The sequence below is a fragment of the Larimichthys crocea genome, unplaced genomic scaffold (assembly GCF_000972845.2).
Source record: "Larimichthys crocea isolate SSNF unplaced genomic scaffold, L_crocea_2.0 scaffold220, whole genome shotgun sequence".
Lineage (NCBI taxonomy): Eukaryota > Metazoa > Chordata > Actinopteri > Sciaenidae > Larimichthys > Larimichthys crocea.
The window spans coordinates 264,082-336,170 of record NW_020852928.1 but is presented as its reverse complement, the minus strand read 5'-3'; the positions used below and the strand labels follow the sequence as shown (position 1 = coordinate 336,170).

At 41.6% G+C, this 72,089-nt stretch overlaps 3 protein-coding genes across 4 annotated transcripts; 1 reads left to right on the top strand and 2 right to left on the bottom strand.

Moving 5' to 3' along the window:
• Positions 1-19,596: 19,596 nt before the first annotated feature.
• On the top strand, positions 19,597-26,116 carry ctu2 (cytosolic thiouridylase subunit 2 homolog (S. pombe)). Its single transcript, XM_010752432.3, has 16 exons — positions 19,597-19,899; positions 20,591-20,665; positions 20,771-20,849; positions 20,947-21,006; positions 21,758-21,818; positions 21,949-22,058; positions 22,178-22,419; positions 22,575-22,710; positions 22,842-22,973; positions 23,088-23,179; positions 23,296-23,393; positions 24,206-24,304; positions 24,492-24,609; positions 25,006-25,072; positions 25,277-25,335; positions 25,616-26,116. The coding sequence occupies exons 1-16, from the start codon at positions 19,844-19,846 to the stop codon at positions 25,674-25,676; spliced, it is 1,545 nt and encodes a 514-aa protein (XP_010750734.2). The 5' UTR covers positions 19,597-19,843; the 3' UTR covers positions 25,677-26,116.
• Positions 26,117-30,098: 3,982 nt separating this feature from the next.
• On the bottom strand, positions 30,099-35,059 carry cdk1 (cyclin dependent kinase 1). Of its 2 annotated transcripts, XM_010752427.3 has the most exons (8): positions 34,945-35,059; positions 34,323-34,365; positions 34,002-34,158; positions 33,536-33,659; positions 33,040-33,210; positions 32,757-32,920; positions 31,651-31,792; positions 30,099-30,376 (listed from the first exon to the last, which is right to left on the bottom strand). In XM_010752427.3, exons 2-8 carry the CDS (start codon positions 34,357-34,359, stop codon positions 30,260-30,262), a joined length of 912 nt encoding a protein of 303 aa, XP_010750729.1. In that variant the 5' UTR covers positions 34,360-34,365; positions 34,945-35,059; the 3' UTR covers positions 30,099-30,259.
• Positions 35,060-36,033: 974 nt separating this feature from the next.
• On the bottom strand, positions 36,034-69,689 carry LOC104936402 (heterogeneous nuclear ribonucleoprotein L-like). The gene is made up of 14 exons (XM_010752430.3): positions 69,456-69,689; positions 57,866-57,984; positions 55,962-56,071; positions 55,728-55,855; positions 54,188-54,273; positions 53,996-54,092; positions 51,108-51,180; positions 43,194-43,265; positions 41,510-41,727; positions 41,150-41,271; positions 40,545-40,746; positions 40,026-40,083; positions 39,740-39,838; positions 36,034-38,722 (listed from the first exon to the last, which is right to left on the bottom strand). The coding sequence occupies exons 1-14, from the start codon at positions 69,687-69,689 to the stop codon at positions 38,667-38,669; spliced, it is 1,674 nt and encodes a 557-aa protein (XP_010750732.1). The 3' UTR covers positions 36,034-38,666.
• Positions 69,690-72,089: the final 2,400 nt, after the last annotated feature.

The window sequence follows — 72,089 nt, the reverse complement described above, 5'->3', positions numbered from 1 at the left end:
TCTGACCATTTAACCTTTGAGTTCATACTACCGGACTATAAGCCTTTGTGTAGAAGCTTCTACAGCAGATGTTTATCTGATAGTGCTGTAGCCAAATTTAAGGAAGTGATTCCTTCAGCATTAAATCAAATGCCATGTCTAACTGTAACAGAGGACTTGTCTACTTCCTTTAGCCACCCACAAATAGACCATCTTGTTGATAGTATTACAGGCTCATTACGGACAACTCTAGACTCTATTGCACCTCTGAAAAAGAAGATAATTAAACAAAGAAGGCTAGCACCATGGTATAGCCAGCAGACTCGTAAATTAAAGCAAGAGGCACGTAAATCTGAACGCAAATGGCGTGCCACTAAACTGGAAGAATTTCATCTAGCCTGGCAAGATAATCTCAAAACATACAGGAAGGCTCTCCGTAATGCCAGAGCAGCCTATTACTCTTCTTTAATTGAGGAGAATAAGAACAACCACAGGTTTCTCTTCAGCACTGTAGCCAGGCTAACAGAGAATCACAGCTCTACTGAACCATCTATTCCTTTAGGTCTAAGTAGCAATGACTTCATGAGCTTCTTTAATGATAAGATTATAACTATTAGAGACAAAATCCATCACCTCTTGCCCTCAACAGGCATTGATCTGCATTCTGATACAGCAAGTTTTGAAACAGCTGTAAAACCTGATATGTATTTAGACTCTTTTTTCCCCCATCGACCTTCATCAAATAACTTTAATCATTTCTGCAGCTAAGCCGTCATCCTGTCTCTTAGACTCCATCCCAACCAGGTTGCTCAAGGATGTTTTACCTGTAGTTAGTAATTCGTTATTGGATATGATTAATCTGTCTTTATTATCAGGATATGTACCACAGTCCTTTAAGGTAGCTGTAATTAAACCTCTTCTTAAAAAGCCCACTCTAGACCCAGAGGTCTTAGCCAACTACAGACCGATATCAAACCTTCCCTTTCTGTCTAAGATACTTGAGAAAGCTGTAGCTAATCAGCTGTGTGACTTTCTCCATAACAATAGTCTATTTGAGGATTTCCAGTCAGGATTTAGAGTGCATCATAGCACAGAGACCGCATTAGTCAAAGTTACAAATGACCTCCTAATGGCATCAGACAAAGGACTCATCTCTGTACTTGTCCTGTTAGATCTTAGTGCTGCATTTGACACCATTGACCATCAAATTCTTGTACAGAGACTGGAACATCGAATTGGCATCAAAGGAACCGCCCTAAGCTGGTTTAAATCGTACTTTTTAGATCGATCTCAGTTTGTTCACGTCAATGATGAATCCTCCATGCAGACCAAAGTTTGTCATGGAGTCCCACAAGGTTCTGTACTTGGACCACTTCTATTCAGTTTATATATGCTTCCTTTAGGGAACATTATTAGGAATCACTCTATCAATTTTCATTGTTATGCTGACGACACCCAATTATATTTATCGATCAAGCCTGATGCAACCAATCAGTTAACTAAACTCCAAGCATGCCTTAAGGATATAAAAAGTTGGATGACCTACAATTTTTTGATGTTAAATTCAGACAAAACTGAAGTTCTTGTAATTGGACCCAAACACCTCAGAAACTCTCTTTCTAGAGACTTAGTTACTTTAGATGGGATCACCCTGGCCTCCAGCTCCACTGTAAAGAATCTTGGAGTTGTTTTTGATCAGGATTTGTCCTTTAACGTCCACATAAAACAAATTTCGAGGACTGCATATTCTTCCACTTACGTAACATCGCTAAAATCAGACGCATTGTCTCTCAGGCAGATGCAGAAAAACTAGTCCACGCATTTGTTACTTCAAGGCTGGACTATTGTAACTCTTTGTTATCAGGCTGCTCTAATAAGTCTCTTAGGACTTTGCAGTTAATTCAGAATGCTGCTGCACGTGTTCTGACAGGAACCAAGATCAGAGATCACATCTCTCCCATTTTGGCTTCCTTGCATTGGCTACCTATTAAATCTAGAATAGAATTTAAAATTCTTCTCCTTACTTACAAAGCTCTTCATGGTCAGGCACCATCTTATCTAAAAGAGCTCATAATACCATATTACCCCTCTAGAACACTGCGCTCTCAGGACGCTGGGTTCCTTGTGGTTCCTATAGTTTCCAAAAGTAGATTGGGAGCCAGAGCTTTCAGCTATCAGGCTCCTCTTCTGTGGAACAAACTACCTTTCTGGGTTCGGGAGGCAGACACGGTCAACACCTTTAAGAATAGACTTAAGACTTTCCTTTTTGATAATGCCTATAGTTAGGGCTGGCTCAGGTCATCCCTTAGTTATGCTGCCATAGGATTACACTGCCGGGGGACCCCACCGAGGGTTATGCCTAGCCAGGCACGGTATTGGTTGAAGATGCACACATCTCCCTTACCGAAAACTCTCTCTCTCTCTCTCTCTCTCTCTCTCTCTCTCTCTCTCTCTCTCTCACTCACTCTCACACTCGCTCTCTCACTCTCTCACACACACACACACACACACACACTCACACACACTCTCTCTCTCTCTCTCTCTCTCTCTCTCTCTCTCTCTCTCTCTCTAATATATATCTCATCGAATAGGTCTGCGATATCTCCTCTTCTCTAGATATTTAATATATCCCTCTATAATCTCGCCAGCGGTGGACATGGGTCCTATTAATGCATGTTACTAACCAAACTGTAACCAAACTTCCCCGGAAGTTGCTGTGCTCTGTCGTCCGCATGTTCCGTGATCGTGGCTGCTGCTTGTGATCCTGCAAATGACGCGCCCAATACATATATTATTTCCTGTCATTATTACTAATTACTATACTACCATAATCTAGTACTGTAAATCATTTTTATCATTCATTATAATTCATTGTACTTTTATCAGTCATTGTAAACAATATGTGTTGTGTTTGATTGTCCTGTACACGTGACATCCATTTGCAGCGTCTGTCCGTCCTGGGAGAGGGAGCCCTCTCTGTGGCTCTTCCTGAGGTTTCTTCCACATTTTTTTGTTTCCCTGTTAAAAAGGGTTTTTTGTGGGCAAGTTTTTTTCCTCACTCGAACCGAGGTCTAAGGACGAGGGATGTCACGACGCCCTGTAAACAGATTGTAAAGCCCTCTGAGCAAATGTACGTTGTGGACTTTGGGCGCTATACAAATAATTGATTTGATTTGATTTGATTTGATTGATTGTCAAGTGTCTTCACCCCGGAGGCAGGACCAGCTCAGCAGGTCCGGCCACAGGCAGGGTCCAGCGCCGCCAGGTCTCCAAGGGAGGGGTAGCGATGTGGAGCGGTCGGAAGGAGGCATCTTTCCCAAGTTACACCGGGTGTGGATTTCCAACTTCCTTCCAGTGGACCTTCTCCTCCTTCTCCCCTCCTTCTCTCCTTCTCCTCTTACTCCTTCTTCTCCTTCTTCTCCTTCTTCTCCTCTCGTTTGTCCGGTACTAGGTTTTTCAAGCGGTCAGTTTTTGCAGAGGTCGGACGAAGGTCAATGAGATACTGCGAAAGGTCAGCAGGGCCTTATATATGACCCTGTCTTGCGCGTCACCGTTCTATTTTTCCATGGCTACTGCTGACGACGCGCATATACGTACGTTGCGTGTGTGCGCGTAAAAAGATCGCTAGCTAAATGATGGACTTTTTCTGATTTTTAAATTGTTTCCACAACTGTGATGTGAATGAATCTGATAAATGTAATAGAGCCCAGAGGTCTGAAGGATGACTGTTACGACAGCGACAATATGTTACTGTTTCTTACAACTTGTATATGTTTCTATCACTGAATAATAAGATCATAGGCACAGGCAATAACTTCAGCACCTCAATATCTTGAAAATTAAAACATGTACAGTCAGTAAATCTTATTCTATTGATGTTTGTGCAGGCAGCTATTATTTCTGTTTCTGATGTTTTTGATTTGGCCTCATCATCTCTTTTATGAGGTGTTCATTTTTAAAGATGTAAGTGTGAAGAGTGACTTTTCTGATTTTACCTCAGTTATTAATTAGTGTTTAAAATAACATATCTGCACCACCTCTTTACTTTTTGTAAATGTGAAATTTTAACGAGTGTGGAAAAATGTTTGAGATACAGATGTGGGTCAGTACTCGGTGTTAAACCGGTTGTAGTTTGGTTTTAATTAAAGCGCTTGAAAAAAATTTCGGGACACATCTTAACATAGTGCAGGGATGTAACTGACGTTTTATTTTGATTGTTGTTTGTTATTAATTTTTTGTTTTGTCGATTTGAGTGAAAAATATTTTTAAAGAGTCAAGATAGCGACTGGGGACGCGTTTTTCAAAAAAACGCATCGAATGTTACATTTTTTTATATCACCATGGAGACGATGAACGTTTCAGCCAGGTAACGGCTGAACGCCATCGCGTAATCAGAGCTCACTGGTTTAAATGTACACAGAGCCTGTGATCGTTTTTAAAAGTTCCTCACGTAATGAATCATGTTTTAGGACAAAACTAAATATATTGTAAACAATAGTTGGAAATGAAGATTTATATTGTGAGAAAAAAAATTTTTTTAGATGATGATTGACTTTACTAGAGAACATTGTCTAAATAAATTTTGAGTGTGCCGACCTGGCCCCGTCGCTCCCCTACCATAAGTACTCAAATATAGTGTTACTCAATAAAATACCGTCAAATAGTCATTTTTTTTAAATGTTTTATTGTTAAAGAGGACCTATTTTTATAGTAACAACTGTAATTGAGTGATTGTTAGACCATGGTGTGTGTGATATGGAGTGAATGATGATGATTCATGGTTGGTCTGTGTTAAAGAAAAAAATCCCGTTTTTTTACATCAGTGTCAGAGGTTGGCCCTAGCTTTTGTTGTAAACCCTTTTATCATCCTGTTTCATACGGTTTTTAAACTTTCTTTCTGCAATGCCTCTGTTCGGTCACGTCTTGTTCAGGTTGTGATGTCTCTGGTTGTCCTGCTCGCCGTGTCTTGCGATTCAGGTCATCATGTTTGTGCTTGTAGGAAGACTGGGCAAGACAACTTGTTGCCGTTTGAAAACAAATTGATATTTTTGTAATACGGTTATTGCATGTTGGATGGTGGCACGGGCAATGTTTGGTTACCACTGTGGTGGTGGTGTGTGTGTGTGTGTGGTAATGTGTGTGTGTGTGGAGCTGTTTGATGTTGTTTTCATCATCACCTCGTACATAAATGATGTGTCTCTTGGCATGGACGCTTGTGGACCTGTGAACATATCTTACTCATGAGAAGATATGCATGTGTGTTTTGTTCATGTCCGCATTTTCACACCCACAACGTTTTCGACAGAATGCAATTTAAGGTTGTTTAATGTGGTAAATTGGGTGGATTAGTATTTTTACCTATTCACAACTTTATAAAACTGAAGTCTATACCAACTTTTCTTGAAATATTTCCCTGCAAGATGTCGACGCGTAACTGATACAGTATATCAGTTAAAATGAGGTTGCAGTTCTAAACCCCCCTACCATAGAGGGGCTGCAGATAATAATGTTAGCTTCCACCGATGTTAGTAGAAGGAATAAGAGTATTCACGGTGTTGCTGTTTATCCGCTGACGGCTGGTCGTCAGTATCCGGGGACGGAACCCAAGGTTTCTTTATTTAAACTAACGAAAATTACATGTACCGGAGTGGTTCCAGACTGAAGTGATGGAACGGTGTGAAAGCCGCCTGAACCTTCCTTTGAATTGGACGGGAAATGTGGACTGTGAGTGGCAAACGTTCAAGCAACGATTTAAGCTGTATCTGCAGGCACTGGGCTGGCCACACAAGCCAGACGCGCGGAAAAATAGCACTCTGCTCTCACCGTGTGGGGGACCTCAGGCTGTGAGAGGTATATAATGCGTTCGTATTTGCTAGAAAGGGATCACCAGGAACAGTTTGACAAGGTTGTGAAAAGTTGATGATGACACTGTTCACCAAAGAAGAACGAGACCTTCAGCGGTATGTGTTTCGATCCCGCATGCAAGTGCAAGGTGAAAGTTTTGATGCTTTTGTGACGGACTGAAATTGAAAGCAAGAAATGGAACTTCGGAGACTTGAAAGACTCAATGGATTCGTGACCAAAGAGTGTTCGGAGTGATCGACAAAAAAGTGAGAGAGAGGTTCTACGGGAGCCTGAACTAAAGTTGCTGATGCTATCAAAATTGGCAACGCCAGCGAACTGTGCAAGCAGCATGCAAAAAACATTCAGCGGTCAGAGGATCAGGAGAGTGCAACGGCGCACGTGGCTGCAGTGCATAAGCAAATGCAAAGACAGAGAAAAACAGAGTAAACCACAAAAAGACAACAGAGCATATTTCCTGCAAAAGACTTGTGGCAATCAGCATGCACCTAAACAAGGCCCTGCATTTGTCAAAAGTGTAGCAAATGTAAAGGAAAGAATCACTTTGCCAAGCAATGCTTTTCAAAAGGGAAACAGAGTGGCAGTGATCGAGTCCACACAGTGGAGGAAACGGAGCTTGCTGATTCGTTCTTTGTCGGCATGGTAGCGCAGGATGAGGATGGCATGGCAGCACAGCCAAAAGACATTGAACAGTGCACAAATGCAAACTGTGCTGGAAAGGACAAGTGGAGTGTGCCACTGGAGATAAATGGTGCAGTCATTCCGCTGAAGTTAGACACAGGGGCAAAGGCCAATTTGATCAGTGAATGCGACATCAGAGCAATGAAGGTGAGACCACGCATCCATCCCAGCCCAGTGAAGCTCAAAGCCTACAATGGACACAACATTGACACAAAAGGCACATGCAAACTAAAAGTGAAAATTAAAGAAAAAGAGCATCACCTTATGTTTGTAGTTGTTCCGGATGGACATGACTCATTATTAGGTGACACTGCATGTGAAAATTTAGGCTTAGTGAGGAGGGTGTACTGCCTTAACAATGTCAATAGCCAGACCAGTGTGGAGACAATAGTGAACCAATACCCAGACATCTTCAAGGGGTTTGGAGTCTTACCATTCACCTACAAGATACAACTGAAGGATGATGCACAGCCAGTCGTCCATGCTCCCAGGCGCATTCCAGCTCCCCTACGAGGAAAGCTGAAACAAGAACTGGATAGAATGCTGTCATTGGGTGTGATAAGGAAAGTAGAAGAGCCAACAGAATGGGTGAATTCGATGGTGTGTGTCAGAAAAACGAATGGAGAACTACGTGTGTGCATGGATCCAAAAGATCTGAATAACAACATAAAAAGAGAGCATTATCAAATACCTACCAGAGACGAGATAACAAGCGAGATGGCCGGTGCCAAATACTTCAGTAAATTGGACGCCTCTCAAGGCTTCTGGCAGTTAAAGCTGCATGAGGACAGTACAAAGTACTGCACTTTCAATACACCGTACGGGCGCTACTGCTTCCAGAGAATGCCTTTTGGCATATGCTCCGCTCCAGAAGTATTCCACCGAACAATGGAGCACATCATAGAGGGCATTGAAGGTGTACGTGTGTATGTTGATGATCTGATCTTATGGGGATCTACTCTTGAGCAACACAACGAAAGGCTCATCAAAGTGCTTCAGAGAGTCCAGAAGTACCAGCTGAAGCTGAACAGATCGAAGTGTCAGTTTGGTGTGAACGAAATCACCTTTCTTGGTGATAAGTTGTCAGCAGCCGGTGTTGAACCGGACAGAAGCAAGATCAAAGCAATACTGGACATGCCAAGACCTGAAGACAAAAAAGGTGTGCTGCGGGCACTAGGCATGATCAATTTCATTGGAAAATTCATACCAAACTTATCCTCCAAGACAGTGCACTTACGAGAGCTACTGCGTGACAGGTGTGAGTTTAAGTGGACATCTGAACATGAGGCAGAATGGTCCCGTCTGAAAACTACTCTCACCACAGAGCCAGTGTTGACGTTTTTCGATCCATCAGAAAGGATAAAGATATCCACCGACTCATCAAAGGATGGCATTGGAGCCGTTCTGCTGCAGACATCTGGAGAAGACTGGAAGCCCGTCGCCTATGCGTCGAGAACGATGACAAGTGCTGAGTGCCGCTACGCTCAAATTGAAAAAGAGTGTTTGGGACTGGTGTATGGTTTCCAGAAGTTTCATGGCTATGTGTATGGCCTACCAAAGTTTGTAGCAGAGACAGACCACAAGCCGTTAATAGCCATCATCAAGAAAAACCTCGGTGAAATGTCACCACGCATTCAAAGGCTCATGATGAAGCTACAACGCTATGATTTTGACCTGATTTACACACCTGGAAAACACATAGTGGTAGCTGATGCTCTGTCTAGGGCAGTCACACAGAGCGAGGAGCATGACGAGTGTTCCACTGAAAAGGAAGTGAATCTTCATGTGAACCTGATCACTGAGACACTGCCCATGTCTGACATGAAATCCAGGCTGATCGCAGATGAAACAAAGAAGGATGTCGGTCTGCAGAGAGTCATCCAGCTGATGAATGAGGACTGGCCACGGGGTGAGTGTCAACAATATTACAACATTAGAGGTGAGCTGAGTTTGGTTAATGGACTGCTGTTGCGGAAGAACAGAATAGTCATTCCTCAGTCTCTGAGACCAGACATGCTTAAAAGATTACATGAAGGGCATCTAGGAATGGAAAAGTGCAAGAGAAGGGCTAGAACCTCGATCTATTGGCCAAGCATAAATGCTGATATAGACAGGATGGTGTCAAGATGTGCCACATGTCTAAAACATCAAGCAAAGCAGGCAAAAGAGCCCATGGCAATCACAGAGATACCTGACGAGCCCTGGCAAAAAGTTGGGACGGATTTGTTCTACTTGGATGGAAAGAATTACCTGCTGGTAATCGACTACCTATCCAACTATCCAGAAATTGCACTGCTTCCCAACATGTCAGCGGCCTGTGTGATTAAGCACATGAAATCTATCTTTGCCAGACACGGGATTCCTCAAGTCGTGTACAGTGACAACGGTCCCTCATACAGCTGCAAAGAGTTTCAGGATTTTGCGCAAGAATATGACTTTTGTCATGTGACTTCTAGTCCCCTGTATGCCCAATCAAACGGAAAGGCAGAGAAAGGTGTGCACATAGTCAAACAGCTGCTCAAGAAAGCACAAGAAAGTCATTCAGATCCATACTTAGCTCTGCTGAGTTATCGAGCTTCGCCTCTTGAGCACGGCCTGTCCCCTGCAGAAATTCTTATGGGACGCAGATTACGCACCACACTTCCATACACCTCTGAACAGAAACAGAAGGAAGTGAAACAAAAACTAAAAGATCTTCAAAAGAGACAAAAAGCAAATTATGACAAGTCAACAAAAAGCTTAGTACCACTTGCTAGGCATGACACAGTGAGAATACATGATTCCAGCACCTGGAGCAAGAAAGCAACAGTTCTTGAGGAAGTGAGTCCAAGATCTTATAATGTCAAAACAGAAGATGGTCAAGTCCTCAGAAGAAATCGACGGAGTCTACTAAAAACACAAGACACCTGGCAGGAACAGACAGAGGAAGATTCTAAGGGAGATCCAGCCTCCACCACATCAGAGGATCCACTGCCAGATGATCACCAGAGGGCCGTAGAGACTGACTTGCCAGTGCTGAGAAGATCATCGCGCCCTGTCAAAGCACCTGACAGGCTGAATCTATAAGGACTATGAGCTGTATCCTTTTCAGTGAAGCTAGAGTTCATGTTTATGTTGGTTATTAAGTAATGTTAAGCTGAAAAGAAGAAGAAAAAAATCAGTGAGTTCATAGTCATATGTGAGTGTTAAAATAACATAAAATACTTGGTGTGTGATGTTTTCATCTCAAGAAAAAGGGGGATGTAATGATAAGTAATAAGTTAATGAGTTGCAGTTCTACCCCCTGCCACCAGAGGGCTGCAGATATAATGTATTCCACCGATGTTAGTAGAGGAATAAGAGTTATCACGGTGTTGCTGTATCCTGCTGACGAGCTTGGTTAATAAACATGTTCAGTGACGAACCCAAGTTTCTTTATTAAACTAAGAAACATTACAGACGCCTTCGTGGAAAGGGTAGTTGTTCGTATTTTCATTCGATTGGTTGATGACGAGGGCGTCGTTCATATTGACGGAGAGGATGGTGACCCCAACATCATCTATTCAGATGATGGCGAGGGCTCCTATTTTTCTGATGGAATGGGTGATGACCCCGACATCTTCTCTTCGGATGAAGATGAGAGCTCTGCCTTTTCTGAGGGAGAGGATGGTGTCCCCGACTTCATCCCTTCGGATGAAGACGAGCGATCCACCTCTTCTGACGAAGACGAAGACGTCCCTGTTTCAGGCTCTTCAGACGAAGGCGAAGACTCCCTCTCCAGTTCTTCAGATGAGGACGATGCCTTCTTAGTGTTCTGTTCTTCATCTGAAGGCGAAGGCTCCTCGGCCTTCAGCTCTTCAGATGATGACAGAGCCTTTTTTGGCATCAGTTCCTCAGATGAAGACGATGGCCACATCACTGTCTCTCTGGGTGCTGATGAGGTCGATGAAGGCGATGATGTTGGGAAATCATTGCCTGAGTCCTCAAGCAGCATCGAGGATCCCACCTCCTCCTCTTCTGGTACTAGCGTTTCCAGTAAGAGGAGCAGGGAGGACAGTGATGAGGACTGGACCCCCAGTCCAAAGCCAGGGAAACACTGGAAGGAGTAATCTTCTTCGTCTGACTGGATGGTGGAAGACATCCAGTCAGATGATGAGGAGTCTTCTGAAGAAGAGTCCTGAACAGAGGAGGACAGCTCAGTCGACATGGATGGCTACGAGACCGATGACAATCATGATGATGAGGAGTCGTCAGATGAAACTTCTGCTTCTTGTGACTGCACGTCACCTGAGGAAGAAGTTTAAGATGGCAACAACCTCATCATCATGGATTGTTTTGAGGCCGATGTAGACCATCCTGTCGATGAAGAAGACATCACTGTTATCACTGAGGACGAACGTGACGAACCTAACGAATAGGATGTCCTCAGTGATAACGAAGGTGCCGACATTCCTCCCCCTCCTCTGACATCGAGAAGATGGAGAACAAGATAAAGATGTAGTTGATTAATGTAATGTTATGTAGCAAAATGTAAAGTAATGTAATATTATGTAATGTAGGAAAATGTAATATGTAATGTAGTAGTAAAATGTAATGTAATATAATGTAATGTAATGTAGTAAAATGTAATATAATGTAATGTAGTGTAATGTAATATAATGTAATGTAATATAATATAGTAAAATGTAATATAATGTTATGTAATGTAGTAAAATGTAATATAATGTAATGTAATGTAATGTAGTTAAATATAATATAATGTAATGTAATGTAATGTAGTAAAATGTAATATAATGTAAGGTAATATAATCCAGTCCAAGGCCACGGAAGCACTGGAACTCTGTAATCTTCTTCATCTGACTGGATGGAGGAAGACATCCAGTCAGATGATGAGGAGTCTTCTGAAGAAGAGTCCTGAACAGAGGAGGACAGCTCAGTCGACATGGATGGCTATGAGACCGATGACAATCATGATGATGAGGAGTCGTCAGATGAAAACTTCTGCTTCTTGTGACTGCACGTCACCTGAGGAGGAAGTTTAAGATGGCAACAACCTCATCATCATGGATTGTTTTGAGGCCGATGTAGACCATCCTGTCGATGAAGAAGACATCAGTGTTATCACTGAGGACGAACGTGACGAACCTAACGAATAGGATGTCCTCAGTGATAACGAAGGTGCCGACATTCCTCCCCCTCCTCTGACATCGAGAAGATGGAGAACAAGATAAAGATGTAGTTATTGATTAATGTAATGTTATGTAGCATAATGTAAAGTAATGTAATATTATGCAATGTAGGAAAATGTAACAATGTAGTAGTGAAATGTAATGTAGTAAAATGTAATGTAATGTAATGTAGGAAAATGTAATGTAATGTAATGTAGGAAAATGTAATGTAATGTAATGTAGTAAATTGTAATGTAATGTAGTAAAATGTAATGTAATGTAATGTAGTAAAATGTAATGTAATGTAATGTAGTAAATTGTAATGTAATGTAACATTGAAAACAATAAACTTTCCTCTCCAAGAATCGCCACCTTATCGTGGTGGAGAGGTTTGCGTGTTCCTGTGACCCTGGGACCTGTGTTGTTGTTGGAGTCATCCTGGTCGGGTGACCCAAACTGGTCTTAGGAGAGGGGCCAGACTAAGAGCGATTCACACACAAAATTTAGATTTTTGCTTCATTCAGATTACAGGAACAAAACCAGAGCATCACCAACCAGAAGAAGATGACAGTCCAGAGGAACTCGGCTGTGCAGATGAAGCTGTCACTACGTTCTTCCTCTGTGGCAGCATGTTTGTGAAGCTCTCAGAAACTATAGACGCTCAAGAAAAGACACACTGACACTTCAGTGTGTGACACTGAGGGGACTCTATTTACAGTTTGCCTCGAAATCCTACACACTAGTCCCTACCATGCAGTATCTGTTGTTGTTTTACCAATAGGTTTGGAGTTAAATTCAATAAATGAACATTTTAATTTATGTAACATGGTCCACTGTTCTGTGAGATACTTTACCCTCAGTGATGTTGAGTTAACACAAAGCTTCTTAAATACTAAATCCGCTGGATGTGTCACAATAATTGTTTTGGATAAAATGCCTCCAAACAGATTTCCACTAAAGAGCTAAAATTGGATGGATAACTTTGTAAAACCCTGAACAAACTTTATGACATCAGTCCATATTCCAGAGTTGTATGTTTGGAGAATATACATGTACACAACTCACCTACAGTTTTAAAACACCTCGATGGTACAATGGTAAACAGAAAGCTGTTGGAAGTTTAAAAACTTGAACTGAATGAGGTCAAATAAGGTAAAATTAAGTAATAAAGGACAAATAATGGGTTAACAAACTGTAGTTCTGCAGCAGTGGAAGTAAATTAAACCTTGAAATGTGTTACAAACTATTCCTAAACAATGTTTGAGTACTGACAAACCCCGTCTGTATAAAAGCAGTGTTGTAACAAACAGTTCTGAAGCATTATTTGGACAATATCATACTGCAAGAAACAATATAGTGCTATACTAACGGCAAGAAAAGGGTTGTTGAAGTGAGGTTTGACAGCTCGACCAGCAGTAATAAAGTTGTTGCTAAAATAGGAAAAAAACTTGTCTTGGTTATGAATCACTGACGTGGACTACTTAAGGATTGTAAAAGTTTTTGTAAAAGTTAAACTACTTTTTTTAATGCAACCTCAAGGAATGTAGGAAATCGTAAAAAAATTTGAATATTATATATACACTCACCGGCCACTTTATTAGGCACACTTGTCCAACTGCTCGTTAACGCAAATTTCTAATCAGCCAATCACATGGCAGCAACTCAATGCTTTTGGGCATGTAGACATGGTCAAGACGATCTGCTGCAGTTCAAACCGAGCATCAGAATGGGGAAGAAAGGTGATTTAAGTGACTTTGAATGTGGCATGGTTGTTGGTGCCAGACGGGCTGGTCTGAGTATTTCAGAAACTGCTGATCTACTGGGATTTTCACGCACAACCATCTCTAGGGTTTACAGAGACTGGTCCGAAAAAGAGAAAATATCCAGTGAGCGGCAGTTCTGTGGCCAAAAATGCCTTGTTGATAACAGAGAAGAGAATGGCCAGACTGGTTCGAGCTGATAGAAAGGCAACAGTAACTCAAATAACCACTCATTACAACCAAGGTATGCAGAAGAGCATCTCTGAACGCACAACATGTCGAACCTTGAGGCAGATGGGCTACAGCAGCAGAAGACCACACCGGGTGCCACTCCTGTCAGCTAAGAACAGGAAACTGAGGCTACAATTCGCACAGGCTCACCAAAATTGGACAATAGAAGATTGGAAAAACGCTGCCTGGTCTGATGAGTCTCAATTTCTGCTGCGACATTCAGATGGTAGGGTCAGAATTTGGCGTCGACAACATGAAAGCATGGATCCATCCTACTAGTACAACATTTCAGGCTGGTGGTGGTGGTGTAATGATGTGGGGGATATTTTCTTGGCACACTTTGGGCCCCTTAGTACTAATTGAGCATCGTTGCAACGCCACAGCCTACCTGAGTATTGTTGCTGACCATGTCCATCCCTTTATGACCACAGTGTACCCATCTTCTGATGGCTACTTCCAGCAGGATAACGCGCCACATCATAAAGCTCGAATCATCTCAGACTGGTTTCTTGAACATGACAATGAGTTCACTGTACTCAAATGGCCTCCACAGTTACCAGATCTCAATCCAAAAGAGCACCTTTGGGATGTGGTCGAACGGGAGATTTGCATCATGGATGTGCAGCCGATAAATCTGCAGCAACTGCATGATGCTATCATGTCCACCAAACTCTCTGAGGAATGTTTTCAGTACCTTGTTGAATCTATGCCGCGAAGAATTAAGGCAGTTCTGAAGACAAAAGGGGGTCCAACCCGGTACTAGCAAGGTGTACCTAATAAAGTGGCCGGTGAGTGTATATTTGAAAAGTGTATCCATTTTAAATTCAGGCTACAGGGGAATATTTTCTGATATTTATTCTAATAACATTTCACACTTTTTTCATTTTGTCATGACCTTTTAACTCCTTCCTATAATACGATTTCTTCTTTCAGCTCAGGATCTTTTTATTTTTATTTTTCTATTTAGCATTCAGCCTGGACTGACCTCTCAGCCTGCATATCACAGCAATGTCAGCACACGTGTTTGACCCAGTCTTGATTCAAACGGCCTCCATAAATGAACGGAGACATATCACAGCCATTGTTTACAATTTTGCCTGAAAGAGCACACTCTTTATTATCTCTCGGGCTTCTTATTATTATTTTTATTGAGTGTGCCTGAAAGCGCACACTATATGTTATCCACCGCACTTATTATTGAGTGCGCCTGAAAGAGCACACTCTTTAAAACCTCTTGGGCTTATTCTTCCACTTATTCGTTTTCCGTTTCTTCTGTGTTTTTTTTCAGTTCACTTCTCCTCCCAGAGTTTTTGTCGCACATACACAAACAAGGTATCAAAACAACCGGCTCGGCCGGGAATGGTGTGCGGCAGAGTTTCGGCAAACGGTTTTGCCAAAAATCGCCAAAAACCACGCCAAAAAATGAATGGGTGTGTATTGCGAGAACTTTCGAGAGCTAGAGTGAGTGATGTCATCACTAGAGTGGAGGGGGAGAGAAAAAGTCATCGAAAAATTAATTTTTAAACTGCGATTGTGGCCTCAAATGCACAGCTACAGAAATCATTTATACCCTCAAACGTAGGAAAATTCGAGGCGGTCGCAGTGATAACACTGTTGAAACTGTCTCTGTTATAGTTTTGGCACACTACACGCTAATTGATCGACTACTCCCCCCCACAGCTTCATAGACTCCCATGTTATTTTGAGAAGAGATTTTTCCAGAAGGAGCAGGGAGCACCTGTGCTTTCTCTGACTCCCAAGGCCAAAGTTTATACAATTTTCGCCTGAAACTTGGCAAGGACATGGTCCACGAGACGAGGATTCTTGTCATTTCCATGAATGAATGTCATTTCAGAATTTGGTTGTGATGCATACCGTATAGGTTGTTTTTTGCCACCTTCGAGGGGGATCATTCAGACATATACTGTGCATCTCAGTGGGACAGACAGTGCATGCAGCACCTGTGTCTAATTAATCTAACCTGCAGCTCACCCTGGTTGCTTGGCAACCTCAAGCATGCCTTTGACTAACTTTATTGAAGTCTGTGTATGATATCAGACTATCAATACATTTTTAATGTCGGCCATTTTATCCTTGTCTCTCGCAGACACAAACACAGACACATAGATAGAGAGACAGACAGACACACCACACACAGACAGAACAAGCACACATGCACGCACACGCACACACACACACACACACACACACACACACACACACACACACACACACACAAGTTTTTCAAAATAAGAGTCCCTTTCAAAATTAGAGCCCATTAAAAAGGCAATGATGACACAGCTTGTTGTATTAATACTCAATTTGCTGAGCAGTAATTATGTATGGGGGCGACGGGGCCAGAGTCAGGCACACTCAAAATTTCTTTAGAAGTTTTCTAGTTTGTTTGTTTGTTTGTTTACGTTTATTAGGGACCATGTACAATTAAAACATAAATGTTGCCATTTCATGCATTGTACCAGAGTTAGCCTCAGGCTAATTTACATCCGCAGTCCCTGGCAGGACATAAAACATCAAAAAACATATGAACATATACATAAATGCAATAGACAAGTCACTCATGAGACACACAAACACACACAACATAAAAACATTCTGTCAGCACCATAAATCAGTGGTTACAGTTTTGACTGTTTTTTAGTGAACATTTCAGTTGTGACTTAAAGCTCCTGATGGAGAGACAGCTCTTTAAATTAACTGGTAGTGCATTCCACTGTGTTGCGGCCTTAAAAGAAAAAGAAGACTGCCCAAAAGTTGTGCGGTAAGGAGGTATACTACAGTCGTAAACAGATGCTATTCTTGAGGATCGAATGGAACTAGCAGGACGATGACCTACAAACTCCAAAAGACATGCTGGGGCCAGACCGTGTAAAATCCTATACACCAGACACAAGCTTGAAAACTCTCTGAAGTTTTCAAAGCTTAATAAATGGTGTTTCTCTAGAATATTACAGTGGTGGTAATGAAGTGGTTTTTTTATCAAGAATTTTTATAGCTTGTTTATATAGTGATTTTAGCGGTCTAATGGTAGATTCATTGGCCTGCCCCCAACAGGTGATGCAATATGAAATATGTGAGAAAATGAGACCGTGCATAAATGTTTTGGCTACATCCATAGGAAGCAACGATCTTATATGTCTAAAATTAGCCAGGTTATATTTAATTGTTTTTGTCATTTTTTTAATGTGCTTTTTGAAGTTGAGGTTAGAATCCAGTGTAACACCAAGATATTTTAATTCGGTAACTATATCTATGGATTCACGTCTAATTTTAATGCTTGCAGTTGGAGCCTGCTTCTTAGTTTTACAAAAGAACATGCCCTTTGTCTTACTTATGTTTAGAGTAAGATAGGACTGTTTAAGCCATTGAGCCACACCTTGCAAAGCATTTCTTAATTTCTCTGCTGCTATCGGAGCATTTTTGCCATGAACAAACAGGACAGTATCATCTGCATACAATTGTACATCAACTCCATTACAGTGTTGTGGCAGGTCATTGATATATAAACTAAAAAGAAGAGGACCCAACACAGATCTTTGAGGCACGCCCATTGTGTTTTTAACATAATTTGAGTATGCATCTTTGACTCTGACACATTGTACCCTATTTGAAAGATATGCGGAGAGCCATGTCAGTGTTTGTGTGGAAAAATTAAAATAAGAGACTTGAAAATGGCAGTTATAACGGCATGCTTCCAGTTATCAGGAAAACAGCTTTGTGTTATTGAGAGATTGATTAAGTGTGTGATTGGGAGTGTTTGTCAGGCTTTTAGTTTATGGGTAGACTTCCTGTTTTATTTTGGTTTCCCTCACTTCCTTTTTGTGTTCTTTCTTGGTGTCTTTACTCCCTGTGATTGCCTATTGTTTTCACCTGTGTCTCGTTTGCTCCTCCCCTCATGTGTATTTAAGCCTGTCTCTCCCTGTGTGTCCTTGTTAGATTGTCTTCATCCTTGTGAGTAGCTCTCTGGCGTTTTCTTCATAGATTCCTCGTGTACCAACCCTGTTTGTTTCTTCGACCCGTTTTGCCTAGCGTCCTGTACTTCTGCCTATCTGCTCCGTGTTCTGGATTCTTGACCCTTGCCTGTTCTTAGACTTTCCTCCTGCCTCGTGATTTTGTACTTCTGCCCCGCTGACTGCCTTTTGTGTACCGTATCCAGACTGTCAATAAACCGCCTCACTACACCTGTCAGTCTCTGATCTGCTCTGTGGGTCCAGTTGTCTGTCTGAACCTGACAGTGTTAGAGTGTTCAGATGTTGCTTTATGAGCATACTGTCCATCTGAAAAGCGTCTTTACTTTTAGAACTTTTTAAAGAACCAATAATCTTTTTAGTTTGTGTTTCATCAGTGATGTTCAAACTGAAGCCTGTGTCATTTTCAATACGTGGGCCAACTACCGGCGTAATGTCATCTTTCTTAAAAAGATTGCCTAACTCATAGACAGACTCAATAAAAAATGAGTTAAAGATGCTTGCAATGGAACCATTATCTTTGATTAACTTGCCCTGAGATTTTAGGTGTGTCTTCTGCATGACGTCCTTCTTGCCCTATGAGGTTATTGATATTTTTCCAAATTTCTTTACTATTTCCTTTAGCCTCATTTAGTACTTGAATATAAAAACGGGACTTTGCTAATCTCATTTCATTAACCACTTTATTCCTCAAACCTTTGTAAAATAAAATGTCTGTATCTCTCTTAGATTTAATTGCTTTTTTAAAGGCTAAATCTCTTTGTTTCAATAATTGCCACAATGTGTCGCTAAACCAGGGCAGGGTTACTCTGTTTCTGTTTTCTCTTGGAGTGCACAGTAAACTTCTCTCTAACAGTTTTCAGTTTGGCTGAAAATAAGTCGCAGCCATGATCCAAGTCCTCTGTGGATAAAACATCCCAGTCCAGACCGTTTATCTCACTTTCATAAGCAAGTTGTTTAGTTTTGGGTAGGTGCGATATAATTTCTGTGTGATGTGTTCTTCAATCTATTTTTAGTTAATTTTCTTGCTACTAGAGTTAAATTGTGATCAGACAGTCCAGTAAGGAGATTGTAACTTTTTGTTATTCTCTCTGGTTTGTTGGAGAAAATAAGATCCAACATTGTGCTTGAGCTTTTTGTTATCCTTGTTGGCCCTTTAACCAGTTGCTGCAGGTTATATTTATCTGTTATAGTTTTCAGTTTATTCCTTTTCCCTCTGTCTTCCCAGTTTAGATTAAAATCACCCATGAGAATAATCTCTTTGTTTTGTTTAAATTGTTTTAACATATTGGTAAGGACATTATAAAAAGAATCCTTTGCTGATGGTGGTCTATAGAAAGCAATTCAAGTGAATGACATTTGTTGACATGATATAACTTTTATGGCAACATGCTCTAAAGTGTATGCTGCATCGAGCGCAATGCGCTCCCATTTAATATTGTCTTTGACATAGATCATAACCCCCCCTCAACTCGGTCTCATCGGAAACACTGATATCCGGGTACGGAGAAAGCATTGACAGGGGTTGACTGTTGCAACCATGTTTCAGACAAATATAAAAAGTCCAGGTTAGAGTTTGATAGTAAGTGAGTCAGTTGATCAGTCTTGGAGACAACACTTCTGACATTTAAGTGTCCCCCAAAAAGCCCTCTGGGTTTCAGTTTTGGGTCCCAAATGACCTTTGCGTGATTGACTGTCTGGAATAGGTAAAAAGCTGCTTGATAACTGCAGGATTCCTACAGGTCGGGACGAGTGTAGTTTTAAAGTCTTTGGCGTCGTTTTCACGCTATTATTATTATTACATAAGTTTTCTAACCGTAATGATCAGTTTATGTTTTTGATTTAGTATCAGATCTTTCCCTCTGACTCCGACACACTCCACACCACGTGGTGGCGGTAGCGCACCTCTGTGTTGTCTGACAACCGCCAATGAACGTCATGAAAATGCTGCACGTCATCAAAGAGAGCCTAACATAACTTCAGCCCACATTGATCTGTAGTAGACAGGCTGACAGCACACAGGTCACACTGAACACAGTTACACATGACGTCTGAGAGGCTGCTGTGTACCTGCTCTGAAGGAATGATCAGACTGAGCGAAGAAGAGTTCTAAAGACCTGACCTGATCCAGAGTCAGTGCAGAGCACTGTGTTAAAGCCTGCCACTCATCATCATCATCATCATCATCATCATCATCATGTGCCAGGTGGACGAAGACTACCATGACCAGCTGGAGCACGCGGACGCGCCCAGGTAGATTATGACGTCAAAGTGCCCTCACGAGACCACCGATCCGCTTTGAAGTTCTGTCCCGGTCTATCCGGTCTGTGTGCACCTCTGTCCTGCTCACGTGCAGACAGTGAAGAGCCGCTCAGTGTCCTCATGTCATGTCACTTCAGATGTCTGAGCAGTTTGAGCTGGTCACGTGTTGACATTTGATGTGTGTGTTTGCTGTCATCATGACTGCTCCACAAACCAGGACCCGAAAAGTTCAGCTGATTTGTAACATCGGCGATCACTTCATCTTAATCTTCATCTTAATCTTAGGCAGGGTTCTTGTCTTCGTCGTGCTCTGTCTTGGATCTCTGTTCAGTGTACAATGCTCCACGTCTCATGTACATGGACCAGTTGCTGCTCGTTACTGGAGAGAAATGATTAGAGCAGTTAGTCTTTGAACACACTCAGACATGATGTGAAGTCAGATCACCTCAAACTAACACAGAACATCTGTACTGCTGTGTCTCTGGACTTCCAGCAGGATACAGCAGATCTTGTCCCAGGGCTCACTAACAGGTTAATATGGCTGTGGCTGAACTCGACAGTCGACAGTTTGAACAAATAATGAGAAAATAGTACACGCTAAGCCTCCTCAGTGCATGTAGACGTTTCTTTTGTGGTGTGAATGACAGCACATGGATATGTCTTCTGTTTGTTTGTTTGTTAGTGTTTCCAAGAAATGTGCCAAATGCAAAGAGGCGACTGCTGCCGTGGTCATCAGAGCTGGAGACACGTACTGCAGGTAAGACATGTTTACTGGAATCTACTGAAATCATCAGTCACTGCACACTCAAAGATGTTCACCTAGTTTGCATGTCATGTAGCTTTGTTCAAATGTCTGTGTCAGGGACTGTTTCAGGGAGTACTTCATTCATAAGTTCAGAGCCATGCTGGGCAAAAACAGGATCATTTTTCCCGGAGAGAAGGTGAGCTCCAGACACAACACCACCACTCTCACTTCACTGCTGTTTGCATGAACGTTAAAAGGTGTGACGCACATGTGGGTGTCTTCTCTGCTTGTAGGTGCTGCTGGCTGTATCTGGAGGGCCTTCTTCCTGCTCAATGCTCAGTCAGGTCCAAGAGGTTTGTGTTTGTCTCTCATCTGTCTCTGTGTTTCATCAGTTACCATGAAACTTCTTTAAAGGAGCAGAATAATCAGTGTGTGTCTAACTGAGAGCAGTCCACAAATGTTCTTCAGATTAGGATCATAATGTGAAGCTGTCAGTAGTTTTGGCCTGCTTCCTTTAGCTTTTAAAGTCACACGTTTAATGCAGGGTTACAGTCAGGACAAATTTTCTCCATGGACAACTCTAGAGTCCAAATGTGTGTAGTTCAGTTGTCCCAATCCATTTGAATGGATTGGAATGGTCCCTGCAGCTGATCCAACATCTGAATAACCTGAAACCTGAAGACAGAGACTGTCACAGCGACATGTTGATGTTCATGGTGTCACATGTGGCTGAAATGCTCACTCTTCTCATTAACTCATTTACCAAGCACATGTTCTGTGGTGACTCTTGGTCCTCAGAGGATGAATCATTCTGACTTTAGTGAGGTTCTGCTGTTGGTTAGTGTTTTTAGTCTTCACATGACTGGTCGACAGTACACCAGCTTATTTCCAGTACAGCCATAATGAAAATCTAAAACATCAGTGACTTATTTCAGCAGGAACACTAAACTGTTGTGGGATACATGGATACATCATCATTATTACTAATGAACTACCAAAACCTGTTCCTGTTAATAATAATTAAATGATCAATGCTGTTTTGTATTTTCTTAATCCGTGGAGATTGTGTATGAAATTGAATGTGAGCTTGTTTCCTTCTCTCAGGGTTTGAGTCAGAATGCTCACAAGAAGCTGAGATTCTTACCTGGCATCGTCTACATTGATGGTAAATTACATGAAGCGTGTCACACTGTAAAGGAGTGCAATTATTTTCATGTTTGACTTTTATCTTTTCTGAAGTGATGAGAATGAAAACATTGAGCATTACTGGACGTTTTGTGTGTCTGTGTTCCCAGAGGGTGGAGCTGTGGGTCAGTCTGTGGAGGAGAGACGGAGGACGGTGGCGGAGCTGCGAGCTTTGTTCAGAGCCACTGGTTTCCCCTTCCACATCGTGTCTCTGGAACAGGTCAGTGTGGACACGAGAAGGCCCCTCGTAAACAGGTTTACAAGTCTCTCTGGGTGAAAGTCACTTTTACATAAAATTCACAATCAAATGTTTCATCGACTGTGTCAACCCTCTTTCAGGTTCTGGACCTCCCCGGTTCAGTTGTGACTGTGGCCCCGTCGCCTTCAGAGCAACCAGCCAGCGCCTACAAAGCAGCCGTGGATCATTTCATCCAGAACGATGGCGGTAGCCGTCTGACGCCGCAGGACGAGCAGGAAGCGTCACATCCTGATGTTCAGGAGTCACACACACAGTCACTGCAGCAGCTGATCGGCTCTGCAAAGACGCTGACAGCCAGAGAAGACCTGCTGAGCACATTAAGGTCAGACAGAACAGAACCTGTCTGTCTTCATGATGTTCTGTGTTTTAGTTTGAATATATTCATGTGGGAAAACACACCTCCAGTGTTTTAGCATGTGTGAGGAAACCCTGACAACCAAACACAACACCTGACTCTGCTGTGTGCTCTCCTCACAGGCACCACGTCCTTGTGCACACAGCTCGTACTGAAGGCTACAGCAAAGTGATGCTGGGAGACAACTGCACCAGACTGGCTGTTAAACTGCTCACCAGTATATCACTGGGCAGAGGAGCACAGCTGGCTCAGGACACGGTGTGTGTGTGACGCAGCAGGAGGAAGAGGACCAATCATGTTTTTCCTTCCTGGTGTATCAGATGATGTCAGATGTTTGGAGAAATATCTGCCTTAAATAAACAATGTTCATGTTGTGTTTGTGTTCACAGGGTTTCTCAGACTCCAGGTATGGTGACATAATATTGGTGAGGCCAATGAGGGACTACTCGGCTAAAGAAATCGCTTACTACAACCGGATGTTCACCGTGCCCTCTGTCTTCATACCAGGCCTGGACACCATGGTAAGGTCAACCTGCAGCAGTAGCACGAGCACACTGTGAATAAAACTGTCTGACACTGTGTGTGTGTGTGTGTGTGTGTGTGTGTGTGTGTGTCTGTCTGTGTCTGACCCGCAGGTGACAGACAAAGCCAGTATCCAGCGTCTGACAGAGAGCTTTGTCACTAAACTGCAGGTGGGCTTCCCCTCCACTGTCAGCACCATCTACAGGTCAGCGGCGCACAAACATCATGAAGATTTGCATGTATTCTGCAGGAAGCACTCGATGTCCTGAACAAGATCCAATAAATCCTGAGGTCATTAAAAAGCTGCCGTGTGTCCTGCAGGACCAGTGAGAAGCTGCAGACCGTGTGTAGGAGCTCCTCCACAGCTGACCTCTTTGACCGATGTCTGCTCTGCATGTGCACCCTGGACACTGCTGTCGGTGAGTGTTGAATGTGTGCACGGGTCCAAGAACTTTGAGTAGAAGCAGGATGGATCTTTACTTCATTTTATGTATTAGAACAAACATTGATATGAACTTCACTTAATGCAGGACAGACACGACAACAAAACCATTCTGTAAATAATATGTCAGATGCATAAAATATCATTCATATAAAATATAAGCTCAACACAGAATGTACTTGTAAGAACTAGAGCTTCAGGAAGTGTTCTTTGTTTGATGCACTTAAACAGAGCTGACCAATAAAGCCTCCAAACCAAACACACTGATTCAACCAGGCTGACAGCAGAGTTTGATGAGAATATAGAAAATGAGCAGTGCTAGAAGAAACTTGAAGCTGAGAATCAAAATCAAACAGACATAGTGCTTTAACAAACAGCCTTCATTCAGGTTAGAGTGAGAAATGCACTCAAAGCGTTGAGAAAGGAAATCTTCTCACACCTACTTCATAAACAGAGAAATACAACTTCATTTCAAGAATTTTCAAGAAGGTTTTCTAAAAGTTCTGGACGTTTATTTTCACTCAGATCTTTGTGGATGCTTAATGAGACGTTAAACTTTGATTTCAAATCTGTTTATCTTAGTACTAATGTAACTGGATCAATGAATATCAGATGAACAAACTGTAAACTGACAGATCACAGTTCAAAGTGTTCAGTCTAATCACTGAGGAGACTGCAGTGGTTTCAATGATGAACTCTGGTCACTTAAAAGTGGAGTCTGGAGAAAAGCTGAAATATTTCAAATGTTTCTGAAATATAAAAACCTTTTTTTGTCTCTTCTGTGTTCAGAGGATGCCTCTGCCTTCAAGGCCACACAGATCTCAGAGCAGCTCTCCCAGACTAAATCTCCAGGAGCTCCCAGGACTGAGACCCAGAGACAAATCCAAGGCACGGTGAACTGTCATCAGTACTCCTCTGTATTTCCTGTAGTCACTGTCTGTCTGTGGTTTGGTAATTAAGCAGTGATTAATGAGTTTGTTCATTTCCACCAGCAGCAGGATGTGGATCATGTCTGTAACTGAGCTTCACCGAGTCCCTGTAATAAATAAATGAATGAAATCTGTTTCTATTAAAGCTCCAGCAGAGTCCGAGTCGACTGCTCCCACCGGACAGTGCTGCTCCTCTGGAGGAGGAGAGGATTGTGGGAGAGCAGCAGCAGCAGGAGGCGGCGGAGGCTGCTGTTCATCTGCCAAGTGAGTATTCACTGATTGATTGATTATGTGATGTCATCATCTGGGACTCCCAGTGACTCTTGGAACAACAAGAGTTATCTTATCCAACGAGCACATTCCAAACACATCGCTGTAAACGGGTCGGGATCCTGGACAGGCCTAATATCAGTGAGTGTGAGGTCATAGGAGCAGATGCACATCGAATTAAACACAACTCATAAAAGTGTGTGTGTGTGTGTGTGTGTGTGTGTGTGTGTGTGTGTGTGTGTGTGTGTGTGTGTGTGTGTGTGTGTGTGTGTGTGTGAGATCTCACTAATGTGTCCTGACATCAAGAGTTTTAGTCCTGAACAGCCAAGTGCAATAAGATAATACCTGTGTGTGTGTTCTGTGCTGACGTCTGTGTTGTCGTGCTTTCAGGCTTCCAGAGACGACCAACCTGAAGAGTCTGATGTGTTACAGCTGTCAGCTGACCATCAAAGACATGGTGAGTGAAGACAGGAACTGAACACGCCCAAACACAGTCTGAACTTTGTGTTTTAAATTGAAATGAATTTAAATAATGACGTTGAAATGTTTAAAGAGCGTAGCTTTGTCTGGTACGGTATGTTGCAGTGTGTTTTTCAAAGAAGTAGAATGGGATCATCTCTCGCCTCCTGCTCTGTTCACTTCTTCTTCTGTTTTCCTCTAGACTTCTGTGGAGCGTCTCCCACAGTACATCCTGTCAGAGGCTCAGAGGAGGCAGAGGAGGTGAGCTTTGAACTAGCTGCTCATCAGTTATAGAACATAACACTCTTTTTCTTATTGTCCCGTGATGCCAAAATGAACTAGTTATTATTATAGTGCTGTAATAATTAAAATGATCACCTGGGTAGAATTCTGTTCATTCAGTAAATAAGACCGTCGACTGCTACATTTACAATGCACCTTCATATAATTATGTACAGTAAATACACAAAGCGTACACATCGTAGCAAAGAGGGGAACCTCATCACAGTGTGGTGTTTTGACCTCATGCTGTGTCCTGTAGGTCTCAGATGAGAGAGGAGATCAGTGAGTTCCTGTTGGATGAAGGAGATGGAGGTGATTAGAGGAATGAAACAGAGGTGATCGTGAATGTTCACCTCCAGCAGTCCGCTCCGAAAACGCACATCACAGGATCACTTGGATCACATCCTGGTGTCCTGCAGCATCATGGGGGCTGGAGGCGATCCCTGCGAGTGATCGAGGGAACACATCATCGATGATGGATGGATCACAGATCGTTACAAAGTGAAGAAATCCACCAGGACTCTGAATTCATCTGTGCACTCAAACACACGTGCTGGATTCAAACCAGCAGCACATATTTCAAATATCACACACATTCTCCTGGAGAGTAAACACACTGTTTCAGAAAGAGAACACATGAAAGTGTTTTTACACTTCATTCATTCATTATGTTGTCACTGGTAAAGATCGTGTAACAAGTCATAACAGATCAGTTTGAAGATTTTGTACGTGTTAATGCTGTTTAAATAAACTTTAGACTTTTTATTTAAAGCTGCTCTCAATGTTTTTTTTCTGACTCATTAAAATGTCCGTTAAGATGCACTGTGGATGTAGAGCATCGGTTCACTCTGACTGAAGCTGCTTTTAGATTCTTAACAAGTTTTATGGTTAACTGTTTGTGTCATGTGACCTGCAGCCATGACTGTGGCCACTGGACTGGCACACACTGGCCGCTCACAGGCTCACAGGAAATGAACAGTTCATGTTAATGAGTGCAGTAAAACGTGGTGAAGTGCTGCATTGGTGTTTCAAGCATCCATTTTCTAAACCATGAATTGGTTCACGCCGTGTCGCGCTGAATCCTATCACAGCATTCCTTTGCTCCTGCTTCATGACAAGTTTCTCTGAGTGTATACATGAAGAAAACAATGTTTTTATCATGTGAATATTTTACCAAAGACTTGGAGAGATAAAATGGAGGTGCATCTGCTCCACGAGACGAGTCATGAATGTTAGAAAAAATGTGCTGCTGTGGATCACTCTTAACATTTATCGATTTGAGCCTCACTCCTGAGCAGAAAAGGAGACATTTACAAAACATGATCAGACCTGAGACCTGGCCTACTCTTATATTGCTGCATAAAGCAAAAGAAAATCTTTTGACTGAAACCGAGTCATTTACAATTTATGAAGCGTGTTCCAGGTTACGTTACCTAACACCTGCTAAAAAAATAAGACAAGATTTACAGCCCACTCCACACATAACCATGTTCTCTAATGCAGACATCAAGTCTGAATACTTGACCAGCAGTGTTGTACAGGAGGATGATCTGAACAGCTGTTCTATTCACACTTACATTTCTGGTCTTTTCAATCTATGAAATTAAACTGATTCTGACTTTTTTTTGCCAAGCTTGTCTCAAGTTTTACTCTTTCAAATAATCAGCCATGTACAGAACTTTTCAGTCTGTTATTTTTTTGTACTTCTTCTTCTTATCATCACTATTAATTATTATTAAAAAAGGAAAATGTCCTGGGAATAACACCCTCCTGATCTGGATGTATTATGGTTGACATGTGTCTATTCAGTCTGTGAGCCAAGATTTTAGTGAACAGTCTCTACCAAGAAGGGCTATGGGTCTTTTTTCAGGATGAAAGAAATATTTGCAGAATATAATGAGCTTGGTAGTCTGTTATCTTTTATTGATTCTTGAAACATTCTTAGTAGTAAAGAGGCGGCTTTGTCTGCATATGCCTTGTAGAACTCTATACCAAAGCCATCTTGGCTTGGCTTGACACAAATGTGAGAGCTCACCATCACACTGAAACTGTCACCAGGCTGCATAAGTTGCTCTTATTGTTATTTAGTCCTTGATGATGTATTTTTCTGTTAGAGGCTCACTTGAAACAATATTACTGTCTGTAGACTATTGGATATTGTATATAGTAAACATAATGGCAAATTAAAATCTGCTGTCCTTGCACTGATGCACAAAAGGCATTTGATCAGGTGGAGTGGAGGTACATGTTACTAACCCTAGAAAGATTTGGCCTGGGATGAAGAAAAAGCCTCTTGGGTTGGTTTCCTAGACAAAAACTCATTAAAGGTGTGGTATCAAATCAACTGCTTATTCTTCTAACTTCACTGCTTATTGACAACAGAACCCGATGCTAAACAAACTGCTCCATCTATGCACCACCTGATTGTTATGGAATTTTCTATCCTTAGGTTACACGAGGTCACGTATGGGCCTTGAGGTCCTCGGCAGTATTAATTGTTTGGCTTTGGTTGAGAACAGTAGGTGCCAGTCTATCTCAACACTGTGGTGGCCAGGGTCGAAGAGACCTATTGCTGCCTTCATAGACATAATAGATAGCTTGTTGTTGACGTTCCAATATATGTAATATGTATATGTACATCTGTGTCTCCAGACTAGAATATACTGACAATAACACCTGCATGGGTAAAGACATTCTCTTTGACTAATTCTGAGCGTATAGTATTTGTGGTGTTATCTTGGGGTTTAAAGTCGATCCACCAGGATGAGTTCAGCAGAATGTGAGACCGACTGAGGCACAAACTTAAACAGACTTAAACACAAAGCTCTGACACTAGCCTACAAAACCACCTCAGGATCTGCCCCTGCCTATCTCAGCGTCTTACTAAAGGCTCACGTCCCGACCAGGGCATTACGCTCCGCTCATACAAACCGTCTAGTTGTACCCTCGCCTCTCGCAAAGCGAGGTCACTCTAAACTCTTCTCTGTGGTCGTCCCCAAATGGTGGAATGACCTACCAACGGCTACTAGAACAGCAACATCCCTTTCGACCTTTAAAAAACTTGTAAAAACCTTTCTGTTTCGAGAATGCTTCCCTGCCTAACAAAACTAACAAAACTAACAAACTACTCTGTGCTCCTTTACACCTTTCTCAGCTTATGTCCTCCTCTGTAAGTCGCTTTGGATAAAAGCGTCTGCTAAATGCAATGTAATGTAATGAGGCACTTCTGATGAACTTTGAGAGTGTCTCTAATTCTCCTTAGCCAAGCGTCAATAAATAATACAGCATAAGACATCAGAGGCTCCTGAACACTTTCTTCCTTCCTGACCTCACCATTGACCTTTGACTTCAGCAATTTCTCCACAACACTGAGGATGGCCTGGGAGAGTGAAATTGAGGTGGCAATTTCAGAAGGAGCATTCTCAATTAACTCATCAGTTAATTCAGTATAAGGTCATACACAGACATGCGTTAAACTACATTCATTCTACCCTTCCTCGTCACCCAGGGCCGGTCCTAGCACGGCGCACGGCGCATCCTGGGGCGCACGGGCGGCCATTAGGGCGCACGAGAAAATGTTCGCTCCGGGGGGGGGGGGGGGGTGTTCGCCCAGGGCGCAAATGTGGCCAGGACCGGCGCTGTCGTCACCTCTCTGTATTAAATGCAAACAATCTGATGGAACGCTGGCTCATATGTTTTGGTTTTGCACTAGAATTTGCAAATTCTGGTCATTAGTTTTTCAGTGTTACTCCAATGTTTACCAGCATGATCTTCCTCCTGACCCAGAAACAGCCATTTTAGGCTGGTATGTTACAGACACCAGGCGAACACGCTACTGCCAGTAATCTCATACTACAAGAAGAGAACAGTGATCTGGATCTGCCTAGCTCTCGGATGACCTGGTTAATCTAGGTACTCTCTGCTGTATTGTGTGAGTTAAGACTGAATGAGTACCTCTCATTCAGGCTCTCTTTCAGGGCTGTTTAGCTCAGTTGGTAGAGCAGCCACCCCATGTGCAAAGGCTCAGTCCTTGCTGTGGCAGCCCAGGGTTTGAATCCGACCTGTGGCTCTTTCCTGCATGTCATTCCCCATCTCTCTACATTTCCTGTCACTCTTCAGCTGTCTCTATCAAAATAAAAGCTTGAAAAGGCCAAAAAAATAATCTTTAAAAAATTTAAGTTTTACTCTTTCAAATAATCAACCATCTACAGAACTTGGGTATGTTATTTTCAATCATTTAACAAAAAAATACACCAAACCAGGAGTTTCAGTCTGATGGCAAGCTATCACTTCCATACTGTTAATAATCAAAGAAGCTTTACATTTGTTATATATGTTATAATACAAGATTTTATCTGTAAACAATCCCATTGGCTCTAGAGTTTGACAGTCTGTCAATAAAAATCAGCCCACACTTTCTTTTCTCCATTGATCTCATAAGTGGCCTCTGTAAACTCTGAATGACAGAAATCCATCGTAGGGACGGGGAACTTTAATCCATGCTTCTCTCTGGCATGTCATCTTGTTTAGGTTTCAGAATTATCAGAGCTCTGCAGTTAGACATCATGCTGTTCACACTGACAGCTGAAGGTCTGTACTGACGGATCCAGGCTGCATGTGTCCTGTATCATAAAAAAGTCAAAGTGTGTGACAGCATAATAATTTTAGAAATCCCCACCCTTCATCTGAATACAAAAGTGACATTATCAGAAAAAAAAAAAAAAAAAAAAGATGAAACAAAGTTGAAAGTTTTGAAAGTCACAGAAAGTGCAGTTTTATTGAAAAGACATTGTTGAAAGACAAAACTTTACTAAAGGTCTACAACAGCTCTCACACACAAGTATTTACAGAATGATAATTCACAATGGGTATGAATGTGTATGTATGTACGGTCAGTATGTGTTCAGATCTTGTTGATGCTGGCAGCGGGCAGGGTGGATTTGTCCAAGTCATCAAAATAAGGGTGCGTCATGGCCTCGCGAGCGGAGATCCTCTTGGGGGGGTTGTAGGTCAACATTTTCTGCAGGAAGGAGAAGAGACCACGTCAGTCAGGATCATTCATGTGGTGACTGTAGAAAATCCCCATCTCTTTCCGCCTCACCTCAATGGAGGGCGGGGCCCTCGAAATCTATTTAGGCAGCCAGCTCACCTGTGTGAGCCCTTTTCCTTGACTGAGAACAAAGGAGCTGGCTGGCCTCATCCTCATCTTTCCTTATGCTCAATGATTGAACTGCGTTATCCCTTTTTGTTCCACACACATAGTAGTAGTCAGTAGTTAAAAATCAATAATATAAATACTAATTTCTCCCTTTTCTTAAGATTGAGCTGTATTTGTTGAGACTAAGTATTTTCGTTCAATTGTGAATCGACCCTTAAGTTCGAGTTGTGTGGATTAATTTGTTGCCATTCTTTTATTTCCTCCTCTCCATCAGAAAGAAACCAGCTAAATGAGAATGAATCGGATCCTCTGTGTTTGTGCATTGTTCTGATCAACAATCCATTGCATTGATTCACCAATAAACAAGAACCAGTCTATTCTCCACACCAAGGCAATATTTTACAGTGACAGTAAAGGTGCATCAGTGAAGGACTCCAAGAGAGCTCTTAGAGACTCTAAGACTGATTGACATGCCTGTCTCATGAGAAAGACAAGCCATTATATCACATGACCAACACCAACTCCCAGACCTGATTTGAACATTTTGAGCTGACCGTCTCCTGTTTCCAGAGTTTTAGTGATCTGAAGCTTGGTTCACTCCTGTGACAGCCTTTTTTGCAGAGTAACACATGACGACTAACATGCACACCCAAAGAGACATTGTGGTAGAACGTGTTCAAATCCTGTCAAATGATTCTCCACACAGAAACACTCAGTCTACGCTGCTGGAAACCTAAGACGGAGTCATGGTCTAACGTGTGTTTCATGAAGAAAGATGATGACAGCTCAAACAAGTGTGTAAAACCATCGTCATTACAAGTAAAGGAAACACAGCAGCAACATACTGAAACTTTCTACACAACATGAGCGTACAGTCCAGAACACCATGGAGATGCTTCAAATGTAGGATCCTGTGCTTTTAGAGCTCGACTTAAAGGTCAGCCTATGCTGTATTGACTGAAGTCCAACCTGTCTGCCTGACAATCATCAATATTCATATTAGATGTAGAATCTTATTAATAACTAACTAAACTGAGTTAGTCTGTACAGACCTGCACCTGACCTCACTAGTTTGTAGAAAAGAAGTGTCATAAAGTCAGAATGAATGTGCTGATTGGTTCAGCTCTCGTGCTTACTGCCAGCAGGTCCAGGCCATTCGTATCCAGGTTCTTCACCATTGATGACAGGTTGCCAGACTTCCATTTAGGGAAGGTGTTTTTGTAGTCAGGTAGACTCTCAACATCAGGCCACACATCATTGTTTGGAGTTCCCAGAGTCCTGAATGAACAGGAAGTTCAAGGAGTGTTAGAAAAAAAGAAGAAAGAAAAGAAAAAGCAAACAGGGTCACAGGATGTCTCTGTTCTACTGGAAGAACAAAGTGTAGTTCCTGTGTGAGAGTTCCAGGTCAGCAGTCAGTCTGTTAAACGGTGCTCTGTTACATAGACATGGTAAATATTCACTTTTCATTTAACTCCACATGTCAAAGTGTTGTAAGAAAACACTGAAGCCTAAAAGATGCTGCTGACAGGCAGGCCAGCATCCTGTATCACAGCACCTTGAGGTGTGTCAACAGTTCAAATAGATGAACTGTTATGTACTGTTATAGTATATGCCATATACATATATTATACCATAGTTAAGAGCATTCAGGGAGGGGTTTGTTGGGAGAGGGAGAAAGAAAACAAGTTTATTTGCTGATATTTTCAACAGATTGAAGATGAAGATAAGTATCAAAGTGAGCAGATCATCTTTGTGCATGTGCCATTAACATGATGACTGTGTTTTTGTTTTGTGTTACTTTTCAATCTGTCATCAGATGAAACTGTTTCATTTTCAAAAGTGTTTTTTACTATTAGAACTAATCTAACATCACGGCTGTTACTGCAGGCTTTTATCAGTAAATAATAATGTTTATATTTATTTTTTTAGCCTTAGCTTACTGATCAACAGCCGTTCATGTTTCAGTTCACATCTGGACAACTGACAGGGGTTAGGGTTAGGTCTCTCTCAGCACTCTGCTGAGCTCTTCTGACCAAACGATGCGCCACATATGCACAACGTCAGGGTCGTCACTGTGATTGGCTAGTTATGAGCAGCTAACACTGAGTGTTTAAATACAAAGGAGAGTGACCTCACAGACAAACATTTAAAACTCTTATTGTATAATATAATATTGTTAGTGACCTGAAAAGGACAAACCTATCCTGAAATAACACTTGTGGGTATGCTGTGGTGCATGTACCTGAAGATCCTGAAGAGCTGGTCTATCTCAGAGTCTCCGTGGAACAGAGGCTTCTTTGTGGCAAGTTCAGCAAAGATGGTCCCAGTGCTCCAAACGTCCACGGGGGTTGAATATCGGGGTGAACCCAGGAGGACCTCAGGGGCCCGGTACCAAAGAGTTACAACCTGGTAACACACAGACACAGGGTCATTCAGCTCAGTTTGATGATGCTTTACTTCTGAACACTTTCAGTGCACGTTTACACAGTTGCTTTGGTCCCAGTGGTGTGTGAATGGACTCTCACCTCGTGGGTGTAGACCCTGACAGGAACACCAAAGGCCCGAGCCAGGCCAAAGTCTGCCAGTTTGATAACTCCCTTGTTGTCGATCAGGAGGTTCTGAGGTTTCAGGTCCCTGTGGAGGACTCGACGACAGTGACAGAAGTAAATGCCCTCCAGGATCTGGTAGAGGTAGCTCTGAAAGGTGGTGAGGGAGGAGAGATGGACACATGTTTAGAGTTGTGAAACCAAACACTCAGATCAAATTAAATGACACAATGAAGAGAAGTTTAGACTTTTTTAACCCTGAGAAAATTAGAAATTAATATATTCACATAGCCCATAATCAGTCAGAGCAGATGGAGACAGACTGCCTCAGACCAATTCAAAGTAGATAACTGGTGTTACTGTTCAGTGATTTTAAGTCACCATGATATTATTTCTCCCATAATCCAGTTAATCTCAGACATCAGATCCCCAACATGACCTGCTGAGAGTTTATTAATCACAAACAAACAGTTACCTTCACTAGCATAGGGTCCATGTACTGGCCAGAGGGGATCGAGTCCAGGTACTTTTTCAGGTCCATGGACAGGAACTCAAAGATGAGGTAGAGACGAGACTCCTGCATCAGGACATCCAGGAGCCTGAAAGACGGACACAGACACACAGTAAGCATCTTCTCATCTGTACTGTAAGCAGTTACCGCGGATCAAACATAATCAGGCAGCACAAAGCTCACGTTCCATCAGTTGTACAATAATAAAATGATTGTCAATTACTCGTAATGACACTTTTGTTCTCGTGCCATGTCTGAGTCGTACATCACTGTTGCTATGTTTGTGTGAAGAACACCAGAGACTGACAGAGACATACTATGGTGTAGGCACTTTGTGATTTCACTGAGATGTAACACAGCCGTGTCTTATAGAAGCTGAAAGATCTTTAAAAACTCTTCGACCCGGCAGAAGTGTACAGAGCGAACGTACCTTACGACGTTGGGATGCTTCAGTTCTTGAAGCAGGGAGACCTCTCTGACCGCGGTGCTGGGGACCCCCTCCTCCTCACTCTCCAGACGGATCTTCTTCATAGCCACCACCTGCCCTGTGGCCTTGTGCCTGCCTTTATACACCACCCCATAGGTTCCTGCATGAAGTTAGCACAGTCATTCAAACGGTGACAGTGAACAAACGCTACAGCCATGACATTAGAGAACATAAAGAACACTAACAACAGTTTGTAACAGTACTGCATTACTCTCTGTCTACATGTCATCATGATCAGAATCATTTAGAAACATTAGGACCAACCTTCTCCAATTTTCTCTATTTTCAAGTAGTCCTCCATCACTGCCTGGAAGAGAGACACATGCTGTCACATCACAGGGCTTTTCACCAACTCTTACTTGTCAGTTACATTAAAGGATTACACTGAAATACTGTGAGAGTCACGAAGTGGACGTGTCTGTTCCACGGTGGAAAACGTGGCCTCGAAGTATCAAGGTCACCAACCGAACCACAGAAGTCACAGTTTGAGTCAGACAACATGTAACTGCCTGTCCATCCAGACACGGGCTCTTTTTAGCTTCTCAGTTGGTATATGAAACTACACTAACGTCAAAGTAACGGTAAAGTAACGTTGCCTAAATAACGCTGTATGGACGCTAAGGTTACATATTTCGTTAACAAGTGACGTGGTTCGGTCTCTCCCGGTAAGAGGTCGTTCCCGGGCCGTTAAAGCCGTTTTTTCTGAGTGAGCAAGTTATGGTAAGACGTTAGCTAAGCTAATGCTACATTGTTAAGGCTAACGTTTCCTTCTGTTGCTTTTATAGTGTCCGCCGAGCCGCTTCCTGTCCACACACAAGCTTTAAATAACCTGACGGATAAACTCAGTCATATTTCAAGCTGTATGAAGGTGAATAATAATAATTACCTGGCTGTGCCTCGCTCGTGTCGTGTGTACTGTCCGTGCACAGACTGCCGCTGGAATGCTGACAGACTATTTTGAATCGACCGCAGTACAGCAGCGGTTCAAAACGCACCAATGAGCTCGAGCGACGTATTTCAAAACCGCCAATCGGAGAACGGGAGGCTGTCACGTGGGCTGAGCGGGAGAGAACGCGCCGATGTTTCTCAGACACATCTGTGTCCTGAGTTTGGTCTTCCAGGCAGGAAAGGCTGCTGTCCTGCTGTCCTGTCACTGTCACTGTCGCAGTGTTTTAACTGGTGGGATGCTTGCAGAGGCCCGGGCTGTGTGTTCTTTCTTATCTGATTATGAGACAGTCAGATGGTAAACTCACAAACAGTGACTTGGACAGCTGCTCTGTCAGTGATGTCAGCAGCTTCAAATATGAAAATGAGGATCACAGGCAGTTTAAAAATGTTGATGTAGTCACAGAAGAAGAATGGCTGGTCTGCTGGTGCAACACACTCTAAACTGTGAAGATGACAGAGGACAGGACAGACAGCCTCAGCAGAGGATGGACTTACCGTGGCAGGCTCTACACACCACTGTATGCCAAAACAAGACACAAGAAGAGTTTCTTCCTACAGGCTGTCACTGTGTTTAAAGGATAACACCAGACACAGTCACACAATGTGTAATATTCTGTCAATTCTAAATCATTTATTCTCACTGTTTACATTTAGATTTTTTTCTTTTGATATGTAAATGTGTCACTCCTACATAATCTACTCGTGCTGTACATACTATATTGTAATACTTACTACCTCATGTACATAATACAACCTGCTGTACAGACTATATATACCTGTTTTCATGTTTACCTGTCAAGCTCCTTGTTTTATAAATGTACTGTCTGTATCTGTGGCCTGACCAACAAAAGTGATTCTGGTTGTGACAAGAAAATGTCCAGTACACTGCCTATAAAATATAAAGTATAATTTTGACATTACAGTATATTTTTCATGTTGATTACATTAAATGTGGTTAAAAAATGAACAGGAGCTGATGTAAAACCAGCATATTTATCTGTAAGAGAAGACAGGTGGCAGACTTGAGTTGAGCTGTGTGGAGCTGACCTACAGCTCCAAACCTGAATTTATTCAAGTTGAACATGTACATACAGTATAGGTTACACCCACAGAGATTCTAAAATGAATGGAACAATATAGTTTTGTATTTTTCTAAGTATTTTCTTAGTGATTACTGACTATTAACAACATTAAACCTTTACAGCGATATCTGTGATCTGTCTCGGAGTCAGTCCTGTGATTAAAAACATACATCAGCTTCAGAATAACAACAGCCCTCATTTATCAAACCCCCTCCAAGGCTTAAAAAACAAACAAACAAAAAAGAATAAATAAAACCTCCGTTAGAAATACAGCAAGATTCAAGTCATGTAAGAGACATACAAACATCCAGATGATCTATAATTGAACTGCAGACAGAGTGGGATTCATCTGTGCTGCACACCTTTTCCTTATTTACACATTATATACAAAAAGCATGCCTTAATCACAAGAGCGATGGATTCCGCTTGAAGCAGTCAAATCTGCATGTCCTGCATGAGACACAGAGTGGAGCGAGACAATATGCTTTATGTTGGAACTGGCCTCCTCCAAGCTCAGTGTGTCCGCTCTTCCACTCCGAGCCTCCATAAGGAGCCCATGCATCTTCCAGGTTTTAGATAGCCCATTTATTCACAGAGTTATGCAAAATACAGAAAAACCTTGTAGGAGCATAGATTCTAAAAATAAAACATGGCAAGAAAAAAACAATACTGGACAAAGCAAAATGTCCTTTAATACTATGTAATTCCAGTAGTTTTCCATGCGCAGTGCAAATAGGTTTATTTTTGTACCTTTGAAAGGAGCATGAACATTCTCCACGCAGACATGGCTGACTTTAAGGTTGATACACAATGAATTTACACGTGTGTAATAGATATTTCAGATGCAATCAGGTGAAAAACTGCATAATGGACTCAACTGTTTGAGTGTGCTGAAGTCGAGCTCAAATCTCAGCAAGTGAACTGTATGCTGACAGGAGTCATGAAATGAGCCCTTGAACTGTGTTTCTTCAGCGGTGCTGCACTAACGGGTGTACCGAGTTCAACCAATGAAGTCACACACACAAATATATGTCAAAAATATCCCACACATTCATCACTGTGTCCTACTCTGACTGTTTTAAGAACAAATCATGTATCATATTAAGGAAGTAGTGATAACAAGCTGGACTACTGTTTACTTGAATATCGACAGGTGGATGCATGAGGTCAATATCTCGAATCAGAACACTCACAGACACTGAATGTGTTTACAGGCAGGGATTCTGACATCCACCAGCAGGATCTGAACACTAATGACTGGTAATAGTTGACTTACCAGCAGCTGTGACAATAGCCCATGTACTGGATTTGTGGAATGGACGATTCATTTCCATTCAAACACAAAATGGGCCACAGACAAGAGGAAGTGACATGTGTGACATCTATCATTATTATATTAAGTGAAACTGACATTAAGCATGTACAATGTGAAGAGCGGCGCAGTGTGGAAGAAACACCAATGTTGTTTTTTTACACTCTTCTGATTCTGCATCAGTCCAGCACATCATTTGAGAGACAGAACAAAATACAGCATCAGAACTTTGTTATTCTTTTCACCTCAGCAGAAGTCCATCTCTTTTGGAACGAGGGGTTTTCATGGCAATCTGCCAGTGACATCATCAAATATCTTGTGTGCAAAGATGATATTTTGGCCTGATGTTGGCGCTAAAAGGAAGATTGTAGAAGGTCCAAATGTAAGGAGGTTATCCTCTGAGAACAAAGAATATGTTCAGTAAATTTCACAATCTGCCCATTAAAGTTCTTGTGTCTGTTAGAACATTTGGTGATGGTGGGAAAGCTGAACGAGGGCCTTAAGAAGCGACAGCACCTTTAAAAAACATTAATAGAATCTTCTTGGAAACATGAATATTCATAGAAACCCTGCCATTAGTTTTCCAGTTACCATGTCACAGAGCAAGTGTTGGCTGTGTGCTGGCAGTAGGGAAAGGTCAGGTCTCCTCGGGGGACCATGAATACCCACAGTAAACCTAACAACTGGTCAGTGTTGAATATCTCAGTTTGGTCCAAAGTGGAGTGACACCTCTGACCTTCAGCCTCACTGCCAGGCAAAAAGTTCACATAGCACTAATCAAGGAGAACTTGTTAAAATCATATCGACGTCCACTGTACATGTTCAAAACAACACACTGTATTTATCCATTGTTTAAACGTTTAAAATAATATCTCAGTCACAGATGGTGATGATGTAAGAGATTTGTGACTAACACTGAGGAGGACAGTACGGTAGATTCCTGTCTCTCTGTCTGTGTAAGCCTTGTGAGCAGTGTCCTCCAGATGTCCAACATGATGATAGAAACACTTCCGATAGTCTCTGCTCTGCCAGCATTTCATTGGATGGGTGGATGTTGGGCGTGGGTCTGATGTTCAGTTTGGATACAGAGACAGCCTTCTCTCTCTTTAATACTTTTCTATCCATCTTCTTTACCACCTTTAAAGGGTTATCTGTGTCTCAGTCTGTGTTTGTCTCTCCTCCACTCGTCCCTCATGGTCCCTCTCTAGTGTCGGCCAAGTCAGCCATCATCTGGCTCAGCAGCCTCTTCTTGTGCTCTACAACTTTTTATAGATGAGACGAGGTGGAGAAGCACAGCTTCAGGGTGTATGGGTTGGAGCCATCTGGAAACACACATCATGTATATCTTATTAGTTCTGATAAATCTTTGTAGACATCATATCTGTGTTTCACTTCAGTATTCCATTGTGTTGCTTTGTGAAGTTAATTCCTGTTCCAGAGAGGCAGCAGGCTGATGTGTGTGAATTAAAGCTGATGTTGGAGATTTTTACAACAGTGGAACGACTGAGCAATATTATTGTGATGGTATGAGGTAAAATGTGTCAATGAATGGTAAATGGACTGTACTGTACTACACACACATTCATACACTGTTGTGCAATCGCCCTGAAGGATTAAGTTGCAGTCCTGTTTCACTTCTGCAGCGCTCTCACTCAACGTTGACCCCATTAGTCACTTAAATGGGAAAGCCTTTTATAATCAAATCTAAGCAGCACTTAAACTTAAGCTTAAACTTATGTGTTTATGAAAAATAATAATATATATAATAGATATAATATATATATATTATATTTATATTATATATATATATCTATATATATTATATATAATAGAGATATTATCTCAAATCTATTATTACAGTATTTTAGTGTCACAGAGAAATTTGGTCATACTGTGTGAGATTCATAAGAACCTCACTGGTTATGTTTGGTAACACTAACAACACAGCTACTGTTGTTATACAGTTATACACATCATGTATCAGATAACATAATACAGTCTGCATGCTAAGCACACCACACAATATTTAATGTATTCAATTTGAGATCATTTCATATTTGGCTTCCTTCTTCCTTTACACAAATCCATGTAGTTGGATTACCGTAAACTGTTACCACAGAGCGCTACACGTAAAGATAAATACAAAATGTTCTAAATATTTATGGTGGAAAATGAAAATGAAAGGGAACTGAAAAGGTGTGTGTGTACAGAGGTTTCCGTAGATTACAGAGTTTACTTTCAGGTGTACATACAGTTTAATCAGACAGACATGTTGACACAGTGGACATTTTAGTATGTGAGTGTCTGTAGGACAGGAGGTGTCTTTCAGACACACTTACTGGGTATTCGGATCTGGTAGTGGTTGAGAACAGTAAGAACCTCCACAGCCTCCGTCTTACTGTCAAACTCTAACAAACCAGAGATGGTCTTAGAGGAAGCTGAGAGAGAGAGACACACACACGAGGTGAGATTAAAGGGAACAGCAGAAGTCAAAACAACAGGAAGAAGGGAAAAAGAGAAGTAAGATAATCAATATTTCACACACTGACTACAAAAGGAGAAGATGCACCTGATACACTTTAACAAGAGCCAATAAAATGTCACAAACGTTGAAGTTCTACTTACGTTTGGCATCAAACATCTTGAATTTGACGAAGCCGGGCACATCATGCTCTGTGCACAGCTGCCAAAACACACACAGAGGTTAAAGTGTAAGTAAAGCGGCGTTAAACTTCATATCTGATATCTAATGTGAAGGTGGACAGGCCTCCATCTGTCCCCTGCAGGACATTTACACACTGCTATACACTGTATGAACTGGTGATCAACAATGACTGTATGTTTTCATTTATGGACATGTGTTTTATTCCAACATCTGCTTTCACATATTTAATCTGTGTATCATGTCATATGTCATATATATATATATATATCACCATGTATATGTTATATATACAGTAGTATGTTAATGCAGTACATATATATATGAGTTTGAATGGTTGAATATATTGGTAACTTGTGAAAACAGCCATAGTGGAAGACACACATTTATATGAATATTGTATATGTATCATTTTGTACTTGAGTACTTTCATTAGATTTTCATATAATTAAATGAGGACATTAATTGACAGGAGTGCGTACCCTCAGTAAATGGTCCTGTGATATGCATGGAGGAACGTTGTAGTAGTGGAGCACTGCAGACGGAGGCTGAATGATGTTTTTGGACGCCTGTCCGGCGCTGCTGAAGCGGTTGTTCCTGGTCATGGCAAAGTCCTTGTAGCTGCTGCTGCCGTCCTCTAACTCAAACACCTGACTGGGGATCACTGCGTGCTGCTTAGACACACTGCACACAAAACAGCACTGTCACCGCTCTCATCAAATACATCCATCTGCTTTCTTCAAACAACAACGACACTGTGAACACATCTGCAACACACCACAAAACAGGTTTGTTATTCCACGTTAACTTGAGACTGTGCACTGTAAAGTTCCCCCCAGAGGACAGAGGGCTCTCAAATAGAGTTTCATCAAAGAAACAATTGTTAGCTTGGTAATGGAAATAACTCATTCTGTGAAGTGGCCTTTCAGTTTGCAGCTAGACAGACGTAACATTTAAGGCCTAAAATGTATCATCTGACTCGTTTGTTCATGAATAATGTCAGTGAGGAAATGGTGAAGGAAAAGAAACATTAGAGATAATCAAATCAAGTACAGCATGTGAGAGTGTGTATTGATCTACTTCTCACCAGACGTTGAGCCTCTTGCCAAACACCTTGATGCTGTTGAGGTGTGTGATGGCTCTGTCCACAGCATACTCATCTCCCATCTCTACCAAGGCTGTACCAGGAACACTCTTCATAAACTTCACCTGCAATCACATGCACGCCCACAACCAACATATATCATAAATTCAAACATACTGCACTCACTTGATCTGATGGAAACATTTGTAGGATTCCTTCATGTGCAAACAGTCAGGTCTGCAGGAATCCCTTCTATGCACTTCTAATGTGTGAAGCCACATTTACAATTAAAACCTGTCAAAGACCCACTTTTAGGGAAACACACACACACACACACACACAGACACACACACACACACCTACCTTCTCAATGTTTCCATAGAGGCAGAAGAGGTTAAAGATGCGGGTGCAGTTCATCTTGGATGGATGGAGGCCGCTCACCATGGCAACAGAGCTGGGAGCGTGGCCGGAGTATGAGGATGATGACTGGGGCAGAGGGTAAGACACCATGTCTGGAACGTCCACTGAGGTGAGCTTGTACCTGCTGTTGCCAGGCAGAGGCAGCAGAGGGCAGGGTGGACCTGAGGAGGCAGAGACAACAGGAGAATGTGATCAAGATGACTGAGAATGAAACAACACTGCCTGTGTCTGTATCTGTCACAGGGATCATCAGCTGTTCATCCAGACCCACACCGCCCCCTAGTGGTCATTCTCCTGTGCTCACATCAGTCAATGACCTGACCCTTACCCACTGATTGACTCAAGTATATATTACAATATTTATATATTTGCAGTATTATGAAGGTGTCTTGTGTGACGTTTCCTGGAAAAATGTTGTAATAAGTTAATGCAAACCTTCCTACTGCTGCTTCTTCTTACAGGGTTCTGAGGGGGGTCCATCGTGCCCCACCAAAGCTTCCCCACATCACAGCATCAGTTCAAGAGGTCACAATTCACTCACAATCTGTCTTTTTGTCAATAAATAATTTAAACAGATCTTGTTGATGGCGTGCTTCATGCCAGTGAAACTGTGTTTTATTTTGATGCTATGCTATGTGTTTCAGGCTGCACAGCTCCAATACAAAAACACACACATGATTTCTTTTTTTAGAATGACAATTTTTTTTGCCTCCTCCTGAATTCAGCTGTTCACAGCAGGGACAACCAGGAATAAAATCTCACTTTAAAGTTACACTGTTTCTTCAGCGTGGTTATAATCTGGTGTCAGAAACGTTAATTCCTGAAAATGTGACCACATTAGTGGCTGAATTTAATGTTCAAAGTGTTGTTTCATGACGTTGGACGTGTTTCCCAGGAGTGTCTGCTGAGCTGCAGCCGAGAACAGAAACACAAATGGAAGTTTTTATATTTAAAAGATCTTGATTTGGATAAGAAGGCTGCTGAAACCTGAATGGATTTTTACACAGAACAAAGATTGAAGACTTATTTCTGTGTTACTCTATTCAAGGAGCAGATCACTTCACAGTCATCAAGAGGAGGAACGACTATAGCCACCTATAACTCTTTCAGTGAACAAGTAGAGTCATCAATGGTAGTGATACTTAATGCCTATATATGTTAATTTGCTTCTTTATCCCTTTTCATCCACCCATGAGGTCTGATCTGGAATCAGCTAGCTTTTTGAATGACTCCCTACATGTGTGTGCGGGTGTACGTGTGTGTGTATGTGCGTGTATGTGTGTGTGTATGTGTGTGTGTGTGTGTGTGTGTGTGTGTATGTATGTGTGTGTGTATGTGTGTGTGTATTGTGAGACCGCTTAAATTAAAAACAGAGTGTAATTGGCAGGGATCAGTTTCTCAGTGCAGGTGAAGGTATACCTACTGCTGCACCTCTGGCCATTATACATGACAGGCAATCTACACCTGTGCTGGGTGAATGTGTATGTGTGTGTGCAAGAGTGTCACGTTTCACCTCTGAGGTATGGGGACTGTAGATGAAGTAGCGGCCTTGTATAAGACATCAGCTTCAGTTACCAGTGTTAAGTGTGTGTATGTGTGTATGTGTGTGTGTGTGTCTTAGTCTTACCATAGCCGTTATCACTGTAGGATGATGGGTGTTCTCCTAAAATGGCCTGTCTCTGTCTGCCCTTTCCACGGTCTGAAACACACACACATACACACACATTATCAGATTGTGCGCAGGACCAACAAAAGGCTTCTTTCACACACGACCCTTTTCCTGATTCTGAGGAGTCCACAGTTGAATTGGAAAAGGTGAACAAGAAGACGGCCAAATCAGTGTCTGTGTCTTTAGTCCCAGACAGGTTCTCTGGTTTATTATAATAGACAGGTCAGAATCTGAAGGTGTCCTCGTCCAAACAAGCGGACTAACCTGGGGCTTTGTTTACACCCTGTCTGACTGCTTGTGTTTTGCCACCCATTCTTCCTATGGTTAGTGATGCTAACGTTCCCAGATCTCAGCAATGACCTTGGTTATCACCATGTTAGTTTTGTTGGTACAAATGATAAGCAAAACAACAATAAAACCCAAATTGCAAATTTCTTTAGTAGACAGCTCGTCAGTTATTAGTGTGACTCTATAGTATGGAAACAAAAAAAACTAATAGACCATTCATACAGAAAACCATGTATGCATCCTATTAACTTTGTAAACTTTGCTATGCATACGTGTGACCAGTGGTATGAGGTGAATTAAGAGCACTGCAGGAATTCTCCCATTTCACACAACTTGGGTCTTATTTGAATGCTTTTGTTTATCATTACTACCTACCCAGCCATTCATTTTCAGACATCACTTTGGCAACAGGTTAAGAAAGGTAGTCCATATGTCCTTCTCCCTAGTCCTGTACTCTTGCTTCTCCTGGGGGTCCCAAGATATTCCCAGACCAGATGGTAATCCTCCCTCCATGTTCTGGGTCAGACCTGAGGTCTCCTCCCAGTTGGACATGAAAATCTCTAGAGGGAGGCATCCTAATAATACACCTAAACCACTTCCACTTCCTTTGAAGCAAGGGGACAGCAGTTATCTGATCTGCTCAACCTGTCGGTTACGTTGAACCCAGCCTCCATCAGCAGAGGAGACCGTTCCCAAATTAATCTGGTCGATACACAAAGCTCAAAACCACAGCTGAGGGTTGGGACATTGGTTGACTGGTAAATTGAGAGCTCAGCACAACAGTCCAAGTCAATCCACCTGTTAATCCACACTTACAGGAAAGACCCCTGACATACTGTACAGTGCTCAGACACTCCCTCTTGTCAAGCAGAGTGTATGTCATGATGTCTTGAAGGGCCATGTCAAAGAAAGGGAGGGAGGGAAAATGGTAACAGAAGCAAACATGGCACATGGAGGGTCCCCCTGAGGACTAAGGTGGCAGCCCATGCAGTGACAAGTGAACTACCCCCAACCAATTACCTTTACCTGTGCAAGCAATCGAGGCACAAGCAAACTGGCCAGAGGGCTGTCACAACCACCAGTAATTGCTGAGACCTGAGACACAATAACGATAATTAGCCCTAGGAGTGTTAAAAGTTTGAAACATGATCCAAGTACTGTATATTGGCACAGGAGTAGACAGTAGAGGCTGTACACACACACACACACACACACAATGACGGTGACCAACTGAAATTCTCCCCCAACAGTAGATGATATTATTTGATAACTCATTTAATGAACATGATAGCTTCAGAGAAAGATGTCATATCTGCCTCTGTGCTCTCATTCAGGTTACAAGAACTGGAGGAAAGTGTTGTTTCAAAGGAGTGTGGAAGGCTGCAACGTCATTTACAAACACTCTATAGTCCTTCTACAAACCAGTGCAGATCATATTAACTTGTTTTTGTCACTTTTTGTGTGCTGATTTCAAATTACATCCATTTCTATAAACCACACTCATGATTAATGAGTCTACACCGCAGCAAAACAATGGAGAAAAAGATGGAGGTGAGTAAATAAGAAATAAACAGCTTTAAGGTGGTTTTATTCAGAGACGGGTATAATAATTAGAACAGTAATAATAATCATACAGAGAAGGTCATGTGAACAGATATGAAAGAGACAGTACCTGTGAGGCATCAAGCTTTCTCTTTTTTCTCCCTCAGCACGAAAGAACATCAACCTGCATTACATTATCATCATAATGATAAAAACATTATCATCACTGGCTGTCACACACAGTGAACATACATACTACATACTGCAGTACACTGTACAGACTAAATACAGACTATTTACTACTTTGGAAGCACATTGAAATGACAATGACTTTGTGTTTTAAGAGTCACAGCCAGAGTCCCCCCCCCCCACCTGTACACACTGGTCAACAGGTCAGCAGTTATATGGCAGAGTGAGTGCTGATGCACTGCTGTATTGTATCCACACACACACACACACACACACACACACACACACACACAGTGACTTGAAGGAGAGATGCTACAGCAGTGTAAAGTGAGAAGGCCAGTAGATAATCCAGGCAGCAGCAGGATGGCCATCCACACTGACCTTCACACCACAGATTAGCAGCTCACACAGTCAGCCGCATGTTTCTCTGGTGTGTTTAGTGAACCTGGTCAGTCACAGAGAGGCATGAGCTTCTGTGTGTATCAGCTAGTCACTGCCACATCAAGCTGACAACGATGACGAAGTCCACTTCCCTTGATTAGGGACGCAAACGAAGAAGAGCAACAAACACAAAAAGTTGTTTTGTGGCTTGTTAACAGAAGAATGAACTCAGATCTCACAAAAAAAGCTTTCACTCAATTAATGAATTAACTGTTCTCTGTAGATTAGCATGTAGTCAGCAGCAGTATTTCTATTGCATGTGCGGTCTCTAATTTACACACAGCACGGGCATCTTAATTATTTAAATCTTCCGACACGGCAAAGATCAGTAATTGACCTCGTCTGTTCTACACTGGTGAGCTGTTCCACATTTATACAATGAGATCACTGAGAGTATAGCTGGTGTCCTCGGTATGAGCCGTGAGCTCCATCAAAGATCGGCCCTCAGATGCCAACGAGGCTCCTGTCAGCACCAGTGTCAAGTTTCAAATACAGGACTGAAATAATCAGAGATCAATCTCATCAGGAAGATAAATAGAAGCACATTCTGTCTAACTTCTGCACTCTTAGTCTGCTGGTGTATGAAAGCCTCTGTGTCATGATGGTAGCTATTGCTTTGTGCTGGTTCTGGTTACTGTCATCTTTAGTTTTGTCCAGCTGCAAACTTCATACTAATTCAAACCATGTTTGAAGTTTTAAGTGGATTTATGCTGGAAAAAAAGGAAAGGGAAAATGCAGCATGCTGCCTGGAGTCAGCTCCTGTAGACACGAGATATCAGCTGAAGGGGACAGAAATGTGTCCTTTCCTCAGCATTTCCTAACCAGCACATTTTGAGAATGATGTGCCCTCACAACACAAAAGGTGTTCAATGAACCACAAAAACAAATCAACACAAATCCCTCTCAGACCACATCCCCTGGAGGTTTGATTAATTACTGAGGGCTGGTGTTAGCAGTTGCTCCATGGAGGTCATTACTGGCAGTGCCAGCATGAGACAATAACAAAATTAAAAGTTCTCAGCGGCCTACAGTCACTTTGTAACCCCAAATAAGAGCCAGTGGGACCAGCTGTACCTGTAGACGTTTAGCAGACAGAAATACAACAGCACACTGTTTATATGACCATGTCACGACAGTTAGCTTCTTCTCTGTCCTTGGCTGTGACCCTGTGCAAGCTGATCTAAAGCAACACGAGCTATAACTAATACACACACATTATGTGGGATTAATGTGAGTGACAGCTTCTTAAATACTGAAGCTGAAGCAGGAGAGGAAAGAGAGAGAGAATGATAAGAGAGAAAGAAAATAAGAGCAGAGGGTGACAAAAAAGGAAGTAAAGATCAGACAAATGACGAGGAGCTTTTAGAAAAACAGTAAAGTGTGAATCAGAGTGGAGTGGGTTGAAAAAAGAATTGAAAAAACAGGAGTAAGGGAGTAAGGAATAGGAGAAAGAGGGAGGACAGAATCAGATAGTGGATGTGCACGGAGAAAAGAGGATAAACTGCTGAGGAGTGGGAGAGAGAAGTGGAGGGAGAGGAAAGACGAGAAGGACATGACAGGAGGGTGAGGGGAATTAGCAGAAACAAGATGATGAGAGTGCAAAAAGATGAAGAGGGTGAAAGCGAGGGAGTGCAGCATGACACGCTGAACACAGATGGAGGTGGACTGAAAGGTGGACGACTTGAAAAGAGAAGGGGTCAGGAGGAGAAGAGTGACAGCTGTTACCCTGGAGATGATGATGAAAACACGAAGTGAGGTAACGTGGGAACCAAAAACAGGAAACGTGGTGTATTTTTACAGAGACGTAGACTGTAGCTTTGTCCCAACTCTCTGTGCTCCAATAACAGCTGTGCAAGCCTCGGTCACAACCTCGCTCAGAGATGCTGCAGTAAAAGACATTTCCTGTAACTGTGTCACGTCATCCACACGTTTAGAACGGGAAGTGTGTACTGTTTCCTATCACTACATACAGTCTATGAAGTCTAGCACGGTTTGTTTGATGGATTTGGTAGTTCAGCGGGGTTTTGCATGCCTGTGTTCTCAAAAACATCTTCCCCTTTGCATGAAGTACAAATCTGGCTTTAGTAAAAAATACCCCAAAGCATGTGAGAATATACAGTACATCAAGTGACGCCTTCCTCTCCCCTCCGTCCTGCCTTCCTGCTGTGTGACCAGTGATTCCCAATGTTACTCAAAGACTATGTTCAGTCATGACTCGTCTCTGTCTGTCTGTGTCATTTCAATGTGCCTCCACTGCAAACAGAAAAAAACTGCAGATATGCATTATATATATATAGTGAATATTTCATTTATAACAGACTTGGGACCAGTTCACAATGTTGTCAATCATTTCATGAATCGTTCTGGAAAAATTCAAAGGCAGCATGACTGAGGGTAGTAAAGAAGTGTTGATCACTGGACATAGATTTGAGAGTAATGTTGCACACTCGTTATTTTGATGATGATCTTCTAGAATGACCTGGAAGAAGGCCAGAGGGCCTAAATTTGTTTGAATCCATTTTGAATGACTATGACTACAGCCAGACTTGAAGCAGCCTGTGAGTATTGCATGAAAGATCCTATTGCTGAGTTTAATTTGCATTATAATCAGAAGCCAAAAAAAAGAAGACATAATCATAAAACACCTTAATGGAATTGTTTGCAATGCTTTACCCAAGAAAGAGCCATGTGATGTTATTCATCTAATCAGCATAGCCATCTAATTTGCTAAGTTGTGTGGAGCGGAGCAGCTAGTCAAAAAGGTTAAGTGATGTTTGGAAACAGAATAAGAGGACATTAAATACTGTGTTTCTACAGTTTGCCCAAAAGGTAGACTGTGGACGCCTTAGATAACATCCACCACTAAATTAAAACACTTGTCTTAGTAAGTGTTGTCCACATGTCTGTTAGACTTGAAGGACACACACAGTGTGTTTCGGTGAGAAAGACTGAATGACTTCAGTTTGTTTGAAGAAAGCTCCACAGGGCACCTACAAGCTAAATATGTAGAGTTTGATCTGAGGGCAGCAGATGAGAACAGTTCATGGTGTATTTCACTGGTGCATTGTCATGACAACCTGCTCAGTGAATACTGATTATATATAACATTATATATATATATTGTTATATGTATAGATAATATATATAACAGCTGCAGGTATGTCCTTAGAGGTTAACATTTAGTGCATTCAAATTCTTCATTATGTCAACCAAAGAAGCCAAATCTTCCAGCTATACAGTATCTGACAATGCTAGGAGGCCATAAATAATATATTTTAAAAACAGAGCTGCGGGCCGCATGAAATCTGACCACGGGCCATGATTGGGTCGGACTTTGGACATCCCTGTCCTTTGGACCGTCCACTATGACTATCCACTGAACTGATTGATGTAAGAGTGAACTGACCCCAACATTAATCTCATCACACAGTTTGAATCCTCAGCTACACACCTCATACAATACAAAGAATGCAGCATTTAGAGCAGATGACTGTACACACTGGGACCGTGCATAGATAACACAGCTTGCCATTGGTCATATTACAGTGTTGTTTGAGCTTGTTCTAATCAAAACACTGATGCAGTCCAATAAAGAAAGAATACCAATCAACATTGTAGGAGCTACATTATGTGGAAGGCACATCCATGCACGTGCTTGAATGTACAGCTAGTGTAATAAGGGGATTCAGATTAGGGGTGTCACGATATTTGTTTGTTTTCACCATTATCACAACATTTACAAAAGTATAAAGAAAAACGTGTGGTTTAAGAGTACACTCAATAAAATGCACACGTTTAACACAGAGGCATTCGTTACTTACAAAAACTAGTTGGTGTGGTTGCCAACACAACACGGTGACATAAATAACACTGACAAAGGGAGGAAGGGTTCACTCTATACTGTGGGAATAGTTTGGTTAGTTTGAAATTGTTGATTGATAAATTGTTGAGCCTTCCACTGAACATCAACGTGACAGACATATCGTAGGTCATGTCAGACCATATGAAGGGCTTGCACTGATGAAGCCTCGCTTTGTAGAATGTGTAAGGACTGTGCTGTAAATGGATGGTTGTATCTGTGTTTTGTAGATTCATACATTGCTTCATATCTGTATTGTTCTTACTAATTAGCAAAGTGGCAGTTGCTTTGTTGTTGTGACTAAATGCATACACACAGTCTCCACACACTCCTCTATTTAACTGTTTATGTATGTGTTCTCTGTATATTTATATCTTTTATAGTTTTCCTACATTTGCTCTTTTTTTGTCCTTTTGAATTTAACAGTAAAATGTTAAATGAAATCTTAAAGTATTTAATAATATTTGAATTTTTTTTTCAATTATTGGTATAGATACAGTATTATTATTGTGATATTTTGTGCCACAATAAAGGTCTGATGAAAATTTTATATCGTGACAGCCCTAATCCTGCTGCAGTAAAGTGACAGAGAGCAGAGGTTAGACTAGACCTTCATACTGTAGACTCGCATAGCCACAGATCTGACTGGCAACAAGTTACGTCTGTTCCACAGTGCTGAGCTTTTAACCAGAAAGATCTTTCAATCAGATTTGGCAGTGAAAACAAATCAAGAGGCCAGTTTAGATCACACATTAAAGAACAAAGAGTGAAATCTAGAATCTATCTTAACGCACTGTGTGGTCCAGACCGTCAGGCCATGCAAGACTACGTCTCCAGACAGAGGAGGAGATTAAAACACAGGGTGGAGTAGCTAGATAGAAGGAAGTGCTACTGGAGTCCTGCAGACAGAGGTGGGGCTGAGGCCTCCTGGGCATGTTGAAGCAGCAGCTGCATGGTGGTCAGCAGGAGTGAGATCCATCTCTTTTTCTCCCTCTCTCTCTTTTTGCTGGGTTGCAGAAGGTGAAGATGGAAGAAAGCTGCTGTGCATGGTCAGCCTGACGTCCATCCCTCTTTCTCTGTTCTCTCCCTCAATGTTTCTCTCTCTCTCCTCATGGTAAGCGGAGGTGCAAGGCTTGTGAGAGGCCGGTGATTGGCTGGTGTGAGAGTGCTTAGATTGGAGATGGAGAGGCGGGAGGCGGAGGAGTCTTGGTGTGATGGAGGTCTACGGTCCAAACTGTTTATGACTATACTCTTAATCCACAGTCGGAGACTGACCCATAATGACTGAAGATCTGGGCACACTTTCACAAATGATGTGAAAACTAAGACGATTTTCATCTATTGGTGTAACATGAATCGAGGATAGCTGCAGTGGAGGGAACTGTGCCACTACAGAGAATTCAGACTAAACACAGAGTTTTACCTTCCACATGACACGATCTCCTGATTTATAAAAAAGAAGCGACACCCCGAATGGTCCAGTGGTCAGTCTGACTTTAGTGGAAGCACGAAACAGAGAAAGAACTAAAGAAGAGAGAAAGTGTGTGTCTTACCTCGTCTGACCAGGTATGGTTTGGTGTAGTCCCAGCTCTCGTTATCGTTCTTGATCACGTTCAGACGTGTTGGCTGTGACACAAAGATGAAAGAATTTATTAGGATCATCCTACGTGTACTTTTATTCACTATATATTGTATATAACATTGTAAGGTACTATTTTATGCAGATGACAACATTTTAGAAGTAACAGGCTCTTGTGTAAATGTAGACGCTGCAAACATAGTCTTCAAAAAGGCCAAACAATACACAGAAAAGATTATAGACACAGTGAAGTCATTAGTTAAAAGTATTTTAAATTGCTCCCCTGTTGAAAAAAAACTACTACTACTAAGTGATTTACACAGCAGCAGACCCAACAGAAGGCCACACAGCTTAAGATCCAGAAAAGTCAAAAACATAAAAAGACTCAAAGATGATAAAAGAAATGATAAAAGGCCAATCAATAAATAAATCAAATAATAAATAAATAATAATATAATAAACATAATATAATAAATAAATATGGGCAGGTATGTTTAATGAGTTTTAAGAAGTGATTTAAAAGAGTTCACTGTGTCGGAAAGCCTTCTCTTCTCAGGCAGGTCGTTCCAGAGTTGAGGGGTTCTGATGGAGAAGGCACAGTCAGCTCTAGTTTTGAGCCTCGACCCCAGAACAACCAGAAGTGACCAGCCCGAGGATCTAAGACTATGCACTGGTTTGTACAGGGTACAGGGCATGCTGGCAATATATTTGGGGCTTTAAAAGTAATCAGTAACATTTTAAAATCAATCCTAAAACACACAGGAAGTCGGTGGAGGGAAGCTAAGATCAGTGAAATATGATGTCTGAAGCCCAGCTACTGTGTTCTGCACTAGTTGGAGGTGTGTGAGGGATTTTCGTTTATACAGCAGAAAAGTACATTGCATTAGTCCAGTTTTGAAGATATGAAGGTATAGATTCTTTTTTTTAGGGTTGTATTGAGAACATGCATGCATAGTATGACTCATCTCATCAACAACTCCAGAAATCACTTGAAGCAAACCAAAGTGAACAAGCAACCTCTTCACTGCTTCTTGTTTTTGTGTGTATGATGATGTGTGATGATGGATAAATTACACCGTGGCTTTTGATCTCTTCTTACAAACAGGCTAATCATTAAATATCAAAGGTGAACTTATTCCATGGTGAGAGAGAGCGAGAGAGACAGAGACTTTCTACATAACCACTTATCACTAATTATAAGAGAGAGAGGCTGCTGAACGTGCTGGCAAAGTGCACTCAGACACTGAATCCACACACAGTGTTCTTTAATTATGTACCAGCCAACCCTACAAAGGACCCGTGTCTTTCACTACATGACCCTTGGAATAACAACCACATACCTCAATGGCACCTGCAGACAAAAGAAAACACAAAGCACACAATAACTTGAGGTTTATCACAGTGTATAATCAGTGCTCAATATAAAAGCTAGAGTTCAACCACCAATGAATGTGTCCTAAACTCAGTTCAAATTTCAGGAACCCAGTAAGCATAAAAAATAGACTGTGTTTGAGATTTCAAAAACATAACCAAGTGATGCCTCCTGAAGCTCATAAACAAGCGGAGTGATCCTCCGGAGTTACCTTCCATATTCTGGCCAGTGTAAATCTGCATTTTAATCATAGTTCCACTTCCCCTTCTTCACTTCCCCTCAGCCCTTGGTATTACCTAACAGCATATGTTATCTAATCGCAGGTCCCTTAGAGAGTGATACTGAGGCAAAAGCATCTTCTGCAGATAACTGCAATACGCCAGTTTCCAGTTTAGAAATTCCTGTTTGTCTCATGCACACATGATTTCATGTGTTAAGAAAGTCAGTAAATATGAACTGAAATTAGTTGACATTTTTCAGTAAAATGTCAAGCTAGATTTGACTAATCACAGTGTTTTCTTGCACCAAATGCATAAACGCAATGCATTGTGGGTGACCGAGTGCCGTCAGAGAAGGTCAACAAGAGCACTGTGAATGACTAATCAAACACAGCCTGCAACCACAGTACGAACGTGAAGCAAGTTGAAGGAAGTTCCAACTTCCACATACTGTGGCTCGAGGTTACTTGTCTTGGTCGGCGTTACCAAAGAAAACAAAAAGATGATTTACAAAGCTCCGGCAAGAAACACAAATGATGCTCAACATTATCACCAGTCATATTATAAATTGTATTGTTGATATTAGAGATGGGACTTATAATGAATTACAAGTTCAAGGGTCTTATGGATGCTCTTCATATAAACTAGTGGTACACTAAAGGGGTTTAGAACACATTATACTACCTACACTCACTTATACACACACCTCAATAACTGTAGTAAGAGCTCATAGCATGCTATAACAGACCATGCAGTTTCAGAAGTTATCAGAGTAAAGTACATACTGATGCATCTATAATAATGGATGCTTCATCATAATCACTGGTCGTTGTATAATCATAATTGGCGGTTAGTAAAGTGTAATATATTTTCATGCATTTAAAATAATCAAGTATGGTTATAAACCATTATGACTACATTATAGTTCACTATGAATGCCTTCATACAGACAGATGCACTTTTCATAGAAAGTGTTAGCAAAATGTTCTCCAGATAAATGAGGACAAAACAGACCCAGACACCTCATCAACATTTTACCTTTTACACCTTCTCTCCACCTTCCATCTAAGGCAGTAATGTGTGACCGTGATTTCATTTCCAAACAGCACTAAATGTGGCCATTTAAATAACGTCTTCATTGTGGAAAAATATATTCAAGCTATTATATACACACGTGTTGATTAGCATTCTGCATTGTGACTGAAACATGTCAAACACATCACATGTGTGCTGCAGAATGACTCCAGGTTTGTGACTGCTGCTGTCTCTTACCCTTGCATATTCAATCTTGAGTGTACAGCAACCAGCGTAGATGTCAGCCCCGTTCAGAGCAGCTTTGGCCTTCTGTGCACACTGAACGGACTCAAATCTGGAGGAGGAGGGTCAAGGAGAGGACACTGCACATTCAAACACACACAGACACACACACACAAAGACACACACAGACACATCCAGTAAGGATACTCCACCATGGCCTGGATTCCATTTCGTTTAAAGATAACGATCCTCAGGACACTGCCGATCGGGTTACACACTGTGTAGAGAACATCCTGAACCAAAACAGGGAAAGGAAAAAAGAAAGAAGGAACAACATTCAACATTTAACATGATATAATTAATTAATTCTAATGCTGCAGTCTGTCTTAACCTGCATGAAGCACAAAGCCTCAGGCCTCCGTGCATTTTATAAATACCATAAAGACACTGTAGATGGTAAGACAGACATACGACTCCCTGCTCTTCATCTTTAGGTCTTTTTTTAGGGATCGAGGCTCAAAATGCAAATTCCTGAAAGACTTGTTTCAAGAATTTGAAACAGTTTTTGGTTCCGGCTTCTTGTATGACATTCAGTAAAGCAACAATTCATCTCATCACGTTCATCTTTATGACAACTGCACTGAGGGTGGATTTTTATAGAACTCACCTGTTTATAAATGATATTAAGGCTTAAAGATGGTTGCTGGTTTATAGATTAGCCAGGCAGAATAGGCACTAACAACTGCATTTTTGAGCTTCAAAACAGTGCTTTAAAAACCAGTGGGTGACGCCGTGCATACGTTGTCCATTCTTTATATCGTCATTGCCCAAAACTACTGATCCAGTCGCCCTCAAAGTGTTCCTGACTGACTAACAAACTTTGACTGAAGCATGAAACTGGTTGAAAACTGGTAAGCATTGTTGAATTAATTCAATTTGAGTCTTGATTAATCTGTTCATCTAATAGATGAGGTAGTGTAGCTTGTAAAATGATAAGAAATTCAATCCATAAGCGTGCCACAAGAGAAAAAGAGAAAAAACTATGAAAGCATTTGTTTACATTTGGAGTGTTCTTAGATGATCCATGTTGAGATGATGGGTGAGAAACATTTAGAAAAAAGTTCAGCTCATCTTGTTTCCGTTTTTTCTGGCTTTTATAAGAGTGATTAAATAAAAGAAATTTGGTGAGCATTGCACAGTATTGGTCCGATGTCCTAACAAAAGCATTCTGTTGAATATAAATAGACTGTAGACTGAAAAGTATGAAGTCAGAGAGGCAGTATAGAAAGAGACGGAGAGCCTGATGTGAGGAAAGAGATGAAGGAAAAGCTTGAAGGAACAAGTCTACACAGACACAATAAATCTTTTCAGTTTGAGAGGCAACGACCGACAGATAGGCACAGAAATATTTTGTGCTACATACTGCCATTGAAATGTATGAAAGATTATACTACACCATTCAGTCCAACTACAACAAATGACCAAAAGTTGTGTTTTTTTACTTTTCAGTCTGCCACTGAAAATCAAGTGGAACCTATTATAATGAACATTTCTTTTCATTTATGACCATGCTCATGGGTAAGATCGAAACTCTGACACAATATGAAAAAACACAAAAAGTTATTATAGTATATATAGAATATATAATATTCACTATATTTCTATAGTGGAATTATAGTTTGTTCCACTAATGATATGATAAGCCACTTAGATGCCATTGTGTGTATGTGTGTGTGTGTGTGTTTACCGTGGTTATAGGGTAGAGGGGATTCTGTATGGACAGCAGGAGGACTTTGTTGCCACTGTTGGGGTTGTCAGCGTTGGTCGGCCTGGTGATTCTCTTGGACGTGGAGTAATTAAAGTACGCCTGTTGACCTGACAAACACGTGGATGAAAATAAAATATGACCATGTACCAACTGCTGCAGTATGAGCATGTGTAACTAATGGATCTTGGTGAGTCTTGACAGTGGGGATCAAACCTGCGATGTATACAGGCTCCTTGGCTCCACAGGACACACAGCGGTCAGCACTCTCCACTGCAGAGAACTCCACCAGGGCCTGCCGCTTGAATGGCATCATCATCACATAGCTGAGAACACACATACGCAAACATTAAAATAATGTTAGCCATACTGCAGCTCCTCCACTCTTTGGCAACATCTGAGAACAGCTGATTGTGTTTCAATCCTCAGTTCTCAAGTCTCAACAGATGTGAATAGGAATGATTCACTTTTAAACAAAGGATGGAGATGTCCCCAACCCCAGAGAGGAGGCAGAGGAGTTCACTGCTTTCTGTTCATTAAAGACAAAACTATGTGAGTGTGAAGACCTTTATAGTACCTAAAACTATGTGAGTGTGAAGACCTTTATAGTACCTAAAACCAAATCAGTGCAATAAGATAATACCTGTGTGTGTGTGTGTGTGTGTGTGTGCGCGTCTTTCACAGTATGCTTTTCTCTGCATCTCTGTTCAGCTGAGGAGAGGTTAATGAATATTGCACCATGCAGGGAGTGTAAATAATGGAGAAGGAGTCATTTAGAGTGGAAACTGCAGTATCACAAAATGTTTCCTTCAATTATTCAGCACCTGTAACTATCTTTACACTAAAGCCACTGGAGTTTATTACACTACGTCGCTTATATGTCACCCACCTGTGACTTCACGTGCTTTCACTTTTTACTTCATGTCTTCCACATCTTGAATATTAATTACTCTTCAAATGTTCATGTTGTTGAGAAATCCAATGTTAAAATATTAGTGGTGGTGTTTGACAGAAATTCTATCATGAAGGATTTAAGTTGTGTTTGTTTGTAAGTGTTTCTCTATTATTTTGTCATTTTGTGGTGCATATAAGCCATTTTCCAGATCGGTCCTGATGACTCAATGGGTATCAGTAGTTGATAGTATAGGGCTCTGTATGTGGGCTTTAAGCAACATTTTGTTGTTGTGATTTATTATCTCCAGTTTCAGAGTGTAATCCCACTGTGGTAAATATGTTCAGTTATACTCGAGTATTTGTTCTGATTACATTACTTATGAAACAAACATCAACCAGGTCACCAACAGCAGACCCAGCAGCAGCTAATATCACTGACTAGTCCAACAGCAGTCAGCCCAGCTCGGCGTCTGTCTTTCAGCCTTTTATTTCACCAAGCTCTCACCAACCACTAAACGTCAGTCCCACATTTACTCTTGTCTGGCGGCTTCTTGTTAACACGCTCTCTCCTTTTCTCTTCTTAGCTTCCTCTGACAACATCCTCATTATGTCCATAGAGGCCAGTCTAAGCCCAGTTACACTACCCACTAGCCCAGCTCTGGTTCTGGCACAACACCAGCCCTGCTCCCTGTCAGCATTCTCCCACATCCTGAAAACTTCCTCTTCCTGGTGGTCTAAAACACAAACACTCCTCTGGTGCTCTGAGCTCATAGTCTGTGCAGCCTGCCTAACAAACTGAGCAAATATTAGACAACAGCAGCTAACAAACTGAGCTAACATGAGCTATCAGCAGCTACAGTTGTCAGCAGTATACTTCACTGTCCATCAGGAAACTCTGTAAATCACAGAGAGTTGAGGCGGAGCAGCCGGAGGACATCAGAAAACATTTTCTCCATAAAATATTATCCAGTTTCACCAGAATCTAAAAAGTTACATAGTGTGAGAACAGACATGCAGGGAGCATAATTTAAATAGGGTGGTGCTGCTCTGTTTGAGTGCTAATATCCCATCACTGGCTGGGCTACACTGCAGGTTAACTGGTGACTCTCTTGCTGTGAATGTATTCTCTTTTTCTAAAGTGTCAGCACTGATGACACACACACACACACACACACACACACACACACACACACACACACACACACACACAGTGGTTGCTGCCTCACCATATGGGTCCAAATTTCTCCAGAGCATCTATCAGGTCTGCTTCCACCACGGCCTCGCACAGACCCCTGACATGGACCACTGGGCTGGGAGAGATGCGATGGGAGTCTTCACTGTTATCCTGCAACACAATGGTCAACCACAGTTACACAGCGTGGCACTTTAGCCACAAAGGAATGTGACGTCATACAGGAAGGTGCTGTTGTAGCTGTGTCAATATGTTAAATATGTTACTCATATTGCAATTTTTTACAAACATTCTGAAAACGTGATAATGTTTAATTTTACTGTGCATCACCTGCTATATATTGAATGACTGACAATGTGCGCATAGTTCAGAGGATGCATAAGTGACGTAGCCACACCTTCCCAGCAAAACTTGGGAAGTGTTGTGCTGGTAAGATGTGTTGTTATGCTCTGTGTCTCCTGGATGGTCTCTTGGTATGCTGGTACGTTTAAAAGTTGTTTATTCTGTCATAAACATGTGCTTAATGTTATTACAGATCATTATTGAGGCTTGTATTTGTTTCAGTCAGCACGAGAAAAACGCTTTTATCCATTAAATCTGACAAAGATTTTTTCACACGTACTACACACATGAATGTGCTATTTAACCCTAGTTGCTCGTCATCAAAAATATATCGATAACACTTCTGTCACAAAGCACACGCAGCCAACATGACAGTGACAATCTTCCGTCACCATGTTGACCAGTCTGATGTAACTTTAACCAGTCAGCCACAACATATTCAGCCAGCTTAGACTTACTCAGCAAAACAATTGACTTCTGTCTGTGAGAACATGAATCACTGGAAGTTTGAAGCAGCTCCAGTTCACCCAGTGTCTCAGCTTGAAAACATGTAGGACACTGATGACAAGCAGGAAATCAGTGGTCACTAAAGGGAAGCAGTGCTGGCAAAAGCCCATACTGTAACACAACAGGCCTTTCTGGACTGTTACTTATGAATATGGAGCATTCTTGAGGACGAAGAATGAGCGCATAGAAATGAAGAAAGAAGAGAGAGCGGGGGAGAGTCAAATCCTCACACCTCTCTCTAACCTCTCTTCTTATCTTGTCTGCCCTCTCAGATATTTTGTCTCTGTGAAACTTTAATCTCTTCCTTCTTCTGCTTGTCTCATTCTCTGTCTAACATCCATCTCTTCCATTCCAGTCCCTCTTTTTGTCCTTCTCTTCACATTGACATTCCTTTTCGTCTATTTATAGAGGCAGATGGCTCATCTAAGTGTTTGGCATGAGACTAACTTCATTCTGTTAACCGGGCTACTGGCTTCTCTGTTTCAGGCATGTTTCCGCACACATATGGCACATCCACTGTGTAGGTTTTGAAAACATTATCTCCAGCTGTAAAGCCAGTACTTTGATATCGGTAGTTAGTTAGGGCACATTTAGACTGCGGCACATTTAGCGCTACCAAAGTGGGTCGTCCATCAGACATGTCTGGTTTGTGTCCGAGAGAGAGAGAGAGAGAGAGAGAAAGACAGAGAGAAAGACAGAGAGAAAGACAGAGAGAAAGACAGAGAGAGAGAGAGGGACTCGATGAAGTGGACAGCAGTTACATTCAGCATGACGTAATTATAAGTAACTATAGTTTTTTAATATGAAATTCATGGAGTAGTTAAAATTAGACTTTAACCTAGGCGTATAAAAGAATGCAATAGTGTTGTTGCGTGGATTTAGTATGATGGATTAGCAACAGCTTTGTTGTGTGAACATCTGCACTTTGTCAGGTGACAACAGCGTGGCTTTAAAGGCAGCCTTTTTCTGAAATATAGGTCGAGTGAATAAATAAAATTCTGGTTGCAATCTGCGGTTGGTGTGCAGAATGTCAGTGACAATTCTACTGACTAATCAGTCACCTGCAGTGTTTTCACTCCGCTGACAATGTCAGCTCAGCTCGCTTGAAACCTCCACTGAAATGAAACCAGATACCATTCACCACGTCCGACGATGGAAAAACAAAAAAGAACGTTGCCAACAGCCAAGTCAAGCCGCAGAATGTAGTGCATGCATGTCGTACATGTTGACATGACATTTGCAGTATCTTTTTTGTCCTTCTAAAATCCTTCTCAGTCTTCATGTTTCCAGTCAGCAGTGCAGTCTGAAAATACCCCCCTCTCTCTCTTCTCTGTGCTGCAGTACACCTACTGGACAGCTGCCATCTTCTCACTGTTCTCCTCCTAACATAAAGTCATACTCTTAGTCATCAGCCTGCACACTAACACAAATAGCTAAGACTTTGGTTCATCTAGCTTTAGATCACAGTGTACCAGAAAGTCAAACCAATACTGCACCGTTATGTACTTATTCAAGGTCGTGTATGTTTAGAAAAAGTTACGAAAGTGTCACTTCCTCCTACTCATACTCATGTTGCCTTTATGTCAAAACAACAGTGCACTGTTATTCAAGATAAGCTCGAACATCTGAGCTCAAAGAACCAAATTAGCTGGATGAGAATTAACAGGATCATTTTAGATGTCTAACATCATTACTGCACGAGGAACACACCATCTATTCTTCAGACGTGGATAACCGAGTTAGAATAGAAATAGAAAGTTAATGATTCCACACGAGTCTGGACTTTTTTTTTTTTTTTGCTTTTTCAAAACTGCTTTAAAATCCATCCGGAGATGTTGTCACATCCTGAAGCCCAAACCTGCCGGAGTATGACCATGGTTTGCTTTCTATTCATAATGAAAGAATGTTAATATTAGAATTTGAAGAGAACATGCAGTTTATTAAGAGCTATCTATCTGTCATAAAATATGAAAGGAAGGAATACACTCACCTAAAATGTTCTCACTGTAAGAGCATGAATGAACTGACTCATCTGACATTAAAATGGGAATCTGAATCATATCTAAAAGGGGGCCCATGTATTCAGATAAATGCTGGAGAAGATGAGGGACACAAATTGGTAACCATACCCAGATACTATGAACATGTCCTAAACTGAAAAAAATCTTTCAGAACATGATGAAAGAAAGATCCCAAGATGGTAAAGCTAGAACTAATACCCAATGACATCATTGGAAGAGAGAACGGAATGGAGGAAATGTTCTTCCAATATTAGCTCTTAAATATTTTACAGTTAAATGGTTAAAACACGATTCTCCAACATACAATATGTGGATCGAGAAGGTCTCTGAACTCTACCATATGGAACAAATAACTTCAAAAAGATAGATTTGTTAACAGATGGAGACCTGCCATGACTATACTAATGCAGTAAAAGTTATGTTGTTTTATTTGAATTCATTCATTTATTTCCATTTACGCTGCTTATGATTTAATTACCTATTGTTATTTTTGTGTTACTCTTATTTAACCATGTCATTTGCACATATGTGTAACCTGAATCATAAACTCTTGTGCTGTATTAAGCAGATCATAAATGGGAAACAGCAGACTGAATGTGCATGTATATGACTGCATAAGCTGCTGAAACTGAAATTTAATAAAAATACTGAGGAATTTGAATACTAAAATGTATTAAATCACTAACTGCAGAAATGATTAATGCAAATGTATGTGCCTTTAAAGAAGTTTCATTTTCACAACAGGATTATGATTATCTTACCCCACCAATTATGTGTTCAACATCACGCGTAACATCTGATTTTTGATTAAGTGTGGGAACACTTGAATTATTATGAATTAAGACACATTTGAAGAGATTTGATAGATAGATTATGTTACATTAAGACTGGGTTTAAAGTTGGATTATGTGACAAACACTACCCAGTGACAGTGACTGGAAAAGGCACATGTATGTGTAATGAAATACCAAGGTTCTGCCTAATGGACTATTTCAGGAACTTCAGGGTCTGTAACGTGCTAAATCTGGACTTAAATCAGGAACCAAGAGATGAATGTGAGCAGACATTCAATGTCAACATTTATCAACTCAGTGTCACAGACACTTCCACTCCATCAGTTTGAAAGAATACCCAGTGCTGGTAAAGACTGGATTAACATATGAAGATTAGATGTGATATTATTTCACTTGACTTCGATATAGCATCATGGTGTGCATGACTCAGAGAAGGTTAAACGCCTGGAACTCCACACAAGCCGGTAAAACACCACCATCAACAGACTGCTCAGCTAATCCAGGTCAGACACAGTTAAACGTTTAAAATGTTCCAAGGATGCCTCAGAGGAGAGGAGTCATTTGCACCTGAAAATGACTCATCGTCTTCATCAGGACCCAGTTAACTACGAGCTGCACTTCTGTAATGAAGAACTGAAGAATCAAATCATCTGACTAACTGAGTTATCCACATATAAAGAACACGTTTCACTCAGCATGACCTAACCTTGCACTAATTGAATTATGAGATACATTTACATGACATAACCAGTTTGAACACTGACAGAGTGAAATGTGTGCATCACAGTGACAGTACATACAGATACATCACTGCTAGAAATCTGGTGCTTGTTAAATGTGTCAGATTGGAATGTGACGTCTAACTGCAGTTCTGAGTTATTCTAAAAATCCCATTCCACAATGGTGACACATCCAGCCCAGCATCCTCACACCGTTTTCATCAACAGCATCACTGCGTCATGACCACAGTCATCTATTGTTTTTAATACAAGTATGTGGAATTTGAATTGCTGGCTATTTCACTGAAGCTCTGACATTTAACAGAGGGAACTTGCATTTTTTTCATCAGACACTTTATTGAAAAAATGGATCCATTAAATGTCTTTATCATTTAGATAATGTTCACATGGTATTTATGCTTATTAAGAACTGGAACGGCCTCAGTTCTCACTGTAACCTCACACTGGCATTTAAATGCATTTGAAGCTTCTGGGGCAGACACTTTCCTGACAGCAGGGCTGTCTGTCATCAGAAATCTTTTATATCAAGTTCAAACAAAGTTTGAACATTTCAATCAGTGCTCCAACACCTTTCATGTGACGGCTACAAGCCACGCTAAATGTGTGTGTAGGCGTTTGTTTGTGTGGACTGACAGCTCAGTGAGAACACTGGCTCTGTAGTGAGAGCAGGGGAACACATCAAAGCTTCAGCTGTGGACGTGTTCAGAGGTGATCACTTTGAATTTTGATGCATGCCAATAGATTCACAAACTCACAAACACTTTTGTTCCTGCTGACTCTCAAATAACTTTACGTGCTCCTTGTTTTTGTATTAATTACTGACTCTTTATTGTTGTCTGATGGTTATGTTACTGCTGGCTCTACAACATATTACCCTTTGGGGTTAATAAAGCTGCCTGCTTTCACAGTGTACACTCTCTCTGTCTGAAGTCAGTCCCACATCAAGTGGTTAAATTACATGACATTTAAGAAATAGGATTACCACAGAAAGCTAAGTGTAACCTGTGCATCACAGGTGACCACCACCTTTACTGGAATGTGCAGATTGAACTGTTGAAGAAAGCAGACGAAGCTAACAAGTCCTCAGTAGCTGGATGGCTTTTTGAGGACCCAACAGCCACTGAAGAAATCATGAAATGTTTGATGGATACTTCTTCCAGTGCTTGTATTGCTCCCCTTGTCTATTAAATCATTTGTGTTTCTTCTGTTTCTTTTTCTGACACGCCTCGGTGTGTCTTTCCGACTGTAAATACTGGCTGAAAGAATGAGCATCTCTAAGTATCCCATCCATCTTTTAAATCACCCTATTATCATCAGATGACGTGTGTGCGTGTGTGTCTATGTATGAGTGTGTATGTGCATGTGTGTGTGCATGTGAAACTGTGTCCGTGCGTGCATACCTGAGTGTGTGGAAACTAGACGACATGCATGTAATGCTGATTACACAGCAATGTGATACCACATTCACTCAGGACTCTGCACTCGTCACTGTGTGTGTGTGTGTGTGTGTGTGTGTGTGTGTGTGTCAGGACATTTGGACTTGGTTTTAAGGTCCAGGTTAGAATCAGGTTTAGTTCAGGGTTAGGGGATCCTCCATAATTGTGTGTGTGTCCATCAATCTAGTACCAGTGCATCCTGTAATGGGGAGACGGTGAGAAAGGAAACAGTGAACCAACACAGTGTGGTTGACAGTGATAGCCACGTATATGTTACATCCTTCTACTGCTGCCAAAAAAAAAAAAAGATCTTCACTTCTCGTTGATTCCACATTGTTACACATATGACACTATTCATCTCTGAAACGCCCTCATATACATATAAACATAAACCAAAAGATAGACATAGACACAGCAGACCACAGACTCTGGCCTGAAGAAGCTAGAATAGAAAATTTCAGTTTGCTGTGTGTCTTCAGCGAAGTTGAGGTCAGCTTGTCAGTTGCAGGGATAGTTTGTGTTACTTGCATTTGGTGTATAGTAGACGGCCAGCATGGCCTGAGTTTGAAGAAGCAGACAGGAGGACCAGCACTGCACTGCTGTGGACGAGGGCAGCAAAAAAACTCATTTTATAAACCTAAAAAAGGCGGTCTACACAAGATGTGTACTAAGTGTACACTATATTTAGAATGTTTTCAGCACTTTACCTTGCTGTCAGACGGCTCTTTCAGACGGTAAACTGAAGTGTTTATATCGATCTTTTATCTCCTCAAAGCCACCAGGCTTCATTGACGAAAAACAGAGTTTTACCCTGCAGTGATGGGAGTTTCTGGACGACCACTCCCTGTTGAAACTGTTTCAGTTTCAAGGTGAAGTGATGAAAATATGTTAATATGAAGGTCATTTAGAGTGACACTGATTTGCTGCCCTCGTCCACAGCACAAACTGAGAAAGCCATCTCCTTTAGCTAACAGACTGACTCTGGATGAGTACTGAAGTGTCAGCATCAGCTCAGGTTGGTGGGCTCTGGTTTAGAGAGCAGGATGAAACAGGTTGACGTTTCAGTTGAAGAGTGAGAGATGAAAGCAGCTGAGTGTCAGTTAATGTGTAAGACATTCGTGGAGATGAAATCCTCATCGTCCATATCGAGACAAATGAAGTGACCGACGTGACTAATTGTTGTGTACAGTTATGTTGTCAGGCTGGGGTTTAGTAATTTGCTTCATTACATTACTGAAACACAAACCTGAAGTTCTCCTTTCACTGCCGCTCTCCTGGTTTATACTAATCCATTATGTGAGTATACACACTGAAGAGTGAAAGGAAGAACTTCAGTGGCTAATGTTGAGGTGAACTGCATCTGAAGGTTAAGATTAGGCAGTGATTTTACTCAGCTGTGTGTCTTTTTTATTACACACATTTCCATTTGTCAGACAGAAATGAAAAACAGATTTATCTCAGGGGAATTTCACTTGTCATCATACTTTTCTGTCACTTCCACCTTTAATGATTTAAAAATAGAAGAAAGTGGTGACAGATGATCAAATCACTTCAACATAACACATATGTATGTTTGTAACTTTCTTTCCTCACAGAGCTCAGCCGTCCTACTCAAACTCTGAATATTAACTCAGAACATGAAACCATGGCTGTTCAACAAAACCAAAACTCAGTTTTAGGTTCTTTTCTTTACAGGCGCACATGTTGTTGTTACATGTTACTACATACACTCGTGTTTTTTTCCATTACAGAACAATTGATTTTTTTAAAAACCCACTGGTCCACCAAAACCTCCAACACTCTGGTGTTCTGAGGTCCCAGTGTGGGAGCTAACTAGCTAAATGGCATCAGTTAGCAGCAGTGCGACAGTGAGAAAAGGTCCATGTTCCCCTGATACTTCCTGTCTGACACCAATGATAGGGCACAGCGAGGGTGTGTGGAGGATCTCTGCCCTGACAGGCACGTGAGACGCTGCAGCATGGTAAGAAATGACTACCTGCTACTGCTACCTATCATGTAGAAAGGCTCAGCCTTCAAATATCACACATTAGTGAATAATGACAGTGAAGTACTCATGTCAAAGTTGAACATGGTTAATACAACACACTGACACACACACACACACACACACACCTTCGTAGACTAAAGCTGGATTAAAATGAAAACATTCTGGCTCTATAGATAAACAGGACAGTGCTCCATCACTTACTCTCAAACACACTGAATGCTGCTCACAGTGGAGAGAATGAGGGTGGCTGTAGGCTCTGTTTACTAGGGTCGCAAAGGGGTGGAAAGTTTCTGGTAAATTTGTGGAAACTTTCAATGGGAAGTTAAGATGGGGAATTTTGGAAATATTCCAAATTGGAAACTATTATAGAAAGTTATGGGAATTAACTAGGAATTGGGCGTAATTTAAACAAAGTGTATCATATCCAAACATAAATATACAATAAATAAACATTTTGTTTTGTCGTAAGCAGGCATCCATGGAAAAAAACAGGCATGACATTTCAACAGATTTGTCAGTAGAAGCTCAAATGTATGGAATGCCCAGTGTACTATGTGATGGAGGAATAAGGCTGAGCAATTTTATCAATCCTGTACTGTCGATATTTTTTTATTTTCTGGAGGATCTTTGCTCTGCTAAGTGGCATGCCTGAGGTAAAATGAGGCATAAATGTATGAGACCTCTTTTATTGAAAGGGCATTATTTTAATGTTCTTCAAATAGTTGGTTGAAAAACTGCATATGTATGTCAGGCAAAGGGATTGAAAAATAATATTTTCATTCAAAAACTCTTCACTAGTACTGTTTGAGGTGTGATATGACAAACATCAGATTCATTTTGTCCAGCATTTGCAAGCTGTAGGTCCAGTGTGTAGGATTTAGTTGCATCTAGTGGTGTAATCCCTGCATTGCAATCTCATCATCACAGTTAGTATTAAGTTTGTCTGTTCTGGGCTACTGTAGAAACAGTGTTTCAACATGGCGGCCTCCATGAAAGAGGACCAGCTCCCACTGTAGATATAAAAGGAGAGTTTTTGAATAACAAAAACAAAAAGAAGATCACATGAGCAGCTCAATGAAAGATGTATCAGAAGGTCTGATGGCTCCAAACATCAGTGTTGGTATTTAAAATACATACATATACACAAACAATATTACCACATAGATATATATAATATAAGTATATATATATATATATATAATAGTATATATATATATATATATATGATATATATATATATAATATAACACACACACACACACACACACACAACATACATACATAACATACATACATACAGACATACCTGAAAACTACAATACATACATACATACATACATATATATATATATATATATACACACATACATACATACATACATACATCAGAGTAACTGCAGATTTCGATAGTAGTACTGTGATGCTGCAGAGATACTTTGGCCTACAAATCCTGTTTTCCAGCCAGAAAACATGTTTGGTATTTCATTCTAATACGTGCTCTAACATGAGTAGATCTGAATGTATCATATGTGTACGTGGCACACATAGTGTGGAAGTGTAGCATATGGGAAAAGTACCAAAGAGAAGCATACATGATGAAACAGATAGTAGAAGTACATGGTTTGTTGTAGCTCGCCCTGAAGCCAGGATGATGTATTAAATGTACACTCCCACTCTCCACTACAGAGCCGCATGCTCACACATACACAACCTGACACACTTGACCTCTGTGGTCAGTTTGAGCAGAGTGGGAACCAACTAACCAACGGAGTTAGTTACGGTTGGAGACTGCTCAACTTTAGATGAGTGATTTGACTTAAATAATCACTATGTCAGAACTTAGAATGCTCTCATTAAAAGCATTAACTGTGACTAACTTTAGGAAAAGGCAAAAACACTTCAAGCGAGCATAAAAACTTTTTTGAAGATGTTTTTGTCTCCATCAAGTTTTTCTAATGCGACACTTCATGGAAACAGCTACTGACTGATAGAACTCAACATCAGACTCTGGAAACACATTTACCATCAGTGCTCGTAACCACAGGGATCAACCACAGGCCTGTTTCAAACTCATTTGCAACCAATTGATAACCTCCATGGCTGGGAAGTATGCGGAAGTTTCAAAAACTAATTCCTCAAGCGTCCACTTGAGGCTGGCTCCAGAAGTGAGTCAGTCTCCATAAGTCCCCATGTTCAAATGTCCAACTTCACAGCAGAAATAAACATGTTTACAGCCTGGTACAAACTGTTTTGGTCTCTATAGCTAATTTCCCCGTTCATGACAACTGTACTGAGGGTGAATTATTATACAACTCACCTGTTCACATTATATTAGGACTTAAAGTTATGCAGAATTAACAGTGGCCACTTTGACTGACAAGTAAGTGCCATAACAGATGACTTATTAGCGCACCCAGTTGTCTTATGGCCCACCTCTGGTCTGCCAATGATCCACGTCTTTGGAAAGGGAAGGACAACAAACATGGGCAGCATATTCTGAGCTTCACAACAGCTTATCAGAACGTTTCAGGTGACATCATGCTTATGCTTTCCATTCTTGTGTTTGCATCATGCAAATTGCATGAACAAATCACTGACAGTATGCAGTCAGTGGACAGAGCTTCTGGGTCTACAAAGTGATGCCACTGCAGGAGTCCCTTAAACCTGCATTTTTTCTCAAGGCCAGCAGGCGGCAGCTCCTCTGGCTGCAAAAACAAGCGTGTTTGTACTGACTGTGATGTAAAAATAAACCAACGTCTCACATGATTTATGAGCTCAATAAACACTTTCTTCGTGAGTTTATGGTCTCATCCTCTACTTTTAAGTTATCAGTACATTTCATTTATTTAGTAAATGTTGGTCCCATTTAGAGTAAAAAAAAGGATAAAGCAGGGGATGTTTTAGGACGGGGCTGCCTTGTGACTGGCAAATAATTCTTGGCGAGTTTGTCTTCAACACATCACGCTCACCAGACGCAAACTAGGCAGTGCTGAATAAATACAAATCACTGTTCTGTTGCTGCACTGATTATTTCTCTGCTCAGGTGTTTTCACAAACAGATTTTAGTTTAGCAAAAGTTTGTGACCAGGCGGACCATAGACCCAAAACCAGCCCAACCAGCCAGCTCCAAATATGGTCACTTCCTAGCCTTAATGCCAGTCTCTTGGCTTCAAACAGGCTGTCCTAAAACCAATGAGTGACAACGCCTTGTTTTCACATTTACATACGTACAACATGATATCATGCACTCATGTTCACTTTGACACAGTGGCACCATGTGAAACTGACTGAAAGCACCAGACTGAAAGCAGGGCCTGTGAACACAGGCTCTTGGACGGACTGAAGCAGCCTGCTGCTGGCAGCCCTGCATGTGTTCTGAAACTCAACACAGTTCACAGCGAGCAGGGCAGAAACATCACAGCCTCACTGTAACTAAATCAGCAGGAGTAACTTTAACCCTGAATCAGTCCAGTGAGTCCAAACTCACTTGACTCAATCTGTCACATATTTCTACTTAAATGAAATAAAGAGTAGGACACTGTGTCAGCTCGTGGTTTTAGTGTGAATCATGAATTCTCGCATGTTTCAGGCTGTAGCCGAGCTGACATCCTGTTTGTGCTAACCGTGCTGACACCAGGTGACCCGTGCTGAGATGCTCGCGCGCTGACAGAATGACAGCACTGAGGGTAGCGCGCGGGCGCGCGCGCGCCTGTGATGCTGTACTGCAGACTAAACGTTAGATCAGATTTTTTTTTTTTTTTTTTTGCTCTCCTTACCCTCCGTCCTGCTCCGTATTGGTTGGCGCTCCACCGGGCCCGGTTGTCCACCGCTGACTCTCCGTTACCGGGTAGCGAGCCGGAGTCCGAATCCTCCCCCTCCTCCAGCTCCTCTTCCCCCTCCTCTCTCTCCTCCGCCTCCGTCTCTCTCTCCCTCTCCTCCGTTTTCAGACGCTTTGCCGCCCTTCCGTACTCCCCTTCCTCGCGCTGCCCGGCTCCTTCTACCGTCGACATGCTCGCGGCTGCGGTGGACCTGTTGGAGAGCTGGCTGTGTGCGGAGCTGGTCAGACGGACACGTCCATGTCCAGGTGTCCCGAAGTGTCTCCTCGATACGCAGCCTCCGTGTCTGTCTCCTCGCCTGTCTCGTGTCTGTCTATCCGTGTCCGAGTCTTCGCTCTCGGTCCCTGTCAGTCTCCGTGTCGCTCTCCAACGCCACTGATTTTCTCTGTGTGGAGGTGTGAGTGGACAGGACACGTCCCGCCCAGTGCTGTCCTCCTATTGGTCAGCGTTATCCTGCGCCTTGGAGATATGGCGTGTAATTGGTCGGTGCGGATGCGTCAACAGACAGCTTTCCACACGCTGCAGAGGAGTGCGCAGAGAGGGAGCACAGAGGGGAATGGTGGGCTAGCAAGAAGCAGGCAGAGACACCTCAAACTGCAGAGGGTAGGAAAAAAGAAAAACAGACTGTCAACATGAGCGTTTATCTGCTGCATCACTGAACACCTCAGTCTCACAAGGAATCAGAAGGAACATTGTTCTAAGTAGACTATAATGTCCCTAAAAAAGGTCAAGCCAAGTTTATAAGGGGCAAATGTAGCTGCAGCGATATAATGAATATGAAATATAATACACATTATTATTGTGTAATTATTTTTTTTATTAATTACACATTTATTGTGTCATAATTCAACAAAAATATAGGAAACAAAGGAAAATGATTTTGCTCTTCGTATTTGATAACTGGATGCTTTGTTTTTCATTGTGACATGGATTTTCATATGGAAGTGACAACACAGAAAGCAAAGTGAAGAGGTGTATGGCATTTCATGATGTCCAGAAGAGAGCAGCATGCCGATGCCTAATGCGAAACACTGTCATTAGTTTTCACAAAGCTTTTTCTTTTATTGGCTAGAGCGCACAAAGCTGGCCAGCTATGAACCAAGCAGCAATCTCTGTAGCGGTCATGTGAAGCCTTATGTTCAAAGAGCTGAAAATGTCCACTTGAGGCTGGCTCCAGAAGTCCCCATGTTCAAATGTCCAACTTCACAGCAGAAATAAACATGTTTACAGCCTGGTACAAAAAACTGTTTTGGTCTCTGTAGCTAATTTCCCCGTTCATGACAACTGTACTGAGGGTGAATTTATATACAACTCACCTGTTCAGATTATATTAAGGCTTACAGTTATGCAGAATTAGGCATGACTGCTTTGATTAACAGGTAGGTGCTGTTACAGATAGCTTCTTTGAGTACCCAGCCGTTGTTCAGCCTGCCTCAGGTCTGCCGATGATCCACATCTTTGCTGATTTTTAGATTAGCCAGGAGGCGGAAGAGGCAGAACTGCCAACATTGTGGCGGCCAGTGCTGCATATTTTCAGCTGTGGGTGATGTTGCGCATAGAGTGTCCATTCTTTAAACTGTCAATGCTATAACCGTGAAAGTCTGTCTCTGACTGACTTTCACGGTTATAGACTGAGTGTGGAAGCTCTATGGTTGGTCAGTCAAGTGTTGGAATTTCCTTCCTGGTTTTAACGGCGCACCATGAGCACAGACAGGCCTCTGAAGCTGAAATTATACTTGCCACACATGCAAAGGTCCGTTATGGTCCATTTGACATAAATTTTATCCTCACACCTCCGATTTGTTGTAACTGTGTGGCAGCGTCCGTAATCTGGTCTGAGTGTCCACTACACATGTGTGTCCTCCAAGTGGACTCCAGCAAGTAGTAAACAGAGGTACTATTTGTCTGTGGTGTCAGCAGCTGTCTGGAATTTGGAAGTATGTTGAGGCTGGATGCAGTTTCTCGACCAACAATCCACCTCTTTGCCCATTTTTGGTAAGCTGGGAGGCTGCACGGGCAGATCTGCCAAGATGGCGGCAGAGCCATCACACTGAGCTTCACAACGGCTCTTCAGAAACCTGTGGGTGACGTCCCAAAAACAATGTCCATATTTATACTGTTTACAGTCAATCTCTCCCTCTGGACTTTTAGTTTACACCCACTTAGTGAGTGTAATCTGTAAAAACCTGAACACAGAGAGAGTCAAAGAAAAAACAGACACCCCCACAGATAGAAAACAAAGAAAGAAGAGGAGGAGTTCACAGATCAGTACCATCAGTTCTCTTTCAATTCAACTGTGGAACCAAAATGTAGTCCAACCATGTCATGTCACCTGCTACAGTAGTCCACCTCAAGAATAAATATTCACATTACCACTGATCATATTCAGTCCAGCCTTATACAAGGTTTCTTCCTAGTCTTGTTTAAATGGAAATGCCAAATGAAAAACAACCAACTGTCCAATCACAGCCTGTGGGCAGGACATGTGACCAACTGTCAGATCATGTCCCAATAAAGTCTGAATAGTATACTTTTGTTGGAATCTCCCAGTCTAAGAAGCTGAGTGTATTATTT

Excerpts from the sequence above, each read along its gene's own strand:
- cdk1 (XM_010752427.3), bottom strand. The coding sequence starts at position 34,359 with ATGGAGGACTACTTGAAAATAGAGAAAATTGGAGAAG. Across the intron at positions 34,159-34,322 it reads AATAGAGAAAATTGGAGAAG|GAACCTATGGGGTGGTGTAT; the intron begins GTTGGTCCTAAT and ends AACTTCATGCAG. Across the intron at positions 33,660-34,001 it reads AAGCATCCCAACGTCGTAAG|GCTCCTGGATGTCCTGATGC; the intron begins GTACGTTCGCTC and ends TCCGTCTTTCAG.
- ctu2 (XM_010752432.3), top strand. The coding sequence starts at position 19,844 with ATGTGCCAGGTGGACGAAGACTACCATGACCAGCTGGAGCACGCGGAC. Across the intron at positions 21,007-21,757 it reads TGCTCAGTCAGGTCCAAGAG|GGTTTGAGTCAGAATGCTCA; the intron begins GTTTGTGTTTGT and ends TCCTTCTCTCAG. Across the intron at positions 23,180-23,295 it reads ACTGTCAGCACCATCTACAG|GACCAGTGAGAAGCTGCAGA; the intron begins GTCAGCGGCGCA and ends TGTGTCCTGCAG.
- LOC104936402 (XM_010752430.3), bottom strand. The coding sequence starts at position 69,689 with ATGTCGACGGTAGAAGGAGCCGGGCAGCGCGAGGAAGGGGAGTACGGA. Across the intron at positions 57,985-69,455 it reads AATACGGAGCAGGACGGAGG|GATAACAGTGAAGACTCCCA; the intron begins GTAAGGAGAGCA and ends ATTGTGTTGCAG. Across the intron at positions 41,728-43,193 it reads CTACAGTGATAACGGCTATG|GTCCACCCTGCCCTCTGCTG; the intron begins GTAAGACTAAGA and ends CTGCCTCCTCAG.